Below are 72,089 nucleotides of genomic sequence, written 5' to 3'. Positions count from 1 at the left end.
ATGTGAAGGGATCGTAATATTTTAGTTTGTCTTTCCTGTTCCGTTGTAGAAACTGTAAATTACGACGCAGAAGGATCTGTCGCCACGAGCTGTCGATCCCTTGTATATCCAGACCCCACATCTCACATAACTACTAGACAGGTCGCTGTTTACACAGGATCTGCACACGCCCCTCCTGAAATACTCTGTGCTGCTGCAGCGTTCTGATCAGATTCAGGAAGTTCTATCCCCAAATCTGCGGACCCTAGGGGGCTTACTGACTTAAGTGGAAGACAGAATATATCTGTCTGCACTGCGTGGATATGCCCGTGTGTAATGTTAATCACAATTGGTTAGATGGTGCCCCCAGTGGTAGACTTTGGAATAGCACCTGGGAGACAAGGCGAGATAGACTCATATCTCTATCACATTCGCATATATACAGTATATACTGTATATATATAGATTAAATGTATCTGCACAATTCTACCGGATATAGAGCTCCAAGTCTGCGCTGAGTCGCCCCCCTATGGATGTCAATGGTAAATTCAACACGCAATAACTACTTAAATTGGAAAACAATGTAAAGGGTGTGTATACTTTTGCAAACATGTTTCCCATTGTTCCAATGCATCAAAAATAGAATAAAAAATTAAGCAATATGTATACGGCTCCTATACCGCCATACCATGCGTTGTCTGATGAGGCATTTCTTTCTTGTTCGCCCATCATTTGCTTCGATAAAAATCCTCTACCGTTTTGCGTATGCAGCTCCTATGCAGAGCAATGCGTCTCCATATGCCGGTAATCTAAGTCACGCGTAACGCTCTCCTATCTACCTTCTTATTTACTGTCTGTGGATTGATAAGCAGGAGTGAAGTCATTGGTGACTACGGGATCTGACTACACTGGGTTTGTTCGTAGTCTGGCACCACGAATACATAGCTCTGCAGCATTGCTGTGGACGTGTATTAATAAGCGACTTTGCAAGCAGTCTTTGACCTCCTACCGTTTTGTGTATGCAGCTCCTCTGCAGAGCTCTGGGTCTAGATCCAGGTTGATCCTACAGTCACAGTACTGCACAGGAGCGAGGTAACACTTGACTACAGGATCAGACTACACAGGGTTTGTTTGTAGTCTGATACCACGGAGATTTTTAAACAAAACTATTTACAAAGTTGCTACATTTTTAATCTTAGATACATTGACGTGATACAATGTTGCAAAAGTCTACATACCCTATAAAGCCACCTGACCTGTCTATAGGGGTGTGAGCCTGGACCTTATAATGAATGCTTTATATTAGGAGGATGAAGCTGACACCTTCGAGGGGGGTGGGGGTGAGGTTTTAACTCTGAAAGGGACAATACTTGGGTTGTGTTGATAATCCGGCGTCGGGGGCTGTTATTACGGCGATTCATGTGACACAGACATGAGACTTACATCTTAAGTGCCATAACAAGACCGAAAACCCACAGAGATAGCGTCTCAACCACAGACACACACATCACACATGTGATCTCAGGGTGACCCAGCCCTGGTTACATAACTGCAAAGAGACGTTTAAGAAATGTGTCGGAGAAGAGATCAAGATAAACAGAGCGGCGCCCCGGAGACGTGCAAGCTGATTGGACGAGAACACCCACATACGGCTAGAGCCACGAGGATACTGTATAACGCCAACACCTCGCACAAGTCGTCGAGCAGGATTACCGTGACTGCCTTCTAACCTCAGTATTTCCTTATGGGGACATGGTCAGATTTTTGCAACGGCCATCTAGTGATACATTGAGGTCTCCATGTGGTCGCGTCTCCGTGCGAGACCTCGTGCAAGCTTATGGCCTTATAGTTTCACAAGAACTAGAAGGTCATAGAATTATTTTATGTGCTATCTAAGGTCAAGTTTATGTCAGATGACAAAAATCGACCCAGAAATAGCACCCCTCTTGTACGTGGGCTGTGTTTGGTATTGCAAGCAAAGCCCATTCACCGCAACATTGTCCATTGGAATTCACGTGTCCATAACGGTGTTGTTCCTTAGCGTAGGTATTCCGGATATGACCACAGGGGGCGCAAATGGGGTATAAAAGTTACCAGCAGCAAAGCCAGTGATCATTCATTTAGGTCAAACCGTAAAAAAAAGATGACAATGAGATTCCATACATGAATGACACATATAACTAATAGTCAGAAGACTGTTCACACCTTCTTAGGACTCATCAGCACCGGATCTAGGTTATAAATTGTATCGACTGCCCTGGATATTGATAAAAGCTATTATTTTAGTCACTGACCAAAGGGATGGAGCCTTATCTTACGTGGCAATAATCCTTAATACACAAAGTGATATCGTTCTACCCATTACATTACTGTTTACACCCTGTAAGGGCCGGTCATGGACTCTACAAATATTATAAAAGCCGTCCTTTGACCCAGTGACAAATCGGACGGACCTCTATTCAGAGTGGACAGTGTGTCGCAATACATGACCATTACAATACTGTCCACACCTTCTAAGGAGTCATCAGTGACAGGTATATATTCTGTAGCCTTGGTCTAAAGCAGGTACAAACTGACCGAATGGATAGTCACTTGTCTGGAAGTGACAGGGAGTCTCAGTCCGTGGCTAAAATGTCTCTCTGCACCTTTTCAGGATTCATCAGTGTCAGTCATGGATTATATACAGTTACTTGGCTATAGGCAAAAAGTGCAAAACTGATGATAATCTACCTGGGTGAATACATTATCTACTGTAGGACTCTTTAGACCTTCTTAGGAGTCAGCAGTGCCGGTTATAGACTCAATAGATCCTCTAGGACATGGGTGAAAAGTATTCACAATAGTCATAAATGGAGGTAAAATCACATAGAGGTCAGTGAGATTAAAATCTGAATGAATCCATGGACTCCTTTAGGACTCTTTACACCTTTTTAGGACTCATCAGTCGTGGTTATTGCCACAGGTTTGGCTATATGAGGACTTAATGAAAGTTCACCACAAACTATGGGGAGTAAATTACATTTAGTACATGAGATCCGTATGGATGAATGCATATACTATTATAGTACTCTTTACACCTTCTTAGGACTCATCAGCACAGGTTATGGATTCTCTAGATCTGCTTGGATGTCACTAACTTTTCTTCTAGTTGTATGTGGAGGTAAAACCATATAGCTGACAATGAGATTAAACCCCGGAGAAATCCATGGACTCTCTTAGGACTCTATACACCTTCTTAGGACTCATCAGCACAGGTTATGGATTCGAGAGATCTGCTTGGGCTATTCTTCTAGTCATACGTGGAGGTAAAACACATAGCTGACAGTGAGATTAAACCTTAGAGGATTCCAAGGACTCTCTTAGGACTGTTTGCACCTTCTTAGGACTCATCAGCACAGGCTATGGATTTGATAGATCTGCTTGGACTATTCTCGTAGTCATATGTGGAAGTAAAACACATAGCTGACAGTGAGATGAGCCCCCGGAGGATTCCATGGACTCTCTTAAGACTGTTTACCCCTTCTTAGGACTCATCAGCGCAGGCTATGGATTCGATTGATCTGCTTGGGCTATTCTTCTAGTCATATGTGGAGGTAAAACCATATAGCTGACAATTAGATTAAACCCCAGAGGATTCCATGGACTCTCTTAGGACTCTTTACACCTTCTTAGGACTCATCAGCCCAGGCTATGGATTTGATAGATCTGCTTGGACTATTCTTCTAGTCATACGTGGAGGTAAAACACATAGCTGACAGTGAGATTAAACCTTAGAGGATTCCAAGGACTCTCTTAGGACTGTTTGCACCTTCTTAGGACTCATCAGCACAGGCTATGGATTTGATAGATCTGCTTGGACTATTCTCGTAGTCATACGTGGAAGTAAAACACATAGCTGACAGTGAGATGAGCCCCCGGAGGATTCCATGGACTCTCTTTAAGACTGTTTACCCCTTCTTAGGACTCATCAGCGCAGGCTATGGATTCGATTGATCTGCTTGGGCTATTCTTCTAGTCATATGTGGAGGTAAAACCATATAGCTGACAATTAGATTAAACCCCAGAGGATTCCATGGACTCTCTTAGGACTCTTTACACCTTCTTAGGACTCATCAGCCCAGGCTATGGATTTGATAGATCTGCTTGGACTATTCTTCTAGTCATACGTGGAGGTAAAACACATAACAGTGAGATTAAACCCCGAAGGATTCCATGGACTCTCTTAAGACTCTTTCCACCTTCTTAGACTCATCAGCGCAGGTTATAGGTTGTGGCTACTATGAGAGTTCACTACAGACTATGGGGGGGGGGGGAGCTACGTTCAGTACATGAATTACATATGGCGCATTATTAATAAGTTATACGGTATTATATATTTATAGCGCTATAATATTCACAGCGCACAGATGTTTGGTAGAAATACACTCGCTGGACTGGAACTCCCAGAATATTCTGCCAACAGCTGTCAGGATACGCTGGGACTTGTTGCATGTCACAAGCTTTGGATACTGCGCCTTTAAAAACTTTGCATTAGTCACAGCAGCACAGAGGATGTCCAAATAGGAAAGACTAGGATCTGTAATAATAACCGTGCGAGCTGCATCTTTAAAGAGGTATGCCCACTCTCTACTAGAAGGACTTGCTTGTCTTGGCCCCAGGGGAGCGAGCAGTGTGACTCCTGCGTTTATCCCTCTGTCCAGTAGGTGGCCTCACTGAGTCACTCTTATGACTTTTTGCAGCCATCTTTCCCTCTGCAAAGCAGAACAAGCAGTGCAAGAGAAAGCAGGCGAGAGGGACAGAGCTGCTGCTGCTTCTGCTGACTTGGAACTGTCTAAGTCTGGATGTCCCCCGCTTTAAAGAGAGCCCCGCAAGACTGTAACCCTGCAGATTAGAAGCCCCAGCAGCCACCATGGATGAAGCTATCCACAGTTTGCAGGAGAGACAGTTACTGGAGCACAGAGATTTCCTGGGGTAAGGCTATTTCTTGGACTTGGAGCTCCTGGTGCTGCCTGAGAAGTGAAGTCCACGCCGAGCTCCTACTAACCTGTCACTTCTTTGCAGAATGGACTACCCCTCCTTATACCTGTGCAAGCCCAAGAGGGGCATCAAGAGAGACGACAGCAAGGTAGGAAGTTTTTTATTTCTTATAATGGGGAGGGGGGGGAGGGGGGGCTCCGATCCCAGACAGTAGATCTGACTTGCACGGAATCCTAAGTGTCTGTCTCGATGGATACAATGTAGCACCGGAGACCTTCTTACCGTGTCTTCTCCTCCCGTTAGGAGACCTACAAACTGCCTCACCGACTCATTGAGAAGAAGAGGAGAGACCGGATAAATGAATGTATCGCTCAGCTCAAAGACCTTCTGCCCGAACATCTCAAACTCACGGTAAGATCTCCGCTTGGCGTCTTGTAGTCATCTATAATTGATAGCCATGAATATTTCACCGAGTCCATTGATCTGTTCAGGGGGTCATTTGTGTGTGTGCCACGTTGAGTGGTAGGGATCCTTGCCCCGCACACGTAGCTCGTCTTATCAGTGGTGTGAGTTCCTGGCTCGCCTGGGGAAGAGCTGGCGTTGGTACTGACAATTTTTTTTTTCCCCCTCCGATGTTTTCGGACTGCAGACGTTGGGGCACTTGGAGAAGGCAGTCGTGCTGGAGTTAACTTTGAAACACTTGAAAGGTTTAACGTCCCTGACGGAGCAGCAGCATCAGAAGATCATCTCATTACAGAATGGTGAGTACGGGTTACGCTTGCTCTGGGTCATTGCCAGCTTGATAGTCCTTTTTTTTTGAGGGGGTGGGAGGCATAGGGGTCTGTATTGTGGAGATGTTACACTTGCGTTATTTCTTCAAAAATAAGATGTTGGTCGATGCAGGTGGGAGGTCATAGACATCTGAGCAGTTAGTGCAAATTGTGGAAGGTTGTCTCATTCTACAAGTGGGTGGAATTATCTTATTAAAAATAGTCATCTGTCATTACGAGGGTCATCTCAAGGATTGTGTCGACCTTAAAAGTTCTCAAGAAGTTGTTGGGGGTGCTTTATTCGAGGCGGTGGGTCTTGAAAGGGAGATGTTGGAGAAGTTGTTGATGGTGCTTTATTCGAGGTGGTGGGTCTTGAAAGGGAGATGTTGGAGAAGTTGTTGATGGTGCTTTATTCGAGGTGGTGGGTCTTGAGAGGGAGCTACAGAAGACGTTGTCAATGGTTCTTTGAGGAGGTGGGTCTGGAGAAAGAGATACAGAAGAAGTTGTCGATGGTACTTTATTTGAGATAGTGGGTCTGCACAAGGATATGCAATAGAAGTTGTTGATGGTCCTTTATTCAAGGTGGTGGGTCTTGAGAGGGAGATACAGAAGATGTTGTCCATGGTCGAGGTGGTGGGTCTGGAGAGGGAGATACAGAAGATGTTGTCCATGGTCGAGGTGGTGGGTCTTGAGAGGGAGATGCAGAAGAAGTTGTCGATGGTACTTTATTTGAGATAGTGGGTCTGCACAAGGATATGCAAGAGAAGTTGTTGATGGTCCTTTATTCGAAGTGGTGGGTCTTAAGAGGGAGATACAGAAGAAGTTGTCGATGGTTCTTTGAGGTGGTGGGTCTGGAGAAGGATCTAAAGAGAAGTTGTTGATGGTGCTTCATTTGAGGTCTTGAGAGGGAGATGCCGGGTGATTTCTTTGTCCGGAAGTCTTTTGTCACTACCATACCTGGACTCTGAGTCACTGAATCGAGACGTTTGTACAAGAGGTGGTGTTACTGAGGAAACAGAGAGCGGGGACTTAAGGTGGAAGTTAGGTAAATTGTAGTGTGGAGGATTCATGCGGGAAGTCGATAAGCAGATGTCGCTTGTTGACTTTACTCCTTGTCTGTGTTTGCTATGAACAGGAGAACGTTCCATGAAAACTCCCATCCAGTCAGATCTGGACGCTTTCCATTCCGGCTTTCAGACGTGTGCCAAAGAAGTTCTGCAGTACCTCTCCCGATTTGAGAGCTGGTCGGCCCGGGACCAGAGGTGTACCCAGCTCCTCAACCATCTCCATACGGTGTCCAGCCAGATCCTGCCCAGTTCTCAGCTCCTGTTACAGCAGATCCCTGGTGGCAAAGCACCTTCACCGTCCCCATCTCGAGGGGTTCAAAAAGTAGAGAACCAAACAAACTGCGTGCCGGTCATTCAGAGGACACAAAATCTGGAACTGAGTGAGAATGACACTGATACCGACAGTGGGTACGGGGGTGAGGGGGAGAAGATGGACACAAAAGCTGAGGGACAAAGCGCTGGCAAGGGCCAAGAGGGCAGCAATGTGACCGTCAAACAGGAGCCTCTGGATGAACCATCGCCTAAAAGGTTTAAGGCGGAGTGCTCGGGATTGGGGGGGTCGGGCGCTGGCTCCGATCCTGTCCTCCGACCTGATGCCAATCTTCTCAACACTTTGATGGGATTTGGAAGTGGTCCTTTTGGTCAACAAGCACCTTTTTGTTTACCTTTTTACTTCATCTCGCCTTCGGCGGCAGCTGCAGCGGCGGCATATATGCCTTTTCTAGACAAGGGGGGTTTGGAAAAATACCTGTACCCAGCAACTGTCCCCATCCCCTTCATCTACCCGGGAATCCCAACCCAAACAGGAAGCACGTTCCCATGCCTCTCCTCTGTCTTGTCCCCCGAAAAGTTGCCAGGTTGCTCCTCAACCCTATTGTCAGAGCTCCCGTCATCACCTTTCCAGGCTGGTGGTCCTACCTCACTGGCCGCCGAGGACCTTCGGGAGCCTTTACAAGACCTCTTGCAGCCTCCTAAGGAGAACTGATTTTAAGACACTGGGAGTTCAAGCAAAAAAAATTCTATATACTTATCTAATATCTATGTATAAGGATCCTCTCATTTTTGTAGCAAGTATTGAAGTATCTTACTGGATCAACATTAGGGTTGTCTATTGATGGGACGGACGATGGCGGCTTTAATTTAACTTACAAAGTGCTGGTTTTTAGCCAACTGGGGGGGGGGGGTGGACCTCACTATGGAAGGCATGTAAGTGTGAATATTCTTTTAGCACCTAGTAAAAAAAAATCCAATGTAAATTTTAGACAATTTACAAAAAGTTTCCAAAAATTTGCAGCCGTAGCCTCGAAGCCGGTGACTTTTATCAGTCAAAGTCGAACAGTGGCAGGTCCTAGGGAGGTCCTAGGGAGGACTCTCTTTTGGCCAATCCAAAAAATAGCAGATTCTTAAAAAAAAAATTGAAATTTAATTTGAATTTTTGTTTTTTAGACAAAGATGGTCCTCTACCGTCGAAGGTGGACAAATAGAGAACAAGCAGGCTAATAGTTCAAAAAGATTAGAAAATATTCTTTAAAAAAAAATTAAAAAATTCTGACTTACTTAAAAAAATTCTAAAAAATTGATACAAAGTGAATTATACAAATCTTCATCCCACTCTCTGGTTAATATAATTTGCCGTAATAACGCACTTAACTCATAAAGCTGAGATTGTAATTCAAAAAGAAAAAAAAAAAATCTCAAAAACAGTCCCGGCTAATGGAATTCTACAGTAGACAATGAGAGTAAACGCGGTGGCTGGGACTTTCCTGCACCATGTACAATAGACACCCGCCAAGCAGCGTGCGCATAATGGCTAATTATTCCAGTAGATTTTATGCCGTAACCTGTTATATAAGAGCGGTGTAATTATACCTTGTTTGGCGGAGAGAGAATATTGTGTTCCCAGTTCTCCTCTCTGCGAAACGGGCTCAGCCAATAAATTATGTAACCGACCTCTTACGTCAATTATTTAATTGAGCGAAAACACGCCTCGGCCCACGTGACCTGCGAGTGTGTTTGTAGACTGTAGGCCTGTCGTACTACGCCTCCTTCCCCACCGCCCGTCTCAGTCCAGAGCCATCTCTAGGTAACGTTAATGTTGGTCTTGTATCCGAAGGGTTCGGGGGCAATGAAATGTTTTGCAAATTTTTTGAAAAAAAAAAAAATTATTTGTTTCGCTGTAAAAACGAAGCCTGAATTGTGTTTAAGAAAAAAAAAAAAAAAATCGTCCGAAACTTCAACTTTTTGAAACTTTTTTTTTTTTTTCTTCGCTGGAGTGAGTTAAAGACGTAAAAAAAAAAAAAAAAATTTGCCGTATTTCAGTATTTTTTTTTAAGCGGTTATAACTGTAGACTCTGAACTCTCGTTTCTAGTTGCACTTTAATTTTACCATTTTCTTAAGTTCCACTTGATAAAACTTGCACTCGACGTCTTGATAAGATTCTTCTTCTTCTTTTTTTTTTTTTTCTTCTCGATACTTGAAAGTGGAGTTTTAGTGAAAAAAAGATTTTCGAAAAAAAAAATCCTTGTAAAATTGTCAAAAACAACGGTAGCACTTTATGGGTTGACTGGTCGCGAATGGGTTTGATGTTCGTCTCGAATGGTAGAAGAAGTGCGAGTTCCCCCGGTCCTGATTTTTTGTTAATATATAAATAAAAAATTTAAAAAAATTCAAAAAGTGCACTGAAAAAAAAAATATATTTATTTGTAGCTTACAAAAAGTTCTTACTGAATTGATAAACTGGAAGGTGGACGTGAGAGGGCCACCAGTTGGGGACGACAAGTCCCACCGTACCCTATACGGACCCTGTAATATGGGGATTTTTTTTTTTGTCTGTTAACCTCTTGTGCACTGGAGACAATTGTGTACTCTGTTCTGACAGCTGATGGATAAAAAAAAACCATTCCACCAAGCGGTGTTTTTTTTGTTTTATATATTGCAGGAAAGGGTTAATTTTTGCCCCCCATGATCGCTGAATGTCAATGTGGTGCTGAGCGCCTGTTTACTGGACTCTGTCTCTTTAAATAAAGCTTTTGTTTTTTTGTATTGAATTTATAGACTTTTTTTTTTATTGGTGGTGGCTCCTTGCCTTCGTAATAGTCTTGATGAGGAGTCGAAAACCCATCTGACCCCCCCACCATCCAAATTCTGTGTATGCAGTCAAACCCCTATGTTTGGACTACTGATATAATACTGCAACTCTCATCATGCTATGCCCATCCCCTGGAATCCCAAAGTTTACGCTCAGATCTAGATGTAAGACCGATCCTTGTCAAATCTAAAAATTTTCCTACGTACCAAGTTTCTTGCTTATAGGGACAGTATTATGGTAGCCATCTTTTTGTTCAATATTTTTCTAGTCCTGGAATCAGTATTTTAAATGTTATCATCTTGCCCATAGAGGGCAGACTATTCTTGCAAAAAAAGTGCTATACTCATCAGGGGTGACAAAAAGCACAGTAGAAGGTCCCTTCAGGAGTTAAACATTCAAATCAGTTCTATAAGTTCAATTTGCAACTAAAAGAAGGGTTTAAATCTGTATTATAGGTTCCCTTTATGCTTTCTTGTCCTTAAAGGGAGTCTGTCATCAGACCCAGCATATCAGCCCAGCCCCACAGATTGATAGGTTAGGGTCACCTGAATCAAACAGTGTTTTCCCCTTGTAAATTGGTGCCTCTGATGCTGAGATATTGCTGTTTTTGTCAATATACCAATTACCTCTTCCAAGGAACAAGGGCGCCGCCATTACTCCGAATACTAATTTGCATATGAACAAAAATGGTGATATCTCTGCGACGGAGACTCCGATTCACGAGGGGAAAACATCGTTTGATTCAGGTGACCCTAACCTATCTATCTGCCACCTGGTTGATATGTTGAATTTGGGTGACAGAATCCCTCTAAGACCTTTTTTTTTCTTTTGACCTACCACCCTATCTCTCTGATATGATATCTTTGACTTTATAACTTGTGCCATCTGATTGTCTTTGGTTTTGGAGACTATTTGGAGGTCCTACGGTACTGATCGCCTTAAAATTGGTATCCCTTGACAAACTTCAAGTGATCTTTTTAGGTTTTGACTCAAAATTGTATTATAATTTGGGCTAAAACTTCATCTCCCACCATGATTAGACCTTAACCCCTTCTCCTATGTTCTTAATTTTTTTTTTCTTTTTCAAAAACATTTTTCAAAATTTTTTTTTTTTTTTTTCGAGGAACTCTTTACCGAATCTGCTGTAACTCCGATTTTTACAAGTGTAGCGTAGTGAAATCCTGTCCTGGAGGCCACCAGGCAGAGAAGATAATGACAGAGGAAGCTTCTTCTGTGTTTTTTTTTTTTTTTTTTTTTAATAGGACTTAAAGAAGACCTTGTCTAGATATTTATAGGTTGTTGCCAAGGTAGCACTGTGAGATATCGCACTTCATTGTTATGTAAGAGGTGAGATGCGACAGAGAGTGACTAAGGGTGAATAATCCCATGATTTTTTTTATTTTTTTTGTAATTTTTTTTTTTTCGCTGCTGTTCGCCTCAAACGCTGTGTTTAAACAACGTTCTACAGACTTTACGAGCCGACGCCGTGGCTCTTTTTTGTAAATAGATGTGTAATACATCCGAAACGAATGATAACGTCTGACGATGCTATTTTTGTAAAAGGGGTAAAAAAAAAATATTTTTTTTTTTTTTTTGCAATTTAATATATGTTATTTGGAAGGATTTGCGGTAACAGAAGTTGTACTTTTGTTGCGATGCTTTTTGCTTGGTCTATACTGTGTGCTGCCATAAATTATTGAAATAAAATAATAATAAAAAAAAAGTGAAGGAAAAAAAATGTGTGGTAGTGTTCTTTATTTTTGGGGGATTTTCTGATATTTGGAATGATCGGGGTCTTCTTAAAGGGGTCCGCCGCTTGGAATTGCGATGTCGTCAGTGAGATATTTGGTGGTGTCATGGACAATATCTGCACAGACTAGGTCTGTTTTCCAGGGTTTTGTGCGGGTTTCTTCTGGGACAGACGAGGTGTGTGTGTGTATCTTAGATGCAAAAATGAAATGTCTGTCCTATTTGGGAGGGGGACTGATGTGAGAATGATGTACAACACTGCAGAATATGTTGGTGATATCCATGTCGGGCTATGAGTCTGTGATTGGTTTGAACATTTGAAATCAGGAGATGTTTTGCTGTCTGAACATGTCATTACTTTGTTGGACGAGTTCCCAGCCGCAGTACTATATATAGTATTTATCTATCTATCTATCTATCTATCTATCTATCTATCTATCTATCTATCTATTCCTTATCTATCTATCTATCTATTCCTTATCTATCTATCTATCTCCTATATATCTATCTATTCCCTATCTATCTATCTATCTATCTCCTATCTATCTATCTATCTATCTATCTATCTATCTATCTATCTCCTATCTATCTATCTATCTCCTATCTATCTATCTATCTATCTATCTATCTATCTATCTATCTATCTATCTATTCCTTATCTATCTATCTCCTATATATCTATCTATTTATCTATCGATTCCCTATCTATCTATCTATCTATCTATCTCCTATCTATCTATCTATCTATCTATCTATCTATCTCCTATCTATCTATCTCCTATCTATCTATCTCCTATCTATCTATCTATCTCCTATCTATCTATCTATCTATCTATCTATCTATCTTTCTATCTATCTATCTCCTATCTATCTTTCTATCTATCTCCTATCTATCTATCTCCTATCTATCTATCTATTCCCTATCTATCTATCTATCTATCTATCTATCTATCTATCTATCTATCTATCTATCTATCTGTAGCGCCCCACAGAGTGGGTCACTACAAATGTCATCTTATGTGATCTATACTGTGTACTGTGAAGGTATAGTGAGATTCAGGCAACCTGTTAGCATACACAAAGTTCCACAGCCATTATCTCTTTAAGAAAAGGGGTGGAGCTACAGACTGGAAGAGGGTCTCTCTCTTTTTCAGTTCCAGTTCAGAGGGTGCAGGAGTGTGCAAGAGAGAGGAGCAGGTGTGTTGAGGTGCAGGGTATGCTGCAGCCGCATGGTGTGATAGAACAGCACAGGAGGCCGGAGACCTGCAGAGGTGAGATGAGACCTCACAGGCACGGAGCTGCAGTTATAGGACCATCAATTCCTAACTAGTGTGAGAAACACTAAGAACATTGAGAGACTCACTGGACTGAGGCCTAGTGAATGCAGTATTCCTGGAGGCTCAGTAACATACAGAGTTGGGGTGAGTGTATCCAGCATCCCAAAGAACTCGCGTTACCTGCTGTCCAGAAGGGGGATCTACCCAGTTGTAATTAACCTTTGAGCTCCTGGAACCCAGGACCAGAGGAAATCTATTAAAGAGTTTGAGCAGCAATGGAAGGCTGAATCATACTAGTGGTAAAAGGGAAGACTGGCATCTCACTATACTGGAGCAAGGTGAATCCTCCTGTAACATCTGTTATCTCCTGCTGACTACAGAAGTAAACTGTAAGTGTTTGGTTAACCCCTGTCTGGACTGTGTTCTTTCATCGATCCTCTGTTACTCCTCCTGGAAATCATCCCTTCCTCACCTATATCATCTGGCCCTGGGACCTGCCCTGGTTGGGGAGGGTATAACATCTGGCACTGCATCACCACCTATTCCCAGAGGCCCTATCTACAGTGCCGGGCTTCACCTCAAGCCGAAACCCCAACTGGCGTCACGACAAACTTTTATTTTTCTTTATTTTTCTTTAATCCATTTTTGCTTAAAACTCCCCTTTTTCAAGGCGCTGCCGCCCCTGGTGTCGGGCCTGCTCGCACCGTGAATCTACATAGGCCGAGCCGGGGCGACTCACCTTTTTGGCGTCACGAACAGGATAGCGAAAGTGCGCAAAACTTTTATTTTTGTTCAAAAGACTGTTGCATTTTTCAAAATTTTCCCTGCTTTCCACAATAGCAATGAACAGCAATTGCATGATTCAAGTTACACTGAGCTGCAGGGTTGGTGTCTCTTTCTTGCAAGCCACACTGAGTGCAGAACATGTGACATGCCTGTGCAAGAAGCAGTGAAAGATACAGATTGCATCATCCCCAATTGCAGTCTACCCCTGCCAACTGTAGAAGTCTCTGTAGCAGCCAGACCAGCATCAATCCATCCATCCATCCGGATCAACGCTTCACAGTATCAAGTGCGGTGAGTGTGGCCTTGCTGGGGTTAACAAGGGGGGGGTGATGTATCAAGTAAGTGGATCCTCATCTTCATCCCCAGGCCCCTCTGATTCCCCCATAGACTCTAACCGTGGTCACAACCAAGTAACTATGGCACCTATATTACCCTTAACAATGCCGTACATTCCAGGTGCATCCTGGCTGCCCCAGTATACAGGCGAGTCCCATAGCCTCAGAGACTTTAAAGAAAAGCTGAGTAGCCTGTTTGACCTATACCCTATGACAGAGGAGCAAAAGGTTGGAATATTAATAAGTCAACTTGGTGGTGCAGCACAAAGGGAAGTTAAATCCTGGCCATTGAATGATAAAAGATCTGTAAAGGACATTTTTACCAAACTCAGGATCACCTTTGACACCCGCACCACATCAGAGATAAAGATGCGGTTTTTCAGCTGTAAGCAAAAACCGCAGGACACTGTGAGAGATTTTGCCCTTAATCTACAAGAAGCCTTATGGGCTATTAAACAAGTAGATCCAGATAGTATTCAGGATGAGGACAGGATGCTAAAAGAACAGTTTGTAGAAGGCCTATTGTCAGAATCCGGTAAGGCCCAACTGCGCATGATGGCGCTGCAGAATCCTGATATGAGCTTTATTGAATTCAAGGACAGATCCATCCGTATCCTGAGGGAACCTGTCTATCCATGCGGACAGACGGAGGAGCAACAAGTTGCTCTCCACAGGCAAACACCTGTGAGCCCTGCAAATGCTGCACCTTTTCCATCTACTGTACAGTGTGCACAGATCCAATCTGATGATGCTGCAGAGCTGCGGTTACAAATGACTGAGCTAACTAAACATGTAGCTGCATTAACCAAAACTGTTCAAGATCTCCAAGTTTCTTCTCCAGCAAAGATCCAGCTTGCTTCCAGCCCAGAGGATCTACCTTGGAGACGTTCAAGAAGAACATTGTTTCCTCAACAGCGACTGACGCGCAACGGCAGGAGGACCACTGACAAGTTTGACCCCTCTGGCCGACCCATCTGCAGACGGTGTGATAAGGTTGGTCATGTTGAGAGAGAGTGTCCTTTAAATGGGCAACTCCTGGAGTAGAGGACCAACCTTCAGGAGTAAGACGATTTGGTCCAACTAGCTGGAAAAGCAGGTATGTAGGTGGACGTCCTATAATTCCAGTTACAATTGATGGTATCCCTTTCACAGCGCTACTGGACACTGGTTCACAGGTAACCACTATTCCTCAGACTTTGTTTCGCAGGTACTGGACTGATGCTGATATTACCCAACATCCAAATGGGGACTTAGTACTAATTGCTAGTAATGGTCAGCCCCTGGCCCAGGTGGGATATAAAGAGGTCACCATGAGAGTGGGTGGCACGGATCTTAAATCCCAAGGTCTAATAATTGTTGATGTGGATGAAGGGGAATTTGCTAATATGTTAACATTGGGGACTAATGTGTTGGAGAATTGTCTAGATGAGGTAATTGCCATCTTACAGGACGCATTGAGATCTACCCCCTACCAAGAAAGATATGCTCTGAATAAGGAGATTAAAGCCCTTGTCCAGCGTCAACAAGTGGAGTTAGCAGGTGGAGAGATTGGCAGTGTGAGGGTAAGCGACCCCAACTCCATCATGCTTCCCCCCAGGAGTGAAATCATTGTCTGGTGCAGAGCAGCAATAGGCATCAAAGGGAAAGACTACCAGGCCCTGCTGGAACCTGTCTATTCTGACTGTAGACCCACTGTTATGATAGCTAGAGGGATAGTTAATGTGAAGAAGGGCAGAGTACCAGTGCGCATATTGAACTGTGGGGAGGAGGAGGCTTGCTTACCCAGGTATGCCACAGTAGCTAAACTGTTCACTGTCAGTAACAATGACATCCAGCCAACAGAGCCCTTGACTTCCTCTGATCAGACAGATGTTAATGATTCCCCAAAACAGTTAGAGGACTGGTGTCAAGCAATACACATTGGCACTGACAGCACTCCTCAATACCAAAGGAATGGGGTTGTGCGGTTAGCACAAGAGTATGCAAGGGTATTCAGTAAGACTCCCTTGGACTTTGGGCAGGTGAAGGTAATACAACATACCATCCCCACAGGAGACCATCCACCAATTAAAGAAAGGTATAGGCCCATTCCACCCGCACATTATCAGTGTACTAAGGACATGATTAAGGACATGAAGAGTGCTGGGGTAATCAGGGAAAGCCATAGCCCCTGGGCAGCACCCTTAGTGTTAGTTCGCAAGAAAGATGGGACAATGCGCATGTGTGTGGATTATAGAAAAATTAATAATATCACGCACAAGGATGCTTACCCTTTGCCGCGCATAGAGGAGTCACTAGCAGCGCTCAGGACGGCTAAGTACTTTTCTACCCTGGACCTAACCAGCGGGTATTGGCAGGTTCCTGTAGCAGAGGCTGATAAGGAGAAGACTGCCTTTACGACTCCCATGGGTCTTTACGAATTTAATGTCATGCCCTTCGGCCTATGCAATGCGCCAGGAACCTTTCAAAGGCTGATGGAGTGCTGCCTAGGACACAAGAATTTTGAGACAGTCTTATTGTACCTAGACGATGTGATTGTTTATTCCAGAACATATGAGGATCACTTGCAACACCTGGCTGAAGTCTTTGAGGCCTTGTCCAACTTTGGCCTGAAGGTCAAGCCTTCCAAATGCCACCTCCTGAAACCAAAGGTACAGTACCTAGGCCATGTGGTCAGTGCAGAAGGAGTTGCCCCAGACCCAGACAAGGTGACTGTGATCAAGGACTGGAAAGCCCCAACTACCATCAGAGAGATCCGCCAATTTCTAGGGTTAGTTGGCTACTACAGACGATTTATCAAGGACTTCACTACCCTAGCAGCCCCCTTGCAGGATCTCCTTGTCGGCCAATCCAACAAGTCTAAAGGCAAGAGCCCCCTAGTGGAGTGGAACCCCCAATTGGAAGACTCTTTCCAGAAGCTAAAGCAAGCCCTCACTGGAGAAGAGATCCTAGCCTATCCTGACTACAGTCAGCCCTTCATACTGTACACAGATGCAAGCAACAATGGACTTGGAGCTGTCCTCTCTCAAGAACAGCAAGGCAAAGAGAAAGTCATTGCTTATGCAAGTAGGAAGCTTCGTCCTTCTGAGAGGAATCCAGTCAACTATAGCTCCTTCAAGTTGGAACTTCTAGCAATAGTATGGGCAGTGACAGAGAGGTTCAAGCATTACCTGGCTTCTTCAAGATTCACAATCTACACCGATAACAATCCCTTGACACACCTGGACACTGCTAAGCTTGGAGCTCTGGAGCAGAGATGGCTTGCCCGCCTATCCAATTTTGAATTTGTCATCAAGTACCGAGCTGGCAAGAAGAACCTGAATGCAGATGCCTTGTCCCGCATGCCCAACCCTCCTGATCCAGAGGAATCTGATGACTTAGAGGAGGTAGAAATGCCAGCCTTCTACAACAATCGAATGGTCCATAACTCTGGCTGTATGACTGGAAGAAGTCTAGCAACTCAAGAGATCTCCCTGAATCCATTACCTCATCATGGCTGGGCCGAAACACAAGAGAGTGATCCAGCTGTGCACCTTGTCAAAGAACTTCTTGGAGTAGAAAACACCTCTTTACCTGTGGATGCACCACCAGAAGCTCAACAGCTCTGGAAAGAGAGGAAGAAGCTCTTTGTTTTTGAAGGGAAGTTGGTTCGAAGAGCTATCAACCCAAGGACCCATGAACTACTCTGGCAGATTGTAGTGCCCCAAAAGGACATACCTATGGTGCTAGGAGCTTATCACAACCAAGCAGGACACTTTGGGTGGAAAAAACTAGAAGTGGTGATCCGAGACCGTTTCTTCTGGACGGGTATGAGAAAATCCATTGAGCAGTGGTGCAGAGAATGTGGTACGTGCAATCTCAGGAGAAAAGACACTACTACTCAAAAGGCCCCCCTGCAACCTATCCAGACAAAGCAACCCTTGGAGATAGTGGCCTTAGACCACGTGCAGCTGACTCCCAGTAGATCGGGATACACCTATGCCCTTACCATTGTGGATCATTACTCCCTCTTCCTGGTCGTTGTTCCAGTTAAAGACCAGACTGCAAAAACAGCTGCAAAAGCATTCCAAGAGCATTTCTGTCGGCCCCATGGTTATCCTGACCAAGTCTTGACTGACAGAGGTCCAGCATTTGAAGCGGAGGTATTCAAAGAGTTCTGCTTCCTCTATGGATGTAAGAAGATCAGAACAACCCCATACCACCCTCAAGGGAACGGACTTTGTGAGAAAATGAATCACCTGGTCATCAGTTTGTTGCAGACCTTGCCTTTGGAAGAGAGAAACCAATGGCCTGAAAAATTGCCTGACTTAATTGAAATGTACAACCATGTCCCGACTAGCTCCACAGGGTATTCTCCAGCATACCTAATGCGTGCCAGACCAGGTAAACTTCCTATTGACTTGGAGATAGGAGTCCTAAATCCTGAGGAAGTGCCCAACTCACCTCATCTTGATTGGATTGCTGAAAGACAGTTGCAGTATACAAAGGTTCAGCAGTGTGTAGAGCAAAGCCTTGACCAAGCTAGGCAAAGACAAGAGAAAAGCTACAACCAACATGCCCCAGCTTCCCCTTTACCAGTTGGTGAGCAAGTATTGAAAAGAAAGAGAAGGCACCACAAACTAGATGATCAATGGGAATCTGAACCCTATACTGTCCAACCATCTAATAGCGATAACAGCAAAGTATGTAAGATTTCCAAAGATGGCGGAAAGACTTGTATAACTGTATCCAGAGACAATCTGAAACTATGTCCGTCTCAATTACGTGAGGAAGCAGGAAGCAAAGTGGAAGAAAATCCTCAACAATCAGGAAAATCTGAGACAGAAGTTCAGACCATACTTGGGCCGTTTCCTAGTTCTTGGCCGCAAATTGAAGGTGCTTTAGTAGTACCAGTAATGCTGTTCCCACAAACATCCTCTCAGGAGATAACGGATTCTCAAGAACAGCCAATCCCAGTTCCTGATGATGTACCAGCGCAAATTCCAGTAAGCCCGATTCCTAGTGAAAGTATGTCTACCGTTTCCCTGGTGACTCCAGTAAGTAGGAGAAGACTGCCAGGAATCCCATTTTTGCGTAGATCTCAGCGCAATACACAGGGACAACTCCCCATACGTTACAGGGACAATAAGTAGAGGCATACTAACCCAATATGTTTACAGATAGTTGTGTTGTATTTGTATATGTTCAATTCAGTTTATGCAACGTTAAAGGTTTAATTTAAGTGCTGGCTCCCTAACGGATTGCACTAATAGGTGAGTCAGAAATATGAACTGTGCATTAATACTTACTCTCCTGAGCATGGCATTACCAAGAGAGAATGGACTAAAGGAACTGTGCCAGTGTTTAACATGTTTAGTTTTTCAGGGTTCCTGCCACAATAACTTTCTTGTGGTACTGAAACTTTTAAAACTTCCATTTGCCTACCAACCTCTTCAAGTGCATGGAATGCAATTTATGCAGGTGCACCAACGCTCCCGGGGGTTGGGGGATGTTTCAAATATGGCGGCCTGTCGGATAGGAGCCATCAAAACAGCCTGTGCAGTGAAGAATTTTGAATGTTCCAAAATACTCCGCAGCTGCACTCGGAGTTAAGGAGGTGGACTAAGCGGTTTGGGGCTGTAATCCGCAAGGAAAGCAACCGTGAATGTTGCTGGGTTGTAAGGAATACACAACCAGAGACTGTTACAGAAATTGTGTTTCCTTGAACATTTTTGTGACAGTTTAAAATGGTCTTAAATAAGTTGCACTTTTCTCCTTAGGGAATTTACTTACATATGAAGTTTACACTTGTATGTAATGTTCTTCAAACACTATGGTGTTCATGTTACCGTCTACCAACCCTCTTCTTAGTTCATCGGAAGGGTAGCCCGAGACGTGCTACTTTTAACAAGGGGGGAATGTAGCGCCCCACAGAGTGGGTCACTACAAATGTCATCTTATGTGATCTATACTGTGTACTGTGAAGGTATAGTGAGATCCAGTCAACCTGTTAGCATACACAAAGTTCCACAGCCATTATCTCTTTAAGAAAAGGGGTGGAGCTACAGACTGGAAGAGGGTCTCTCTCTTTTTCAGTTCCAGTTCAGAGGGTGCAGGAGTGTGCAAGAGAGAGGAGAGGTGTGTTGAGGTGCAGGGTATGCTGCAGCCTCATGGTATGATAGCACAGGAGGCCGGAGACCTGCAGAGGTGAGATGAGACCTCACAGGCACGGAGCTGCAGTTATAGGACCATCAATTCCTAACTAGTGTGAGAAACACTAAGAACATTGAGAGACTCACTGGACTGAGGCCTAGTGAATGCAGTATTCCTGGAGGCTCAGTAACATACAGAGTTGGGGTGAGTGTATCCAGCATCCCAAAGAACTCGCGTTACCTGCTGTCCAGAAGGGGGATCTACCCAGTTGTAATTAACCTTTGAGCTCCTGGAACCCAGGACCAGAGGAAATCTATTAGAGAGTTTGAGCAGCAATGGAAGGCTGAATCATACTGGTGGTAAAAGGGAAGACTGGCATCTCACTATACTGGAGCAAGGTGAATCCTCCTGTAACATCTGTTATCTCCTGCTGACTACAGAAGTAAACTGTAAGTGTTTGGTTAACCCCTGTCTGGACTGTGTTCTTTCATCGATCCTCTGTTACTCCTCCTGGAAATCATCCCTTCCTCACCTATATCATCTGGCCCTGGGACCTGCCCTGGTTGGGGAGGGTATAACATCTGGCACTGCATCACCACCTATTCCCAGAGGCCCTATCTACAGTGCCGGGCTTCACCTCAAGCCGAAACCCCAACTGGCGTCACGACAAACTTTTATTTTTCTTTATTTTTCTTTAATCCATTTTTGCTTAAAACTCCCCTTTTTCAAGGCGCTGCCGCCCCTGGTGTCGGGCCTGCTCGCACCGTGAATCTACATAGGCCGAGCCGGGGCGACTCATATCTATCTATCTATCATCTATCTATCTATCTATCTATCTATCTATCTATCTATCTATCTCCTATCTATCTATCTATCTATCATCTATCTATCTATCTATCTATCTATCTATCTATCATCTATCTCTCCTTTTTCTTTGCTCGCTTTTCACCTCTCCTTCCCTTTTAACTTTTCTCCTCTCTTCTTTCTTCTCCTCTTCTCTCTCCTGACCTTCTGTTCTCTACTAACTTCTCTCACTCTCCTCTCTTAACTTTTATCATCTACTCTCTACTCTTCTCTCTCTTCCACTGTCTCGTCACTTTTCTTCTCTTCTACCTTTTTACGTTGTCTTCTCCTCTCCCCCGTTACAGAACTGCTACACATCTTCTATAAACCCAATGAGATGACACCACATAGTGAAAACGTCTCCCTGAATCCTGAGATGACCTCGTACTCGGGATTGGTGGGGCGCCCCGATGACCCCCATCCTTATAGGGAAACTTTTTGAAAGTCACCAATGAGTTAATATAAAAGTCATTTTTATTTTAGATCCACAATTTAACCATTTCCTGCACAGACACGGTGCCAGCACCGGTGCCAGGACAATACAGACATGGCGCCTGTAGAGTTAACTCAATATCCGTATTTCTGTTTTCTATCTTGTAAAATTACTAGTTTCGGTCGCTGGATTATCAGTGATGTGGTTGGATTAACGCGGCCGCCGCAGAGACGAGAGACTCTCCTTTTATTTATAATGATATAAAACCTTGTATAATGCCGTAATAACCTTGAGTAGAGGAAAAGACGGCAAAACATTCTCAGACACCAAGAACATTCAAAAAGTTGAGTCCAAAAACTTTTTGACTGGGCTCTACGGGTAAGGGTATGTAAAATGAATCTACTGAGCTTGGGTCACTGATACTGTCTAAGGGACTATCTAAGGGACATACAATCCACTTGATTGGATACAACTCGTCAGAAGCAGCAACATCCAAAACTTATACCGAAATAGTGGGCAAAGACGCATCCGAAAAATGCTCCCTTCCCCACAAATACAGATCACATGGGTCCTGGACATCATGGACACTTCCTTGCGGCCTTGACTACTCAGCCATAAAAATTTCTCTTTATAGTTCGTTGTGTGGGTTACATGTTTTATGTTGAAAAAAATCTTAAAGTATTTGCCCCCCCAAAAAAAAGTTTAAAAAAGTCTGTGACCTGTGACGGAGAGGAAAACTCCTGCAGCCGGTAACAAACTGATTCTGGACTAGAAACACTTTTATTGTTGCACGGAAATCCTCAATCACGTCCTCGGCTCCAAGATAAAAATGACTGCAGCACCTTAAAGGGATTCTACCATTAAAACATGTTTTTTTTCTAATGACCACGTCGGAATAGCCTTAGGAAAGGCTATTCGTCTCCTACCGTTTGATGTGGTCTTCGCCGCGCCGGTCATCCAAAATACCGTTTTTTCCTGGTATGCTAATGAGTGTCCGGCAGCAATGAGGGCGGGCCTCAGAGTTCAAACGCCGATGGAGGCGTCCCTACTTTGACCGAAACTGGACAATCCAGCGACGCCTTCTTCCTGATCTGCCTCCTCCCCTTCTGTGTCCTCTTCTTTCATCGTCATGGGTGACGCATGCGCAGTCGGCTCTGGCAGCGAGACCCTGTAAGAGCCGACTGCGTATGCCGGCCGGCGGCCATATTTGCGAGGCCGCAATTGCGCGTATGCGCAGTACGTTCCGTGAAGTATTTGCCAAACAGAATGTATTGCACATGCTCAGTAAGGTCCGTACAGCCCTCCGACGCGCGAGTGATCTCATCCAGGCGTCAGAGGGTTGTACGGACATAGGAGCAGTATTATAGTAGTTATATTCTTGTACATAGGAAGTAGTATTATAGTAGTTATATTCTTGTACATAGGAGTAGTATTATAGTAGTTATATTCTTGTACATAGGAGTAATATTATAGTAGTTATATTCTTGTACATAGGAGCAGTATTATAGTAGTTATATTCTTGTACATAGGGGCAGTATTATAGTAGTTATATTCTTGTACATAGGAGTAGTATAATAGTAGTTATATTCTTGTACATAGGAGTAGTATTACAGTAGTTATATTCTTGTACATAGGAGGTAGTATTATAGTAGTTATATTCTTGTACATAGGAGCAGTATTATAGTAGTTATATTCTTGTACATAGGAGTAGTATTATAGTAGTTATATTCTTGTACATAGGAGTAGTATTATAGTAGTTATATTCTTGTACATAGGAGTAGTATTATAGTAGTTATATTCTTGTACATAGGAGGTAGTATTATAGTAGTTATATTCTTGTACATAGGAGCAGTATTATAGTAGTTATATTCTTGTACATAGGAGTAGTATTACAGTAGTTATATTCTTGTACATAGGAGCAGTATTATAGTAGTTATATTCTTGTACATAGGAGCAGTATTATAGTAGTTATATTCTTGTACATAGGAGGTAGTATTATAGTAGTTATATTCTTGTACATAGGAGCAGTATTATAGTAGTTATATTCTTGTACATAGGAGTAGTATTATAGTAGTTATATTCTTGTATATAGGAGGTAGTATTATAGTAGTTATATTCTTGTACATAGGAGCAGTATTATAGTAGTTATATTCTTGTACATAGGAGTAGTATTATAGTAGTTATATTCTTGTACATAGGAGGTAGTATTATAGTAGTTATATTCTTGTACATAGGAGCAGTATTATAGTAGTTATATTCTTGTACATAGGAGGTAGTATTATAGTAGTTATATTCTTGTACATAGAAGGTAGTATTATAGTAGTTATATTCTTGTACATAGGAGTAGTATTATAGTAGTTATATTCTTGTACATAGAAGGTAGTATTATAGTAGTTATATTCTTGTACATAGGAGCAGTATTATAGTAGTTATATTCTTGTACATAGAAGGTAGTATTATAGTAGTTATATTCTTGTATATAGGAGGTAGTATTATAGTAGTTATATTCTTGTACATAGGAGCAGTATTATAGTAGTTATATTCTTGTACATAGGAGCAGTATTATAGTAGTTATATTCTTGTACATAGGAGTAGTATTATAGTAGTTATATTCTTGTACATAGGCGTAGTATTATAGTAGTTATATTCTTGTACATAGGGGTAGTATTATAGTAGTTATATTCTTGTACATAGGAGCAGTATTATAGTAGTTATATTCTTGTACATAGGGGTAGTATTATAGTAGTTATATTCTTGTACATAGGAGCAGTATTATAGTAGTTACATTCTTGTACATAGGAGTAGTATTACAGTAGTTATATTCTTGTACATAGGAGTAGTATTATAGTAGTTATATTCTTGTACATAGGAGCAGTATTATAGTAGTTATATTCTTGTACATAGGAGCAGTATTATAGTAGTTATATTCCTGTACATAGGGGGCTGTATTATAGTAGTTATATTCTTGTACATAGGAGCAGTATTATAGTAGTTGTATTCTTGTACATAGGAGCAGTATTATAGTAGTTATATTCTTGTACATAGGAAGTAGTATTATAGTAGTTATATTCTTGTACATAGGGGCAGTATTATAGTAGTTATATTCTTGTACATAGGAGCAGTATTATAGTAGTTATATTCTTGTACATAGGAGCAGTATTATAGTAGTTATATTCTTGTACATAGGAGCAGTATTATAGTAGTTATATTCTTGTACATAGGAGCAGTATTATAGTAGTTATATTCTTGTACATAGGGGCAGTATTATAGTAGTTATATTCTTGTACATAGGAGCAGTATTATAGTAGTTATATTCTTGTACATAGGAGCAGTATTATAGTAGTTATATTCTTGTACATAGGAGCAGTATTTTAGCAGTTATTTTCATGTACATAGGAGCAGTATTATAGTAGTTATTTTCTTGTACAGATGGGCAGTATTATTAGATTTATTCATTTCGAGTTGGACAAGTGTGACAAAATACCTTGAAAGACGATGATGAACTGATCATTATAGGGTGTCAGACAGCAGGTCACACATTAATCCAGTGTGGGAGGTCAGCTATGTTCCATGGAGTGACTGCCCACGTGAGTATTTATCACGAGATGCTGGAATATACCCCTATCCAAAAATAATCAAATATTTCATGCTGTGGCTCTCGACACCCGGAGTGAAGCAATTAACATGGGATTTCACACAGATATCCTGCAGATTATACACACTTTGATCTGCCACTTTGCTGTACAAGAATCACGTGCACATGTCCAGAGTCATGATGGCTCTGCAAATTATGGGGTCACACCAGGAATGAGCAAAGAAGGGGGACAGTGGGAGGGGGGCTGCAGGACATCGAGCGAATCTAATATATAGGACATAGCTAAAATGTAGACAGCCTGGAACTGCGACATGATGGACATGTCGACAGATAGCAGGACAATTGACAGGTGAGTTCACCTCTCAGGACAGATAGATGTGACACATTTCAGGATCAGATTGTCTCACCAAATGTACAGGTAGTCACAACCATGATGTGAAACACAGCAGGATGTGCCAGAGATGGATTATATAAAATACAAGAATTGCTGAGATTAATCAGAGGTCCTGGAGCTGCAGGCAAGTCATTATAATACGTTATATATATATATCCTATCAGGACAATACCGCCATGGAGAAATGTCCTGAGTCATATGGTCAGTGAAAGGTGCCTGAGACCAGGGCATTAACTACACCTGGTGCAGGCTTTTATGTAGAAGAATATACCGTAATACTGCCTAGTAGGTACATGAATATAACCACAATAATACTGCTCATATGTACACCAATATAACTACTATAATACTGCCCCTATGTACAAGAATATAACTACTATAATACTGCTCCTATGTACAAGAATATAACTACTATAATACTACTCCTATGTACAAGAATATAACTACTATAATACTGCCCCCTATATACAAGAATATAACTACTATAATACTGCCCCTATGTACAAGAATATAACTACTATAATACTGCTCCTATGTACAAGAATATAACTACTATAATACTGCTCCTATGTACAAGAATATAACTACTATAATACTGCCCCCTATATACAAGAATATAACTACTATAATACTACTCCTATGTACAAGAATATAACTACTATAATACTGCTCCTATGTACAAGAATATAACTACTATAATACTGCCCCTATGTACAAGAATATAACTACTATAATACTGCTCCTATGTACAAGAATATAACTACTATAATACTGCTCCTATGTACAAGAATATAACTACTATAATACTACTCCTATATACAAGAATATAACTACTATAATACTGCCCCCTATATACAAGAATATAACTACTATAATACTACTCCTATGTACAAGAATATAACTACTATAATACTGCTCCTATGTACAAGAATATAACTACTATAATACTGCCCCTATGTACAAGAATATAACTACTATAATACTGCTCCTATGTACAAGAATATAACTACTATAATACTACTCCTATATACAAGAATATAACTACTATAATACTACCTCCTATGTACAAGAATATAACTACTATAATACTTCCCCTATGTACAAGAATATAACTACTATAATACTGCCCCCTATATACAAGAATATAACTACTATAATACTACTCCTATGTACAAGAATATAACTACTATAATACTGCCCCTATGTACAAGAATATAACTACTATAATACTACCTCCTATGTACAAGAATATAACTACTATAATACTGCTCCTATGTACAAGAATATAACTACTATAATACTGCTCCTATGTACAAGAATATAACTACTATAATACTGCTCCTATGTACAAGAATATAACTACTATAATACTGCTCCTATGTACAAGAATATAACTACTATAATACTACTCCTATGTACAAGAATATAACTACTATAATACTGCTCCTATGTACAAGAATATAACTACTATAATACTGCCTCCTGTGTACAAGACTATAACTAGTATAATACTGCTGTTCTGTACAGGTATATGGATATTTATGTAGATATCACATGATTATATTACTTTCCCTATATAACCAGTACAGACCAGACATTGCTCAGGTTTCCTCTGACATCTGTAATGGACATTAAAGGGTTAAAATAAAATCCTTGGGGCTGATGTAGATACTTGCACCGATCTGGCTATTTTTGGGAGAGGGTGAAATCAGGTTGCACACTCCATAGCTGTGACCTAGTCTGATTTTTCACGTCTCCTAAATGTCACCTCACGCGGTGGAAAGGCTACGCGGACATCAATCAGACATACCTTTCATTGCACCTAAACATAGCGCATCCCGGCCCCACATATGGGGGGGGGGGGAGAAATTTATATTAGGATGTTTTCCTGTGTTTGAGGCCTACACTATACAATAAGGGCACCTGTCAATGTAAATTGTATCCAGAGAGTAAACTTTGCAGGGCCCGGAGTGCCCCCATATTGCTCCTGACGTGTTTAATATTTCCCGGTGTACAATTTTTAAACTTTTTAGGGTTGATGACATCACTACAATTTGTACCCCCATGATCTGTTATGAGAGCTACACAGTGGGTAGAGATGGGCGAACCTCCGGAGATTGATTTCACTTCAGGTGTGGCCCAAAGTTTTATTTCAGGCCAAACTTGTTTGGATAGAGCCTAAAGTAAAATTATAACCCTCCTTAGACCCCCGGGGTATAATCGGACCCCTGAATATAATTGGTGGAGGCCCGGGGTAGGTGTAAAAAAAGAACAGACATACTCACCCTCCCTCACCTCTTTTGGGCCTTCTCGCCACCTTTGGCGCTCCTTTAGAGTTCTCCACTGGCCTCTTCTGTCCTCCAGGGTGATGTCATGATGCTTGTCATTCCCCATGTGACCGCCGAGGCCCAATCACAGGCCAGAGTCGTGATACCAGACACATGATGTCACACAGGAGGCTGGAAGAGGAGCGAGTGGGAGTGCCAGAAGCCGCGGGGAGGGAAGGTGAGTAGAAGTGCTTGTTATATTCGGGGTTCTACGAAGACCCCAGAGTATAATAATTTCATTTCTGCCGCACAAGTATTGAACCCCCAAAGTTTCTGGTCTGGGTTGAACCCGAAACTTTTGGAAAGTTGGAGTTCAGATTTGATCCAAACAAGATGACTTTCTCTAATAGTGGGTGCTACTAAATTAACCCTTTATGGGTATGTCATATTATCATATTACTTCTTTGCCCCTGATCGGCAATTGCCCCAAGGCCCCATTTCATAGGACACCTGCAACAAGAACCTCAAATTTCAGTTTACCCCTCCACCACCCTAGGCCACTGGAGGAATACAAGGAATGGAAAACTAACCCCTTCACTGCCACAGACCACCCGGGATTTTATAACTTACTCCTTCACTACCCTAGGCCAACAGGGAATGTAAAATTAACCCCTTCACTATCAAGGACCACCCAGGATTTTAATATTAAACCCTTCAGTATAACAGACTACCGGGGAATTTATAACTTGTTGCCCTATACCACCAGGGAGTATAAAATTAACCCCTTCACTATCACAGACCACGAGGGAGTATACAGTTAACCCCTTCACTAACCTAGCCCACCATGGATTATATAATTAACCCCTTCACTGTCACAGACCACCAAGGTATACATTTCTATTTCGTTACCTCCAGGCCACCAGGGAGTGTAAAATTAACCCTTTCAGTACCAAAGACCACCCGAGAACTTACGGCTCCCTATTTCTCTATCCTAGACTATTGAATGCAAAAGTAACCCCTTCGCTACCGAAGACCACCAAATTAACCCCTTCACTACCCTTCATCTTTAGGGATATCGAAATAACATGATCAGATATTACTAATGGCGCCCGTTCACATTCAAGTACAACTGCCCAAGTTATGTGGATTTCAATGAGGCTCAGTGGGGGGATGGTGGTGGTGGGGGGTGTCAATATATCCAGTGATTATAGCTAAAATCCATCACGTTTTTCCTAAACATATCCTCACCCTCCAGACACATCCACAGTCTACACCGTAAAATCTACCACCAGACTCCCGCCAGTCCTGGGACACCCTCAGGATAATACAATCTGTGGGGTTCTTGTGCCCCCTGCTGTTCTACAGGTGATATAACGCTACAAAACAGCTTACATGCGCCACCTTCTGGCAGAATAACAAACTGCAGGGCCCTGAACTATAATCACTTATTTCTTTTATAGTATTTTTATGTTTTTTTATGACATTTTATTACTATAATTACAGTATTACGTTACAGTCCGGCGTCGGTCACATGCGGCATTGTGTCCGTCTGAAATTGGAAGAAGGACAAGTCAGTGGGGTCTGTATTATAGTCAGTGGGGTCTGTTGGGCCTCACGTGTCCTACATTTTAGTGGTCCTTCTGTTCGTTGTCCTGGCCCTCCGATGGACTAGTATGAACCTAACGGAAGTCAGTAAGTCGCCCTCGTCGTTTGTAGGAAATCTAGATCAGAATCAATATGGCCGCCACTACAGATAACACATGGGTTGTAACCCAGCTTTCCCAGGCTCTTACACCATGATGAACTCCTCACTACACGACTATTGCAGGCATAGATTTACCTTACTGATTGTGAACACAATTAAGAACCACGAATGTCGGCCATGTTGGTCGTCACCCAGCTTTCCCAAGCAATTATAGCTGCATGCTTAAAGAGGTGGCTCTCAAAGAGAAACTGGATTGGTTCTCTATGTGGTCCATCTTTAATTATGTAGGAGAATGGTGGGGACCTAGTTGAGGATAACCCCTTTAAGGAGCGTCCCTTTAAATGGCCATGTCAGGTTAAAACGTGAATAGCCTGCAAACTCTGTGGCCGTCTACAACTGTTATGATCTCTACTGGTCATGCAACGGTTAATGATTGTGTAATCCGCTAATGGGCTCATGAATCGGCTCCATCTCCGAAGAGGCGGTACCATGTGGAATACCCAAACCCCCATTATTTTCTCTCAGGGTTCAGCCTGCAGTGTAAAGCATGGAGGTTAAAAAATTCTGACTGCCTTGGCTACCTTCACATCACCTATAGATCTTGTGTAATTTTGTTTGCTGCTGGATTATCAAATATTCCAGATTACAGTATTTTTTTTCTTCCGACCATTGGGCTCCTATATACTTGTCACATGACAGCCGGATATCATGGCCATAACCAAGATAGGATGTTTGGGCCGGTGACGTCACTTAGAGATCGGCCATCAAAACTGGATCTTTAATTTTATTTATATTTTAAAGGGGAGGGGTTGTGACAAAAGGGGAGGGGCTGTGACAAAAGGGGAGGGGCTGTGACACCAATTGCTGCCATTGGTTTGTGCTCATGATTATTATCCTTCCATAAATTCCCTTCAATATCATCGTTGACTATATATATCTAGATCCCAAATCACAGGGTGCAGCCCCGAAACACCACAGTAACGCCCCTTTTACCGCACATTTGCATAACCACGCCCATTTCACAGTCCGGTTGACTTCTATTGTAGCTGTACACGGATTAGTTAGAACATTGAAACCAAATAACCGGTGACAATGACGCCTCTCTGAGGTGAGATATATAAGGCATCAAGTGATCAGTTACTGAAGTTGTATTGGAAGCGGGAAGAATGAGCAAGCGTAAGGACTCAAGCGCTATGACAAGGGCCATATTGTAATGGCAACAACTGGGTCCTTGCATGTCCGCAGTGGCCGGTCTTGTGGGGTGCTCCTGGTAAGTAGTTGTTAGTACCTGCCAAAAATGGTCAAAGGAAGGAAATCGGGAGAACCAGTGAGAGGCTCATGGACGTCTAAGACCAGTCAGTCTAGTCTGATACCACAAAATAAGAAAATTGCTGAAAAAGTTCCTGCCTGCTATGAAAGAGAGGTGTATGGGGCAACGTTGCCGTAGACTGGTCAGGGCTCCCTGATACCTCTTTCCGAGGATCTATAGAGTCCAGGCCTTCAGGGTCAGAGCCATTTTGGTAGCTTGATGGACCTCCACAATACTGGTCTTTAGGTTTTAATGTTACGGCTGGTTGGTGCAGACATCATAGGATACAGAGCAGACATAGGTAGAGAGCTCCTCCTAGTGGTAACAACACAACTATAGAATTTAAAGGGGTTATACTACAAGACTTATTTATTCCCTATCCCTTAGGTGCTGTTCGGGGATAGGGACGCCCATCAATACCAAGAACGGGGAAGTGGGTTACCCATGTGGTGAATACAGCGCCCCCCCACTCCAGAAGCAAGTACTGCAGGGACTACATTCACAACGGGGGTAAGACTCCCCCCATCCTCGGGATTCTTCTCTTGACTCTTGTAAAGAGTTGCTATAAAGAGTGTCTCTAACCTTGGAGGACCTGCCCTTTATACACACATAGACTGTCAGGAACTGAGCTCACTGGGTCTTGAACCCTTGACATCTTGGCTATGTTCTGCAGCCTTGACCATAATGCCATTCTGGTCTGTTCCATTGGCGTGATTGGCTTCTCATCTGCTATGTGGCCAATCACAGGTAAGCCAGTCCTGCTTAGTATTGTTACATAGACAATCCTTTGATTTGAATGGACATTGTGCAATACTTAATTTGTCCTGCGGGGTTGCTGTAGGGAAACTCATCACTTACTGCCAGGTTGTCCCACAGATTACACGTTATCACAGCGGCTAATTAGAACTTGCCACATTCCAATGAGTCAATAAAGACAGGAGACGGACTTTCCCAAAGTGTGCGGGAATATATTGTATGCAACAAATCCATGTTTTTTTTTTTTTGTTTTTTTTTTGTTTTTTTTTTCCATTTCATAGCAATAATTAACAATGTGTGGATAAAATCAGAAAATAGATAATATCGTTAACAGAAAATAGATAATTACATATAATACAAGGTTTGCATCGAAGCAAAAAGCAGAGCTTAAAGTTCATTCACAGTTTCTGAGCGTGTCCAAAAAGTCGCAGTCACCTAAATATATATATACTGAAAACAGCGTCGTCCAATCAGAACGCACAAAAAGTCCATTCACAAGTCATATTACAAGTAGATTTCCTTCCATTAGTGTGCGGCCACCAGCGGCGGCGGCCATTTTGTTGTTTGGCAAGGAGATCCGCCAAAGCCATGGCGCTAGTAAGAACAGAGCCTTAGGTAGAAAGAATATACATTGGTCAACCTATGGCTTTAATGTCTGTGTATACAGATGTATACAGACGTGACATAGGCCTTATACGCAGAGGTGTAACTTAGATAAAGGGGGCCCCTAACTACCTTGTGCCATTCAGAATAGTGGTATATTTTATGGACCTTTGGGTCCCCCACAGGGTCCAGGGCAACCACTGCACCCCCCATAGCAACACCCCTGCTTATACACAGGCCTAAGCGTTATATAAAGATCATAGTCACCATAATTATACGAATCTCAAAATGGCTGCCACCAATTTGTGTGTGTATATATATATATATATATATATATATATATATATATATACACACACACACACATGCTGTATTTTACCAGATTTATGGGGAAAAAAAAATTGCTCGCATGTGAATGCGGCCTGACATCGCTAAATATTATTGCCGTGATCTGCGCGGTTATTCTCACACATCCGTTTACACTCGATACGTCACATGCGTCATTCGCTTCTCCTCAGGCTCTCTAATACTGTATTAGGGCGAGGCCCCAACGCTGGAATTCTTATAAATTGCCACAAAATCGTACGTTTCCGTAAAACGCAACTTGCGGCCTCGTTTTTTTTTATTCCACTTTGCGCTTTACAAATGGTGGATGACGTCGTCTCGTCACAAATGCTGGTTTTTAAGGCAGCGATAAGCAATGGATGCCAGGAGGAAAAGATACTAAAAAAATAAAGGTCCTGACCGGGGAACTACAAGTCTCAGCTGTCCCGGTTTGCATGCTCCTATAGTAGGCCTCGGGTAGACAGTTGCCACGTTGCCGCATGAAACGAGGCCTAGTCTACAAATGGCTCTTTTTGTCGTCACTGAAGTAAAATTAAAGGGGTATTCCAGCCATTATGACGGCCGACGCTAGAGAGGGGGACCCCAATCCGCGGCCACACAACTAGAGCATGGCGGAGTGTGAACAGAGCGGCGACCAGTTGTGCGTGAACTTGAATTAAGTCCTATGGAAGTGACCCCATTCTAGAGATTGGTGGGGTCCCCCCCCCAGCCATCAATTTAAAGGGGTTCACAGAAATATCCTTAACATAGGCCATGAATGTGTCACATCCTCAGGCCCGCCATGTAGAATATGGTTGCCAACTGGCAAAATGGGTGCCCATTTGACGCAGGTTTCCATACACCCTTTGTTTATGTGACCGCACTATCAGGCAAAGTGAGGTACCCCAAAAATGGCATCAATATAAATTTCTGGAAAATCCCTTTAATTTTTTAATTTGAACCGAGTGGTGTCTGAGGGAAAATAATTAGGAATAAAAAAACATGTCTGACCGTACATACATGTAACCAGCAGCTCACATATAGTTGTCATGCATTGTAACATACTATCCCCGTAAAGGCAGCCATTTTGAATTTCTCATCGCCCCAAAATGGCTGCCAAATGAATGTATTGACAAAACCGAAGTGGTAGCCCGTAGCTATAGGAATGTAAGATACAAACATCCTCCATTTTTGTTATAAATGTGAAAAACGTGGTAAAAATACGTATAGAAAACGGGTCCGCGTTCTGACCTCTGACCTCATAAAGCTAATACGCCTTTCTAGTGCATCACGTGGTGCGTGAATCTATCTTACATGCAATCACACAGATTCCTCTCGGCATACGATCACCCGGTTGTCATGAGCCGTCACCGTACGCTTCAAACCCTTGGTGAGCGTCTCCGGTGGAAATGTACGCCGATTGTCCGCTATTTGGCAAAAATACGTGTGAATGTATAGAACTACATTCTATAGTTAATGATAGGAATAAATAGAGGAATAAAGAGCTGGAGTGTCGCTTCTGTGTACAAGTTTACACTAGAAATCCTGTAATCCGGTAATTGATTGTCCGGAAATTCTGATTACGAGACTCTGCGGTCATATTCTAACATACAAGTTACTCCTATTTTGGGCTGTTTATAGGATTTTTTTTTTTTTTTATGGCCATGGGTTAATCCAGAATATTTTATGATCAAACTGATCCATCTAAGTGCCAGATTAAAGGAATTTTACTGTAATTTTTTTCTGTTTATATATTACAAAAAATGCCCTCAAAATTTGCTAGAATTTATTTTTTATTTTTTTTTTATTTGGGGGGGTGGGGTGTAAGATTCACACAGACCTACTTGATTCATATCCTTAATACCAAAATAGCTGGGTTCTACTTTGATAGTCCCAAAAACCATGATGAGATGTCTCCAGCTGTGGCCTGGTTTTGAAAAGCCACTCCTCTTTTTATAACTAGTCCCACCCCCGAGGATCCAAGAATTTAACCCAGGCCTAGCCACTCCTTTTTATAACTAGTCCCACCCCCAAGGAACCAAGAATTTAAGCCAGGCCTAGCCACTCCTCTTGTTATAACTAGTCCCACCCCCCGAGGATCCAAGAATTTAATCCAGGCCTAGCCACTCCTCTTTTTATAACCAGTCCCACCCCTGATGATCCAAAAATTTAATTCAGGCCTAGCCACTCCTCTTTTTATAACCAGTCCCACCCCCGAGGATCCAAGAATTTAATCCCGGCCTAGCCACGCCTCTTTTTATAACTAGTCCTACCCCCGAGGATCCAAAAATTTAATTAAGGCCTAGCCACTCCTATTTTTTTTTTTTTTAATAACTAGTCCCACCCCCGAGGATCCAAGAATTTAATCCAGGCCTAGCCACTCCTTTTTATAACTAGCCCCACCCCCGAGGATCCAAGAATTTAATCCAGGCCTCACTATATGGACCTAAGAAGTGTCAGCCCATGATTCTAAATTAAAATCCCATATACAGTAAAAATCCAATAATCTGGCCCTCAATAGATCAGCAAATCTGATAGGCTGGCGAGTTGTATAGATACTACAATGAATATTGATATCTTTTCTATAAATATCATTGTGCCCTTCAGGATTTAATACTGTGGTCGTACGTCATAGTAACACTGTTATGGTTGATGTTTGAGCAGATAAAAAAAATAAAAAAATGAAATACTGGACATAAAATATATAGCAAAAACATCAAGGTCTTATCATTGGTATGAGATACAAAAGCTGATGGAAAAATATATATATTTCTATCACTTTCAACCCTTCTGTAGACGTCCGGACCGTCTATCATGCCGTATGAAATAATACCCCAAAAATAGTATTAAAAAAAAAAAATAATCGGATAAAAGTGTCGACCTCAGGTCAACACGTCAGCAATGTCCTATTGCTTGATACTTGTTGATGGTTTCCATCGGTGGTTTCCTTACAAAGAGTCGCAAAAATGATGGCTCCTTTAGCTGGGGGTGGATATGTTTCAAGGCCTCCGACGAAGAGGGAGACCTCATTTGTGGAAATGTCAGAAGTGTCCACAGTCGTAGAGTTCATCCCTGTGGTTATACGTAGATGCCTTCTGGGTTGAAGCCTGAAGAGAGGGCGTTCTGGAGGATCCGCAGGTTACTTGGAAGTTGTCTCGAAGTTACAGGCCGTTTTAGAGACCCCGACTGGAATGCTGGCTCTGAGTAAGGTAAAAAACAAACAAAAAAAAATTGTATAACAAAATTCAAAAACTTTTTTGTTTTTGATGAAATAGCGACACCTACTGTCCACTAGAGGTACTGCAATTATTTTGTCAATCTATTGGACTATCCGTTACCTATAATTTGGGATTACTAGTAAATTCAGTAAAACTGTGGAGGGTCCGAGTTTGATGCCCGAAACAAGCTTCTGCCAAGAAACTGTACCCTCCACAAGGATCAATATGGCTGCAACGCAAACAGTTGAGAATAATTATGGCGGCTCGAGGCAAGTGTGGGCAGCATGGTGGCTCAGTGGTTAGCAATGGAGTCCTAGGTTCAAATCCTGCCAAGGACAACATCTGCAAGGAGTTTGTATGTTCTCCCCGTGTTTGCGTGGGTTTCCTCCCACACACCAAAGACATACTGATAGGGACTTTAGATTGTGATCCCTATACGGGACAGTGACTGTCAATATCTGTAAAGCGCTGCGGAATATGATGGCGCTATATAAGTAAGCACAATAAATAAGTGTACCTTTTTCTGGCTGTGGGAATTCAGTTTCGCTGGGCTCCGCGGGCAGCACCGTAACCTTAGTGCCCGTCTGCTGGATAAACTGCTGAAGATTCACTTGTCGGAGTTCTTTGGTCAACTGTTCGAGTTCCTGCTCTCGCTCCTGCGGTGAGGGGGAAAAAAATTATCATCTTGAAGGTTGACAAAAAATCCACGTCATAATCCGCCCCCTCACAATGGTGGTCTATGTAGACCGCCAGGCTACTTTTTTCCGACTCCGGGGGGAGACGCGACCGTGACCGTCCTGGCAGGCGGGTTTTGACCCGAGAGTGGCTCCCCGCGTCACTCTCGGTGCCAAATTCCACCATACCGCCCCCCCCCCCCCGTGTGAACTTAGCCTTTGGGGCCACTCATGCCAAATGCGTTACACAGCTGGGGGTATGAAATTTGAGTTCCATTTTTTTTTCCTGGCGAATCCATGGATACAGACTACAAACAAACCCGATGTAGTCTGATCATGTGTTACTCCGCTCCCTCTACTTCTCCAGTAGGTTAACACACAGCAGGAGATGGACGGGTGTTTGGGAGTATGACAGCTGGATCTGACTACATAGAGGCGATATGTAGTCTGTAATCATAGAGACAATTTGCTCTGCATAGGAGCTGTATACACAACTCCTTGTCTGTTATATAGTGTTCCATTCTCTCTGTATTCCTTCTCCCTCATCCTACCGAACATGGAATAGGGGACACATGAGAGAAGGTAACAATGCTGCAGGACTAGACTACACATGGAGACACATTGCTCTGCATAGGAGCTGAGTACACAAAATCCTGTCAGTAGTCTGATGCTGCAGTATTACTCCATTCAGACAGTAGAGGGGGAGGATAACCACATGGCTGGAGAACCAGACGTCACACAGACACATTGCTGTGCATAGGAGCTGTAAACCTAAAACGGTAATTTTTTTTTTTTTTTTTTTTATATCAAGATTATTTGAAACATTACCTTTAAGAAAGTGAATATAAATAAATAAAAAATACTGAAAGTGAGGAATATTTCTCCGGCATCTGTCACTCAGCTGGAGGACAACCCCAGTAGGAGGTGTAATGGCCCCATACTGGTTTCCCCTCAGCTCCCACAATTCTACAGCAGCCATAACTTACCAACAACCTCTTTGCAGCTTGTCCCAGAGACCGCTCTACAGCCTTGCCGCCATTATCCAGCCGTATACTTTCTTGCCCCTGGATGTCCAGCTCCCCTTTGATCTTTTCGATCTTCCCCCTGATGATTTCCTCATTAACTTGCGACTCTTGTACCACCATCTGTAACCTCTCCGCCTCAATCCCGCTTTCGATTTTCAGCATCTGGCTCTGGCAGTCCTTCAGCTGGTTCTCGCACTGGAGCATGCGTTGGGTCATCTCCTCCAGTTGTTCCTTGAGCTGTTTTTCGTTTTCCACCTCGATCTGGAACTCGTTCTCCCAGAATTCCTCTTCCCCGATCTCTACGTCGTTCCGTTTGATCTTCTGCTCCCACTTCTCGATTTCGTCCTCCAAGCCGGACTTGTATTTCTGCTCCCAATATCGCACCTCGGCGTCGCTGGAGTCCAGCTGCTTCTCGAGGGTCAAGAGCTTCTCGGACTGTAAGTGTATGAGCTTCTTTAAGTCCTCGCCCGTCGTCCTATAGTTATTAAGCAGTTTTTGCTTAAATTCGGACTCTTTGCCTTTACCGAAAATGTCCATAAGTCCTTTGGCTCCGCCGGTAAAAGTCAATGATTTCCTCTTTGGTTCGCGCCTCTTGATGGACCGGTCGTTCTGTGGCCTCAGTTTGGCCAGAGGGGGCAGGCTTTGCCTGTACAAGTTCCTCTCAGGCACGTGGGCAATGCTGTCCGATGTAGGACGCTCGCTGAGAGAAGGCCCGGTGCGCCTCAAAATAAGCTGCACGTCGCTTGCGTATTGTCCCCACTTGTTCAGGGAGATCACCGGGTTTTCGTGAGGAGCCAAGTGCCTCTCCGAGTCTCTCCATTTTTCTATTAAAGTGTATCTTCCTGTGCGACCTGCAGAATAAGAGATAAAAAGGGTTAAATTATGACCATAATGGGCCACATTTACTAAAACCTGGGCCTTGTCCATTGCAACCAATCACGGCGTAGCTTTCATTTTGTTAAGTGCTCTGGAGAAGTGTAAGCTGTGCCGTGATTGGTTGCCATGTGCACATAGACAGTTTTGATCATTATATGGACTCATAAGCTACCAAGGGCCCCACAGGAAGCGCAAGAATGGGCCCCTGATGACCGCAACCACTGTCCTCTTTAATCGTCCACAATCTTTGGATAAGGGTCCCACCTGACTACTAGGCCCGATAGAACGTCTTTGCCTTTACCCTCATAGTTAAAACCAAGACCTCTTAAAATTTTGCTGGTTGCCCTTGTAAACAGACAACAGTGTAGCTTCACTCTGTAGTCAGACATGTGACCAAACAGCTGATTGTTCAGAAATTTTGAGTAGGATTCACATCCCAAACAGCAAAAAAATTGGGTTCGTCCTTGACATCTCTACAACCCAATGCAAGTTGCCTACAGACCTGGCCTGGTTTGTGAAGAAACACGCCCCTTTTTAATTAGCCCCACCCCTGAGGATCCAAGAATCGAATTTGACCCTCATAATATGAACTTTAGAAGTGTCAGCGCAGGAGTCTAACTACAAATCCTATATCAGGCAATCTGGCCCTCACTCCCGAATTGGTTCTGCATGGGAGGATCAGTCCAAGTTATAAAAGGACTCCATGATAGAACCTGACAGATTTTTCAGTGTCCAGTGCCGCTGGGGTTTGTCATGTGACTCATCATGCATTTTTGGTCCTATGGTGGAACAGAAAACTGTAATGACAACGCAAATGTGAACACGACCTTAGGGTATGATGATCTCATCTCAAAACTACATAAAACTTGACAGAGCCTATTAAAAATTACATCCGCCTATAAATCTGGCACACTATCATGGCTTCCATATTATAGGTGTGAACAGAGTCTAACTGTGCACTGTTAGTGAAGTGAATTTGACAAAAATTCTGAAATTCGCTTTGAAAAAACATCATATAATATAAAATCAATACAAGAGATGTCAAGTGGAATCACTGAATAATTTAGAACGTGTAGAGCGGTAACACAAGCACTACCAGTAGATGGCGCTATTGGATTACTGGTACATACTGTGCGTCTTAAGACTCTTGTTAGTTGGGGGTCATCTATCAAAAATTTCATTTGTATAACTCCATGTTCGTGTTGTGATGTTGTCATAAGAGGACCCAAATCATGTCACATTTTTTAAATTAAATTTAAAAAAAAAAATTAAAAAAAAAAATGTCAGCAAATTTTAGCCCATATGGTTTATTCCACACAGAATATTTGGTGAAATATCTGGCACCATGAGATGGTATAAAGGTTCAATATCTTAATAATGTAGAGCACCCCGACAAAGTAAATAAATACGGTAAGTAAAAAAATCCTGGAAAATGTAATCTTTAAAAAAAATAAAATTTGGAAATTTGAAAGAAATTTTACAAAAAAATTTAAAAGACAACAGATTTTTGCTTGGCAAAATAGCGGCGCGGCTCCAGAAACTGCCGCATGTTAGACACAAATAGTCTTCGCAGCCAAGTCAGAAGATGTTTGAACACACGGCGGGCGGATGTCAGAGCTCGCAGACGGAGCAGATTGCGTGTGGGAAATTTTGGCATCTTCTATAGTAGTGGAGAGAATGAATGTCAGGACCGGCCTATTAAAGGGGAAGTTTACCTCAGCTTGGATGTAAAAATTCTCTGGAGATAAGCGGCATCAGATGTTTGAGGCAGCCACTTATCTCTGTCGCCATATTGAAAAATCATGACAGAAACCAACCTCAGACCTTCGGATTGTGATACGAAGTTGAAGGGAGGGGTAAGGTAGCACATCTGTCAGGAGGATAACCCACATCATTACATCGTAAAAACATCCTTCTAAAGTGGCTTCTTCTTTTGTGAGGTTCCCCTTAAGACGTTGCATGGGATTCAAAAACATGCCTAGTTATTTCCAAAAACAGAGTTGTCCCCCCCCCCCCCCAGAGTAGGGACTTTCTCTATGACAGCCATAAGCGCCCCGACAGGGAAGCTGGATAAGAATGATCACTATGTGACATCCCCTTTAAGTAAGGTCACATGATTCCTTCAGTTCTAAGAAGTCGGAAGCAACTTAATTTAAAGGAAAGGGGCGGAGAGTTTATACTTCGGGCCCCTTCTTGGCACTTTAAGGGGCCATTTATGGGGTATAACTAAAATTTCTAGATCAGTTTTGATAGGAATTTCAAAATTTAAAGGAATCTTTCTTAGGCGTACATTCCCTTTAAGACCACCCACAGTCTTCCATCACCACAAAACATAAAATCTTCATCTTATCAGTATGACTTTTTGTTTCTGAGAATTACAGGGCAATTCTGGGAAACGCCTCAAGAGATTGTGAAATTTCTGATTCCTCTTCACCTTCCCTGCTGGAGGACTACAGAATCCGACTGACTGAATCCTGGGCCTGACTTGGGGCAGTCAAGAGATCCCCTTTAAGACCCCTGACCCTTATTTCTCAGGTGTCACCTTGCTCAAGCCTCAAGCCAAGTAACCAGAAGGTCGCAGGTAACGTCTCAAACTTCAGTGGGCGCCCCTCCTCCCCCCCCCCTCCCCCCGTCCCTGACTACGTAATAATGTTTACAAGATCAAACTTCAGCGCCCCCCTCCCCACCCGGCCCCCTGAGTCGCCCATAATCCTCTGAAGCCAGAACCGTTAAATTAAGGAAAACAGCCATCTCAGGGAGGGAGGGCAAAGGTCGCCCTGCCCTGATTATAGCGAAAATGTCAAGCCCACTCCCGAAATATCTGTATTGTTTGTGAGGGAATGTTACTGAAAGGAAAGCAAAACTGAGGCCGGAGTAAGTTGTCATACAGATCAGTCAATCATTCTGAAGCCCCGCCCCCACCTGGCTGCTCAGCATGGTAAACTTTTTAGGTACAACGACCGGATTAGACTATTTTTGCTTCACTTGATGGTTAGTTTTCTGGAGTAGCGGCTTGTATCGGGAAAGTGGTGATTCATCGGCCCTTTCACTGACACCAGTGTTAGTCAGACTACTCCAGTGAGGGCCCTGATCCTGAATGGAGGCCGCTGTGTGACGGGGGATGAGCTAAGACGCGGCTATTTAAAGGACGGACTCGCAGCTTTTTTTTTTTTTTTTCTTTTTAATGATTAGACACAGGAAATTGTGGTGAGGCCGCCCGGGATAATGAGGCCTTCAGAATACAGGCCCCAAGCTGAAAAAAAGTAGTCACTTCCTGCATTTAAAGGGGTATACACAAAATATAAGGAGGGAACAAGGGAGTAATAACAGTTTAGTAGGAACAGTATCCCTTTATGTACTAAAGGCCGAATTCATATCACCTAGCAACCACTAATCTGCCTTTGTGGGTGACTACCATGGCCCTACATAAGGTGCGTCCGATAGCCTTATCTGTTGTCTAGAGCAACCAGTTAGTAGTCCAGGCAGACTGCCTCTAATCCTTCCCAATAGTCATAGCAAGTTGCCTCTAATCTCTCCAGTAGTCCCAGCAGGTTGCCTCTAATCCTCCCCAGTAGTCCCAATGGGCAGCCTCTAATCCTCCCCAGTAGTCCCAGCAGGTTGCCTCTAATCCTCCCCAGTAGTCCCAATGGGCAGCCTCTAATCCTCCCCAGTAGTCCCAGCAGGTTGCCTCTAATCCTCCCCAGTAGTCCCAATGGGCAGCCTCTAATCCTCCCCAGTAGTCACAGCAGGTTGCCTCTAATTCTCCCCAGTAGTGTCAATGGGCAGCCTCTAATCCTCCCCAGTAGTTCCAATGGGCAGCCTCTAATCCTTCTCAGTAGTCCCAATGGGCAGCCTCTAATTCTCCCCAGTAGTCCCAATGGGCAGCCTCTAATCCTCCCCAGTAGTCCCAAAGGGCAACCTTTAATCCTCCCCAGTAGTCATAGCAGGCCACACCACCTTCCCATATCTCCCACCCACACAAGCAGGCCTTAACACCAAGCCTTCACCCTGCCCTCTTCCAGTCCACTGTGCACTGACCCACACTCCACCCCAGTAGTCCCAATGGGCAGCCTCTAATCCTCCCCAGTAGTCACAGCAGGTTGCCTCTAATCCTCCCCAGTAGTCTCAATGGGCAGCCTCTAATCCTCCCCAGTAGTCACAGCAGATTGCCTCTAATCCTCCCCAGTAGTCCCAAAGGGCAGCCTTTAATCCTCCCCAGTAGTCATAGCAGGTCACACCCCCTTCCCATATCTCCCACCCACACAAACAGGCCTTAACACCAAGCCGTCATCCTGCTCTCTTCCAGTCCTCTGTGCACTGACCCACACTCCACCCCAGTAGTCACAGCAATAGTTCCCCAAGTCTATGTCCCCCTACAAATACCTCCACAGGGGACACTGTTTTGTCACCCATGGGGCACAACGGGGTACATGCAAGCTTTCCTAGTGCATACACCAACCAGACCTTCCAAATGCAGTGTGAATACAACTGTCCCCGCTCTCCTGAAGTTAATATGACTAGTGACTGGACTGCCCCTTTAAATCCGCCTGGACTGAGAGAAGTTCCTAATACTAGAGATCCGCGGCCTTGCTCATCACTTCTAGAGATGTTACCCCTGGGAGGAAACTCCTCATCGTCCCGGTATTCTCCTGCCCCAACCAATCACAGCGCAGGAGGATCAGTGGATTTTTTTTGGACTGCGGTTGTGAAGCTGATGCTGAAAAAACCATCTGTGAACAATTTAGCAGTTTGGAGCGTAATAAGAGACGTGACATTTATAAGATGAGGCAATCCCATCCCCCGCACCCTCCAAGGGGCGAGCAGCTACACCATCCGGGTATGAGGTGCAATAACTGCAACCAAAAATCGGACGCCATGTTACACCCCCGACTTAAAGGAACACTCCAGGCAAGAGGTATATAATGGGTTATATACACAGGACCGCTTGGGCTGGGGCATTACACTCTTTAGTTCGTTTTAGTTCTTGGTTAGGCCCCGCCCCCACAGAGCTTGCATTCGCTATAACACGGAGGGGGCGGAGTCTGAAATTCAGAAAATCCCTGTTGTGCTCCGCCCCCTTTATGCAAGCTCTGTGGGGGCAGGGCCTAATCGCGAAATGTAAAGAACCCCCAAAGAGAATCTTGGTGTCATGCTCTGCCCTCTCTGTGTTATGTCTACAACCGCACCTGAAGGGCGGAGCATGACACCGGGATTCTCATTGGTGCTCTTTACATTTCCCGGTTAGACTCCGCCCCTGCATTAAGCATAACAGAGGGCGGAGCATGAGACAGTGATTCTATTTAGTCCTGATTTTCTTAGTTATGCTCCGCCCCCTATGAATTTTTCCTGGACTGTTCCTTTAACTGTAAAATGTAGTTCATCCTTTGGGAAAGCTGGGTGCCGCTGCCTTTACAAGGCACAGTAGATGGTCTTATGGTCATCACTCAACTTTCTCTGAAACAGAACAGCCTTATTGATCAAAGCTAACGGTCTGTCATTGCTGCTCATAACAACCAATCACAGCGCGGCTTTCATTCCACCAGAGCAGTTTATGAAATGAAAGCTGATCTCTGATTGGTTGCTAAGAGCAACATGGACAGCCATTAGTCAGTATGGAGAAATGTGGGGCCTAGGTAGATTTGGGTAGAAATCTTACGTTACTGCTGTAGATTTGGGCTTTGAGTCCCCGCGGTTTTCGCGAAAACAAAAACAAAGCCCCAGAGATCATGTGACTTTAAAAACAAACATGGCCGACACTTTGACATCCTCGGATATGTTTATTTAGATGGGTTTATGCGGCTCTTTGAAGAATAAATGCTGAGATAGGAAAGAGACAGATGTGGTTTATGACGACACGGGGTCACCGGGGGCCATGACCCGAAAAAAGTGCCCGAAAAAACAAACAATGCACCGTTTTCAGTTTTCTTAAGGAAGGCGGAGCATAGGCGAAGAACTACAAAAGGGGGAGGTGCATTACATGTTTTTAGAAAGCTCCTCCCCTCGATTTAGGTCATTTTGCAGCACAGCCAAAAAGAGAGGAAACTACTTTTTACAATACTATTGGCTATGGCTATGTGCAGACATGGCGGAAAAGCGCCTTTATAGATGTGGCCAGGGTTTTGTGGCAGATTTTACCTCAGCGAAATCTGCAACGTCCTTTCGCAGCAAAGCCAAAAAGAGAGGAAATTGCTTTACAATGGAGAACATGGCCCTTTACGGATTTTGCCATGTTAATGTTCTGTACAGGGAAAAAAACTGCATATGTTTTTGGACAGATCCAAAATCTGCGACGGCGACTGGCGCACGCGGCCTGGGAGCAGGTGTCACGCACTAAACGCTCCGCCGACTGGACCTTGACAAAATTAGAAATAACACAAGGGAACGAGTTCACATCTGGTGCTCCAGAGCAGCGCTCTGCATAAAAAAAAAAAAAAAAAAAAAATAGTGGACGCCATCTGGTTTTCCTGCCATTGGGCACATTCCACCAAAAAAACGTTTTACCAGACGGAATTGCAGCGAGGCGCTGGGTCGGCCCGTGGTTAACCCCTATAAGTCCAAAATTAGGAATCTACCACGTCACCCAGCTTTCCCAGAGATATAGGACTGAGCAGATTTCGCACTCTGTGGAAGAAGCACTGGCGGCCATTTTGGTTTTCAACATTGAAAACAGGCCTTGTTGCCCATAGCATCCCAGCAGAACAAAAACTTTAGTCGCGGCCCTTTAAAACAGCACCTATCCCCCCCCCCCTTCCTTATCACTTACCTATGGCCTGCGCCAGGGCGATGACGACTTCTTGGCAGGTGGTGGCCTCCGTCACCCCGCAGACGATCCTCTGCACCCCGTCCACCCATACTTTCAGCTCCATGATGAGGGTCAGGGATGGCGGCAGAGTCTTGCGCTCCTTCAGACGTCACGTCATGTTCAGTGGGGAGACAGTGTCACGGCAAATCTGCGAAAGCAAATACAAGCGAATCAAATCCTCTGACAAGCGCCGACGGTTTTAGATTTTTTTTTTTTTCTTAAGAAAATGTTTTCGAGAAGATCTGAGTCACTGAAAGTAAAGCGAGGAGCGGATCCCCCCCCTCCCCCCACCAATGGCAGCCGTGCGAGCGGAAGATGTGTCACTGCATAACAAGGCTAGAGATGAAGGACGTGGTATTGGCGGCCGTATGGGGGGTGGTCACCCAGCTTATCCAGAGTCCTGAAAGGCAGGAATAAGTACATGGGTGATATATTATATATAGGGGAAACATCACTGACTGGCTTATTGCAGTTGTAACGAGGCTATACGGGTGGTATACAGCTTTCCCAAAGTCCTGAATGGCAAATGGGCCTAGTTAGGTGACAATATTCAAGTGTTTGATGTATTAAGGCATAACAGGGCTCTGATAACCCTGACTGACACTATAACGTTGACTTTAGGGATGGTGATCCATCTTTCCCACGGTCCTGAATGGCCAAGCTGGCTATATGAGCAGCAGTATAAAAGACATGGGGTGTATCACCGCATCACAGGACTACAGACACCTCACTGATTTGCATGTGGACGTTGTAATGTGATTGTATGGGCAGTCACCCAGCTTTCCCAAAGTCCTGAATGACAGCAATATGTAAGGGGGGTGATATATTCGGGGTAGTACATTACAGGGAACTTGTATGAATGGTCACCCAACTTTCCCAGAGCCCTAAATGACAGCAATAAGTACGTGGCAATGTATTATGGTATAACAAGGATGTGCGGGTGATCACCCAACTTTCCCAGGAACCCCAGCAGGATCTACAGCATTGTTCATCCTGATTCAATATGGTCAGTACACTAGAATACCCTAAGGAAGGAAGAGGGGGAGGTAGGGGGTAGAGAGTCATCCTCACATAACCGGCGCCCCCTGCCCTGTCCCCCTAAATCCAGTCTGCCCCACCCCGACACACTGTAACGCAGGCCTGCTGCTGAACAGCGCACATTTTCTGTCTGTGTAAATTTAACAAGTCCAGCGCCAATTGGAACCATCTGTAGGAAATGAGAGAGTCCTGGACCTGCCAAGAGCCGGGGCGAGGTTCGCCCCATGTGCAGGCGCCCCGCATACACCCCCCCAGCCCCAACTTCACTTTGCTGACATCTTGCAATTCAATCCAGTGCTCCAGGATCCTAAGCAAACAGCCCTGGAGGAAACCATTCCAGGGAAGAGGGGGGGATATCACACGTGAGGGGGGGAGGATCAAACGTGAGGGGAGGGGGTCACACATGTGTACAGTCCGTCGGACTACCCATGTTATATAAAGTGCACTCATGTAATATTCATCCTGTGCCTGCAACCGTCACCACAACCTGTCACATTACATTAGCCATGACAGCAGCACAGAGGATTTCAGGAAAGGACTGTGTTGCTCTTGTGTGTGTGTGTGTGTGTGTGGGGGGGGGGGGGGGGAGTGACCCGGGGCTACACGTGATGGCGCAATGTCATGACATGAAGAGGGAAAGCGGGACGTCAAATGTAGTCTTACTATGGGTGCACAGCAGCACAGAGGAATTCAGGAGCAGGGTGGTGACCTGTCCACTCATGTGATGATGATAGCAAGGATGTGACAGGATGTAAGGAGGAGGAATGGGACGCCACAGCAGCACAGAGGATTTCAGAAAAGCAGTATGTTAATGCTATAAGCATGACCTGTACACATGTTATACTGTTAGTGAAGACAAGGGGGCAGTGCCATGATGTGAGGGTGTGCGTCAGATCACATGCTGACAAGCCCCCAGCAGCACAGAGGATTTCAGCATATCTGTAATTTGTACGATATCGCCTCCTGACACCCCTCGCTCCGACATGTTTATTCCTAAAGTGATGACATCGACCACCAGGGCAGGAATGAAGGAGTTGTCAGACACGGCGCCGCATTCCTCCAGGCGGGGGCGCCCCACAAAAGTATGTTGCTGTACACACGGTTATGTTTATCTTCACAGCGCACGTTGTGAGGGGGAGACCAAGATGGAGTCTGGCTCATAAATCCCACGTAGCCAGGTGTGTGGTCGGACCCGTCACAGCGCCACACCTGTCCATAGGTTGTGTCTGGTACTGCAGAAGTGAACGGGACTGAGCTGTAATACCACACACAAGCTACGGACAGGTGTGGCGCTGTTTCGCTGACCGGTCTCCTGTCGCTCAGTCAGTCGGGGTCACCCCACGCTCTCCATGGACAATCTCATCCTCTCGTCTTTCGATGACAGCTCGCTCCGTTTTCAGCGGTTGCCATGGAGACCAGCGTCCGCTCTCTTCTCCTTTCTTTAGATTGCGGGGTAATTGCCGAATCTTCTCCATTCACTATCGTGGAGGTCGTGACCAAGCTGTGCTTTCCTGAAACGCTCTGTGCTGCTGTGACGCCTGCAGGTTTCATGGTATAACCCACACAAAAGGAGCATATTACTGGCCAAAAATACTCTGTGCTGCTGTGTAACTAGATGTGACCTGCCCCATTACTCGGTCCTCACTAGCATCGTCACATAAGTGCCCATAAACGTCTCTCCTTAAATCCTCTGTGCTGCTGGGGCCTCCTGTTCCTTCCCTCCATTAGTCTCCATGCCTCAGCCCTATCCGAATAGTCATACATATGAACAGGCGAGTGCCTATTCCCACCCACCCCATCATCCCAGCCCTGCTGCTGAAATACTCTGCACTGCTGTGATACTGATACATTCAGATTGTGCAGCAGCGAGTCCCCGGGGCGGCGGACCTGGCAGCCTCACGTACTCTCATCAGTGAATTATAGATATGTCTGCCAGATCTTTGGGTGGAAGCGGGCAGGGGGCCCGGTGCTGTGCCCACGAGGGCCCTCAGATGTCTGATGAAAGCGCCGAACAGCGGGAATAGAATTCCAGAGAAATCTTCTTGTTGGGCGTGTCAGGGATCGGCGCCCACTTGTGCCCGGTGTATCCATTACAGACTATGGGAGGCTCAGAAATCAGAGGCGCGCCCAATGCGGGCTCCGACCAAAAAACACGGGCGATCAATACCACCAATCTGTACCCCAGCGCACAAAGACCCAATCCACTGCTGGCAGATCTATGGATAGACTGTGCTTCATACTCCATTCACAGCCAAAGCTGCAACCACAATGGTACCGACTGCCCTAAGAAGCAGTCAGCAGTTTAGCTCCACCCTGTTGTCAGACGTGATCTAGCCTACTGCTCTCTGGTAGCACAATTTTCAATACAGATCTAGATGTGGCTAGAGTAAAGGTCATCATGTGACGCAAAATCTGGACCAACTAGAATACTCCTCTGCTTTTCGGATCTATTGTACTCCATTCACACCCAGAGCTGCATTCACAATTATACTGGTCACCCCAGGACACGGTAGTTTAGCTCCGCCCTGTTGTATGTGTCCTTACTGTCCTTTGAGCTTTCTGGTAGCATGAAACGGGCAGAATTATGAATGCAGCTCTGGATGTGACTACAGTAGAAGACTGGATAAGTGATATATAAGTACAAGTCAGTGACAACAGCTTTGTAGGAGCTTCGCCCTTCCGTTTCATGGTGCTTTATACTCCATTCACACCCAGAGCTGCACTCACAATTATACTGATCGGCCTAGGATACAGCCAGCAGTTTAGGCCCGCCCTATTGTCAGACTTGTGAGCTACTGGATGAGATCTAAGCTCCTGTAGTGTAACTCCTCCTCTCGTGTCGGAGGAATTTCGAATGCAGCTTTGGAGGTAACTAAAGTAGAAGACAAAACGTAACACAAAATCTGGACGGGATAAATGACATCTGGAATCCGCCCCTATTAGTGTGACTCCGAATAACTAGGTGAGCTTGCCTATCAGGAGCTTGGGAAAGCTGGGTGACAACTCAAGTGGGGACAGTAACAGAAGAAATAGCGATACCAGCCCAATGATCTTGAAGAAATGGACAGAAGATGAGGGGGTGCGGGGTCTTACGTTCCTTGCACCCCCCACCCAAATCCGGGCAGACGTGTTAGGACTTGTGAGCCCCCCCCCCCCCCCCCCCTATTCAGGACTTGTCCGTAATTCAATCATGGGCGTAGGCCTGGCGAGAAATCAAGGTCAACGCCGGCCATATTGGTGGTCACCCAGCTTTCCCAGTATCAGATAAACAGGCTTTGTATCATTTTACAAATGAGGATTGTGCCAAAATAATGACTATGTGCGCCCAGGCGGGCGAGAGGCGCAACCTCAGCACTGCTAGACGGACCCCATGTATGGGGAGAGGGGAGGGGGATTCCAATTATATAAGGGGCCGCAGGATAGGGGGGTATTCACACAGCGCAGGCAAATCAGATGTAAAAATCACGTCAAGAAGAACTGCGAGATGACCGCTGTGTGTGAACACTCCCTTAGGCCTTGTTCACACAGGACATTCTTCTGTTTCACCTTTGTGGCCACCTGACAGTCCTCACTACTAGGCAGCACTGCCGTTCAGTGTTCTGGGAAAGCTGGATGAAAACAAGTCCAGCCGTAATTTTAACTTCCACTGTTAAAGGGGTTATCACCCAGCTTTCCCAGATTTCTGAAGAGCAATTCTTACCTAGTTATATAGAAGTATCGCTACGTAGACACAATGCAGAAGCCTGGAAACGCTGAGTGACAACCAATATGGCTATTACAACACGCAGTGTAACAGGGGTCGTCACCCAGCTTTCCTAGATTCCAGAAAGGCATTTCTTGCCTAGTTCTATAGCAGTATCACTAGGTAGATACTATTCAGAAGAATGTAAAAGCTGAGTGACAGCCAATATGGCTATAAAGGTGTCATCACCCAGCTTTCCTAGATTCCTGAATGGCATTTCTTGATTAGTTCTATAGCAGTATCACTAGGTAGATACTATTCAGAAGCCTGGAAAAGCTGAGTGACAACCAATGTGGCCGCCTTTACAGCACACACTATAACATGGTTATCACACAGCTTTCCTAGAGTCCTGAAAGGCATTACGGTACTTACCTAGTTATGTAGCAGTAAGCAATTCAGAAACCCGGAAAAGATGAGTGGCAACCAACCTAGCCACCGTGGCAAAAACATTACCACCCAGCTTTCTAAAGATCCTGAATCTGCCTAGTTAAAGGGGTTTTTCACTCTACAGGTTGGGGGATAAGTATAAGGTTGTCGGGCGTCGGGGTGCCCCCTGTGGGCCTGTTCCATTCACTTCTAGGGGACTGACGGAGCGAGCCATAGAAGTCAATGGAGCATGACCACCACTTCTACTGTCAAAATCTGTGTAATTAAGCCCCACCCCCAAACGGAAAAGAAGCCAAAGCCCTGCCCCTTTTTGGGTGGGGTTTATACGAGAACAGTTGACTTCGCTGGCCATGTGAATAGATCACATGGCCAGCAGAGGTCAGTCAGCTGATAACCCCTGTGGACATTTCCTTTAAATCACCTTGAACAGTCACGTGACCTCATCACAATTTAAAGGGACGGTACTCAGCGGCTTAGAATAGGTAGTCACACCTATGTTAGTAGTCATAGAAAGTAGGGATTTTCCTACACCTATCCATACTGCCCCTGGCTGATAACAGCGAGCAATAGCTTACATTCACTAGTAATGGGGACTAATAACTCACTTTTACTGCATGCGTACTGTCCCTTTAAGAAGGCAAAGTTGAACTCCATTGATCTTAAAGGGCAAGTGCTCCCTACGTGAGGTGAGACGACTCTCTGGCGCCCCTCCCTGTATAACTAGTGTAGTCAGATCTATTTTAAGTCATAATTTTATAATAGGATTTTAATGAGCCGTCGCTGGCGGTGAAGAGCGAACCCGCTGGTTGTCAGGACAGGTGATTCGTCATAGCGGTGAGCGCTGGATAATTACCCCGGACCCTCCCTGCGCGGGGTGGAACATATGTTTTGGGTCTTTCTGGTAAAACCTCATTCAGAGGCTTTAAATCCTAAAAATAGAGAGGACTGCGGCGGGCGGGAAGTGGAAATGTCGAACAGATGTGCCTGGTGCTGCCGAGGACGTGGTAAACACAAAGCGACGGAAAAAAAAAAACGCCCCGTGCAGCGGGGAACTGAGGAGAACAACAGGGATTAGTGATGGGGGCGGGGCCACGGGAGCCCTCTGGGCGCAACCAAAAAAATAGCATCAAAATTTTACTTTCTAAGGATGACAACCTATACAGATGTAGTACGCCTCACAGTTGAGGGTTTGTTACAATCGTATCCAGTCTAGACAAGGCATCAACATGTTATTGGTAGGGTCCACCACTAGGGACCCCCATAATTAGCAATTTCCCTATACCGATGACATCACAATCTTGGGATGTGCCCCTGTATGTGGCGCTCCTGTTCCGAGGATCAGTAGCGATCACTTCTATGGCCTAGACATCACATGACCAATGGTGTGCGCCTACATTTTGAGGATCGGTAGCGATCACAAGCAGTCGATCCTAGTGATCACTACTATGGCCTAGAAGTCACATGACTAATGGCGAGTTCCTACAGTCCAAGGATTAGTGGTGATCACTTTCATGGCCTACAGGTCACATGACCAATGGTGAGTTCCTACAGTCAGAAGATCAGTGTCGATCGCTAGCAGTCGATCCTAGTGATCACTTCTACGACCTAGCAATCACGTGATCAATAGTGAGTTCTTACATTCCAAGGATCGGTAGCGATCACCTGCAGTTGATCCTAGTGATCACTACTATGGCCTAGAAGTCACATGACCAATTGCGAGTTCCTACATTCTGAGGATCGGTAGCAATCACAAGCCATTACTTCCACGGCCTAGATGTCACATGACCAATGGCGAGTCCCTACAGTCAGGAGGTCGGTGGCGATCACCAGCAGTCGATCCTAGTGATCACTTCTACAGCCTAGAAGTCACATGACCAATGGTGAGTTCCTACAGTCCAAGGATTAGTGGTGATCACTTTCATGGCCTACAGGTCACACGACCAATGGTGAGTTCCTACAGTCAGAAGATCAGTGTCGATCGCTAGCAGTCGATCCTAGTGATCACTTCCACCACCTAGCAATCACGTGATCAATGGTGAGTTCTTACATTCCAAGGATCGGTAGCGATCACCAGCAGTCGATCCTTCTACAGCCTTGAAGTCACATGACCAATAGGCAACTACAGTTACAACCCATTTAGGCACCATTGCAGGTACACGTCCGCCATGTTCCACTTTATGGACATCTTGTAAATGGCGACTGACACACAATCCTTATCTGTACACTGCTACATCCCTTTAAGGGGGTCTTCCGCCTTCAATATTGGGAAATAAAAGGTGGTTTCTGCTAGGACCAGCCCCCTTGCATAGTCACCTGCTGGGGGGGGGGGGGGGGGGTGTGTTTCAAGGCAACCACATCAAGGTCTTCCCCTTTAAGTCCTGCTGAGCTGTCCCCCCCCCCCCCCCTCACATGACATGTGGCTCCATGTTGTCACTGCGGATATCTATGTGAATGGGTTTCCTGATCTCTGCGCTCCAGATTTCCTCCTCTAGATCCCAGCCGCTGTGTGGAGCAGACATGGCGCTGACTCAGTCTTTCCTTCCCTGTGTTATCTGCAGTGCTCTGTATGCGGCTCGTATCGTACACTGCAGATGTCGGAGCTGCCAGTGACAGTCCCCCCCCCCCCCCCCCCCCCCCCCGTTATACTGGGAACACTGGTGGCATCTACTCCAACCAACAGCATCCTATAAAGAGTCTGCCACAAGTATAGTGGGAATATGCCATTAAGTCATTTCCAAAAAAAACAACCGTCACCCAGCTTTCCCAGAATCCTGAATGGCGAATCTGTCCAGTAAGCGGGAGAGAAGACCAAAATCCTTAATAGGAAGGGATCTAGTCAGGATATAACCCAGAGAGTCACCGCTGACACCACTCTATAAACTGGAAGATGAGACATAAGCAAAGAACGCACCGAGAGAAAACACAAGTCATTCCTGAGGCGTGAGGTCACACATTGTAGGATCTGATCCCGAGTCTCAGCTCAGGGTGACTGAGGCTCCAAAATAATCACAAATCTGATGGTCAGCCATAAAAAATGAAAATTTGCATTGTACACTCATTAAATTACTTACCCTGTACTGATCCTGAGTTACATCCAGTATTATACTCCAGAGCTGCGCTCACTATTCTGCTGGTACAGTCACTGTGTACATACATTCCATTACTTATCCTGTATTATACTCCAGAGCTGCGCTCACTATTCTGCTGGTACAGTCACTGTGTACATACATTACATTACTTATCCTGTATTATACTCCAGAGCTGCGCTCACTATTCTGCTGGTACAGTCACTGTGTACATACATTCCATTACTTATCCTGTATTATACTCCAGAGCTGCGCTCACTATTCTGCTGGTACAGTCACTGTGTACATACATTACATTACTTATCCTGTATTATACTCCAGAGCTGCGCTCACTATTCTGCTGGTACAGTCACTGTGTACATACATTACATTACTTATCCTGTATTATACTCCAGAGCTGCGCTCACTATTCTGCTGGTGCAGTCACTGTGTACATACATTACATTACTTATCCTGTATTATACTCCAGAGCTGCGCTCACTATTCTGCTGGTACAGTCACTGTGTACATACATTCCATTACTTATCCTGTATTATACTCCAGAGCTGCGCTCACTATTCTGCTGGTACAGTCACTGTGTACATACATTCCATTACTTATCCTGTATTATACTCCAGAGCTGCGCTCACTATTCTGCTGGTACAGTCACTGTGTGCATACATTACATTACTTATCCTGTATTATACTCCAGAGCTGTGCTCACTATTCTGCTGGTGCAGTCACGGTGTACATACATTACATTACTTATCCTGTATTATACTCCAGAGCTGCGCTCACTATTCTGCTGGTACAGTCACTGTGTACATACATTACATTACTTATCCTGTATTATACTCCAGAGCTGCGCTCACTATTCTGCTGGTGCAGTCACTGTGTACATACATTACATTACTTATCCTGTATTATACTCCAGAGCTGCGCTCACTATTCTGCTGGTGCAGTCACTGTGTACATACATTACATTACTTATCCTGTATTATACTCCAGAGCTGCGCTCACTATTCTGCTGGTACAGTCACTGTGTACATACATTACATTACTTATCCTGTATTATACTCCAGAGCTGCGCTCACTATTCTGCTGGTACAGTCACTGTGTACATACATTACATTACTTATCCTGTATTATACTCCAGAGCTGCGCTCACTATTCTGCTGGTGCAGTCACTGTGTACATACATTACATTACTTATCCTGTATTATGTTATTGATCTGATCCATTTTTTACTTTCCGCTATATAATCTAATAACACAGCAGAGCATCTGTCGGACAGATGAGTGCAGCACTTGCCGGCGGTAGGCTCACGGTGTTGCGGCTATGGAGAACATTGTGTACTATCAGCCGTTTCATCCATATTTAAAGACCCGACTATGAGAAGCCTCCGAGCGTCTCCAGCGAGTCTCCCTGACACTGGCGCACGGCTAATGAACGCTACAGGACGTGACGGGAATGTATGACGCTGGTGATATCAGTCAGTTATGTAATACGGAGCTTAAAGTGGAACTACAGGAACAAGCAGGGAGCCGCGCTGCTTACAATGTGATTCCCTAATACAAGATTTAAAGGGGCAGGCGGATCGCAGTAACAACCAATCTACAGAATGAGCGGTGGGATCAGATCGCTGGGATCACAAGAACGGATCCCCCCGAGGTCCCTAATGGAGCAGTGGTCACACAGGATAGTTGCCGTTCCATATATGTGGCCACCGCTCCATCACACAGGGGACGCGAGCCCATCCTTGTGATCATTGGGGGTCCCAGTGCTCAGACCCTCACCCAAGAGACATTTAGGATGGCCCAACCTTATAAAGGGCTTCCCAGTCATCCTGTCAGGGGCATAGCAAAGAGTTGTTGGCAAACTACTACAAGTCCCAGCAAGCCCAGCCAGCCACAAACACAAATTTATTGATCAGGACGGACATAAACACTGCAGGCCTCGCTGCCAAAGCAACACTGTTTAGAAAATGAAAGGAAGAATCTGACTGGCTGCAGCAGACGCACGGCAACCAATCAGATTCCAAGACTCATTTCTCTACTGCAGTTTAGGAAATGAAAGCCGATTTCTCATTGGTTACTACAGTCAACAGATTTCACTAGCTTTTTCCAAGGCCAACGGTATTCTGGGTAGTTACTGCCCCTGCTATGTTCAATAAACTTTATTAAACCGTAAACAACCATGTCAAAAAAAACATATGGCTGTGAGGCTGCCACCCAGCTTTCCCAGACTCCTGAATGGAAACCCTGCCTGGATATGTAATGACATAGGAGAGTGGGAACGATACATGACCCATTTTGGCACCATAATGTCCGTCGTATTGGTCCCAGGTAACAAATAAGGCCATGAATTTGTTACCCAGCTTTCCTAGACTCCTGAAAGGAAAACCTACCTGAGTATGTAATAATAAGTGAGAATGGGATCTATCATGGAGCGGCTCTTGGCCCTAGAGGATCGCTTTTGGCGCCATAAAGTCAGCCATACTGGTCCCAAAAACATACATACGGCTGAGGAGTTGTCACCCAGCTTCCCCAGACTCCTGAAAGGAAAACCTAACAAGGAATGTTATGACAGCTGTTCACGGCCCAGAAATGTTCCATGACTTGCTGTAGACGCCATATTGGTCCCAAGTAACACATTTGGTTAGAGGCTGTCACCCAGCTTTCCCAATCTCCTGAGGACAAGGATTGTAGGGTGAGATGTTCTTTTATTAATCACCCCGCTGGTCTCGGAGGACATGAAGTGCTAGGCCGTGTACAGGGCGAATTCCTCAGAGCCGACTTTGAGGTGTGTCGGAATATTTTACCATACATAATTCCACCATATTTGCACAAGTAATGCGGCGCGGCTTTCCACCGCCTCGTAGTTTGACAGCTGGAGGATGGCAGACAAGTGACAGCTCTGCGGAAGGTCCCTGACCATGGAGGACGGACAAGCGCAGGGGTCGCCTTCACAAGAGGGCTGCCTAATTTTATGGGTACAGTCTCTGGTATTCCCTGGTAATGCTGGGAGTTGTAGTTGTACTCAGGATTGTTTTTAGCTTCATACAGCTATTCCTTCTGCCTTCCCATACACATGCATGCCATGCCATGCCCAGCCGAGTGTGCGTGTTCTCTCTATGGCGAGAGTCGCAGCTAGACACCCCATCATCCTTCAGAAGGGTCAGGCATGTTGAAAAACAGCCCAAATCTGACCTACCCCACTGTAAGGGGTGTAGTCATGAGGTTGCCAGGTACGACCAAAATCTAATAGAAGTTGCAGCACCTTTCAGGTGACTCTTGTACGTGTATAGGGGCCTCCCGATTCTCCCTCTGATTTGGGGGGTGGGAAAGATCAAGGATGACGAATCTTCTGTCCGATCTCTTGTTTCCCGTGAGATCAGTGGCTGCCGGAGATGTCTGTCAGCAATGCAGAATATCATGCCAAATTAACAGTGAAGACTGACACTTTACTAATGGAAGACAGGAGGGGACTGTATATCTCCATATAGGAAGACTTACATGCCATTCAGGATGTACAGACAGTTGGGTGATCACGGGCAGATCAAGTCTGATGGCCGACACCATTTCCATCAACATGTCCAACCCCTCCCGACAGGCTATTCAGCCAAAATGGACGACTTAAGGGCCGACTGGTATATAGTCAGCTTAAAGGAATTTACTGTACTTTTACTATGTCTTATACTCCAGTCACATCCAGATCTGCATTCAGAGATTGACCAGTTGCCCTTAAAACTGAAGTTGTCAGACGTGTGACCTAGCAGCTACAATGGCGTATACCTGACCTCCCACAATGCACTGCTCTCTACATGTGAACGGAGAAGAATAATCGAGAATCTAAACGGAAAAGTAACAAAAGTGGAGTTGTCCTTTAAATGTGACAATGGGGGGGGGGGGGGTTGCGGTTTGCTGTGACAACACTACAGGGGAGAGAATTTGGGTTTTTCTGGCCAATACAGGCTGAGTCTCACGGGGTCGGACATTGTCTGCTCAGGAAAACAAACTGGAATAAACTGCAGATTGTCTGCTGGACATTGCCGAGTGGTCACCGGGCGACTGCACAAACAATGGGCGACAGTGGAAGGAGCAAGACTCGCCCTAATCGCCCGACAACTCAGCGGCCTGTCAGAGGAGAGAAGAAGCAGCAGCAGCAAACACTTAAGGCTCATTCAGGAGATTAACCCGGTACTAGACCTCTGGGTATTTACTCTATGGTGGTCGCATAAAACTGTCCAAGACTACATCTGTGGCTATTACATCTGCACTACTGCTGAATCTGTCACTATTGTGTCTGCACTACTGCTGAATCTGTCACTATTATGTCTGCACTACTGCTGAATCCATCACTATTTACATCTGCACTACTGCTGAATCTGTCACTATTGTGTCTGCACTACTGCTGAATCCGGAGCTATTGCATATGCACTACTGCTGAATCCGTCACTATTATGTCTGCACTACTGCTGAATCCGTCACTATTATGTCTGCACTACTGCTGAATCCATCACTATTTACATCTGCACTACTGCTGAATCTGTCACTATTACATCTGCACTACTGCTGAATCTGTCACTATTGTGTCTGCACTACTGCTGAATCTGTCACTATTATGTCTGCACTACTGCTGAATCCATCACTATTTACATCTGCACTACTGCTGAATCTGTCACTATTGCATCTGCACTACTGCTGAATCCGGAGCTATTGCATCTGCACTACTGCTGAATCCGGAGCTATTGCATATGCACTACTGCTGAATCCGTCACTATTATGTCTGCACTACTGCTGAATCTGTCACTATTACATCTGCACTACTGCTTAGTCCGTCACTATTACGTCTGCACTACTGCTGAATCTGTCACTATTACATCTGCACTACTGCTTAGTCCGTCACTATTACGTCTGCACTACTGCTGAATCCGTCACTATTAGATCTGCACTACTGCTGAATCCGTCACTATTAGATCTGCACTACTGCTGAATCCGTCACTATTAGATCTGCACTACTGCTGAGTCCACAGCTATTACATCTGCACTACTGCTGAATCCGTCACTATTAGATATGCACTACTGCTGAATCCGTCACTATTACATCTGCACTACTGCTGAATCCGGGGCTATTACATCTGCACTACTGCTGAATCTGTCACTATTAGATCTGCACTACTGCTGAATCTGTCACTATTAGATCTGCACTACTGCTGAATCCGTCACTATTACGTCTGCACTACTGCTGAACCTGTCACTATTACGTCTGCACTACTGCTGAATCTGTCACTATTACATCTGCACTACTGCTGAATCCGTCACTATTACGTCTGCACTACTGCTGAATCTGTCACTATTATGTCTGCACTACTGCTGAATCCATCACTATTACATCTGCACTACTGCTGAATCTGTCACTATTACATCTGCACTACTGCTGAATCCGTCACTATTACATCTGCACTACTGCTGAATCCGTCACTATTACGTCTGCACTACTGCTGAATCCGTCACTATTACGTCTGCACTACTGCTGAATCCGTCACTATTATGTCTGCACTACTGCTGAGTCTGTCACTATTACATCTGCACTACTGCTGAATCTGTCACTATTACATCTGCACTACTGCTGAATTTGTCTCTATTACGTCTGCACTACTGCTGAATCCGTCACTATTACATCTGCACTACTGCTGAGTCTGTCACTATTACATCTGCACTACTGCTGAATCTGTCACTATTACATCTGCACTACTGCTGAATCCGTCACTATTACATCTGCACTACTGCTGAACCTGTCACTATTACGTCTGCACTACTGCTGAACTTAGCGCCATTACATCTGCACTACCATGGACTTGCAGCAATTTCAGAAAAATGCTGAAATTATTGCAACATGTGAATACACCCCTTAAGCTGACCGGCCTGCTTTGGCGGACACTCGGCAGATCCTGGCAGCCATCTTTCCTTAATTCCTTCCAGGTGCTGTAAGTTATTCTAATGTCGGCCTTCAGCCGCCGCTCCCCCTCTTCTCCGTGGTGATTACACGGGAGGGTGGGAGAGGCCGCATATGGAATTTACAGCAACGCAGACACTTGCAGCCAAGTGGAAACTATTCACTTCAGACACACAAGGAGAGGACTGGCACCGACGTGGGTGCTTCGGATTATACAACCTCTCGTAATAAAAACATCTCCGGAGGCATCGCCTTGTACGTTCCGAAGCCACAGGAGAGACTGACAGGACTTCCTATCCCATCAGATATACAAGTCGTAAAAGCCCCTTCCATCTACATTCAGAAAGTGAAATCCGTTTTCTAATATCCAATGTCTAGGCTGAGATACGATTGTTTGAAGTTACAGGCCCAAAGCCTGAGGCTGCACTACTGAGAGAGTATAATAACAGGTGCAGTGTCGTCACAGAGACCTTGTAAGGATTGAAATGACTACCCACATCGACGTCCACTCATAAAAGCGAGGTAGGGTGCAGATATTTTTGGATTTGGCCTCTCCTCACACAATTCCCATCATCCTCCTCTCCCTCCCTGCCTCACTTTTAGTCGCTGAGGCGTTAAATCGGAGTTTCGTGTTGAACTTTAATACAGGCCAGAAAAGAGACGAGAATTATAATGTATACAGCAGGAGCCGAACAAAGAGCGGAGACAGGAAGATCTGGTCCGACCTGATCCTGAGGAAGAACATCTGCACATGGGGTGTAGTTCTCAGGTCACCCACTCTTAAAGGGGTGGTACAGGTTACAAAAGAAACAAAACACAAACGTATTTCTGAAAGAGCGCCACTCCTGTCCATGGGTGGGCTCTGGTATTGCAGCTCAGTTCCCCTGATGTGATTGGGCCAAGCCGCAATACCAGGGACTATCTGTGGATAGGTGTGGCACTGTTTTTGAAAAAAGCAGCCATGTTTTTCTCACAATCTACAACTAGGGTTGAACCGATCTTGAGATTTCAAAATCCGATTTCCGATCATTTTCCAGTCGATCCCGATCGTGAAATTTGCTCGATCTCCGATCTTTTCCGATCCCGATCGCTCAACCCCATCTACAACCCCTTTAACTAAAACATTGATGTGATAACAGCGGAGGACTTCTAGTGTCGCCCCTCTCTCCTGTACACATAGGGGGCGGTATTTGGAGGCTGGCATTGTTCACATTCTAAACGCTGCCCGTGAAAAAAGCCATGATGGTAGCAGAAGAGTAATCCGGCATTGTCCTGAACCAAGCGCGATTCTGCCGGCGTCAGCAGTGGACGAGGTAAACAATTGTGGAACCCAGCTCTGCCGGGAACTGGCACTTACTGACGCAGCACTACTACTCCCAGCATGCTCTGGATATACAAGAATGGACGCATGATACAGAATGTGAGGCTAGGGGTGGACTACTACTCCAACCAAGCAACTCTGACTGGAAAGGACTTGGAGGAGGAGCTACATGAGTAGAAATCTATGAAACTTCCACCAATCAACATCAGTGGGAGGGCTTATATCTGCATCCAATGGGAAAGGACTTGGAGGAGGAGCTACATGAGTAGAAATCTATGAAACTTCCACCAATCAGCATCAGTGGGAGGGCTTATATCTGCATCCAACTGGAAAGGACAAGTAGGAGGAGCTTCAGAAGGAGAAACCAGTCATTTATCAGCCAATCAGTATCACTGGGAGAATTTGTAGACCACTCCCCAGTGATGCTGATTGGCTGTGAGAGGAGGAGTGACAGGACTCTCTTCAAGATGCTCCTCCCTCAAGTCCTTTTCCGTTGGATGCAAACACAGTATACCATTTCTCTATACGGCGGCAAACTATGGTCAGCGACTAATTCCCCTCTCCCCATTAAAAACACATGCACCCTCAGCAGAAAGTGGGAGGACTGGAATAACTGTGCTAGGCGAATATTTGCCCGGCAGTTATCTAAGGTGTATGGGTAACTTTGGGCTAAAAACAACATGGTCATACAGGGCACCCATCCTTAAAGGGGCTGTTTATCATTCTAAAAACATGGCTGACATCTTCCAAAAAAGCAACACACCAGGCCACAGGTGATTTATACTACCTAAACTACAATACCGGACAAAACCTTTCAAGTTTGAAACTTTTCAGGACAACCCCTTTAAATAAATACATACCCATGAGTCAACGGCATGTAAGAGAGTTGTTGGTCGCCATTACATTGCCAAAAGACTTATCACCTAGCATCCTGAGTGGCATATAAATCTACTAGCCCTTTGAATGATTTTCCTGTGAAAGTGTCAGTCTTCACTGCAATTCTAGCATTAGATTCATGATCCAAAAAGACCGGCTAAGGCCATAGGATGTAGAAAGAAGTTTAAAAAATGGGAAAATTATTGGTAAGCATCGCTGTAACAGGGTCACAATCTACAGGGCTTCCTGGAAGAGTTCATTTTTTTTAGTAGGGGCTTTGTATGACTCTTGACCACATGGTGTTAGCCGTGCTGCTCTTTTGTGCCCATGATGTATTTGTTGTAGTTTTGTGCCCGGTGTTTGCCATCATCTCCACGGTGCGGCTCGTCCAGGATGAAATTATAAAGTAATCTCAGGCTCTGGAGGAGACGTCTAGACAATATGTGCAGCTGCCATGTCAGCAGGACGCACAGCTCTGCTACTCTGGCCTGGCCGAGAAGACAACACAACATCACTTTCCCAGACGGCTCCTCTCGAGGGGCGACATGTGGGTTTATCAACCCGAAATATGACCCATTACAGTTCTGACTGTGTACGTAATAACAATCTATTGCTCTCTGGTTTCAGCCATTTCAAGCCGACTATTGTCAATAGCAATAGTGATACAGTGCAGACTGATATCAGCCCCTCTTATAACACCCCTGCACCATTATAACCTGACCACATTAGGGGTACCGGCCCTTTAAAATCAGAGAGTGTCTGAAAAGCAGTAGATAATGTCCAGCTCATGTACTACCGCCATCTAGACCGCATGTCAGAGGACCTTGTGATACTCCCGAGAGAAAACAACTGGGAAGTGTAAGTGAAATTCATTTCCGCACAGAGGACAGGACACAGAATAATACACATGGCAAAATACTACACAACAAGGTCACATGAGCTGTACAGTACTTATAATGTAGTACATAGGAGTAGTATTATAGTAGTTATATTCTTATACATAGGGGCAGTATTATAGTAGTTATATTCTTGTACATAGGGGGCAGTATTATAGTAGTTATATTCTTGTACATAGGAGTAGTATTATAGTAGTTATATTCTTGTACATAGGAGTAGTATTATAGTAGTTATATTCTTGTACATAGGAGTAGTATTATAGTAGTTATATTCTTGTACATAGGAGTAGTATTATAGTAGTTATATTCTTGTACATAGGAGTAGTATTATAGTAGTTATATTCTTGTACATAGGAGTAGTATTATAGTAGTTATATTCTTGTACATAGGAGTAGTATTATAGTAGTTATATTCTTGTACATAGGAGTAGTATTATAGTAGTTATATTCTTGTACATAGGAGTAGTATTATAGTAGTTATAGTCTTGTACATAGGAGGTAGTATTATAGTAGTTATATTCTTTTTTTTTTTTTTTTGTAGATTGTGAGCCCCACATAGAGCTCACAATGTACATTTTTCCCTATCAATATGTCTTTGGAATATGGGATGGAAATCCATGCAAACACGGGGAGAACATACAAACTCCTTGTAGATGTTTTTTTTGCCCTTGGTGGGATTTGAACACCAGGACCCAGTGCTGCAAGGCTGCAGTGCTAACCACTGAGCCACCGTGTGGCCCCTTGTATAGTAGTTATATTCTTGTACATAGGGGCAGTATTATAGTAGTGATATTCTTGTACATAGGAGGTAGTATTATAGTAGTTATATTCTTGTACATAGGAGCAGTATTATAGTAGTTATGTTCTTGTACATAGGAGGTAGTATTATAGTAGTTATATTCTTGTACATAGGAGTAGTATTATAGTAGTTATATTCTTGTACATAGGGGCAGTATTATAGTAGTTATGTTCTTGTACATAGGAGGTAGTATTATAGTAGTTATATTCTTGTACATAGGAGTAGTATTATAGTAGTTATATTCTTGTACATAGGAGCAGTATTATAGTAGTTATATTCTTGTACATAGGAGCAGTATTATAGTAGATATATTCTTGTACATAGGAGCAGTATTATAGTAGTTATATTCTTGTACATAGGAGTAGTATTATAGTAGTTATATTCTTGTACATAGGAGTTAGTATTATAGTAGTTATATTCTTGTACATAGGAGTAGTATTATAGTAGTTATATTCTTATACATAGGAGCAGTATTATAGTAGTTATATTCTTGTACATAGGAGCAGTATTATAGTAGTTATATTCTTGTACATAGGGGCAGTATTATAGTAGTTATATTCTTGTACATAGGAGCAGTATTATAGTAGTTATATTCTTGTACATAGGGGCAGTATTATAGTAGTTATATTCTTGTACATAGGAGCAGTATTATAGTAGTTATATTCTTGTACATAGGAGTAGTATTATAGTAGTTATATTCTTGTACATAGGAGGTAGTATTATAGTAGTTATATTCTTGTACATAGGAGTTAGTATTATAGTAGTTATATTCTTGTACATAGGAGCAGTATTATAGTAGTTATATTCTTGTACATAGGAGGTAGTATTATAGTAGTTATATTCTTGTACATAGGAGTTAGTATTATAGTAGTTATATTCTTGTACATAGGAGTAGTATTATGCTAGTTACTGTAAATTCCTGTACATAGTGGGCGGTATTATATTATCATCAATGTTCTTTAGGGCACCTCCACATATATAAACAACCTCCACCTGTCCTAAACCTCTAGTAAGACAATGGCCGGAGACTGTATAGTATAACCCCTGTGGTCTTTCGCCTCCGGCTGTTCACGCCGCACTTTGACGTTTGACTAATAGTAATCTCAGAATTCCTTCTCCGGCCAAGAACAATGAGATGTAGAATTAGCGCGGAGTTGGCAACAAGACTCCAATCACCTTGTGAAACAGATTAGACTGTACCAAGTACACAGGACGCCGTGTTGCCATGGCAACACAAAGTACGAAAACAAAGTAGAAACTCGGATTATTTAAGTTTCACTCGAATATAAACCCAAATCTGAGAACTGGAACTATCAGGGTAAAGAGGAAGAACGCCATGGAGCCGGGGACATTGCTGGTACAAATAATGGTGGAAATTCAAAGATTTACGAAATTGCTTACAAAATTTTATCGGCTACAATTATATGAGGCCTATGGAGGGTCCGGTGACTACTCCTCGATGCCTTGTCATGATGGTCCATGTAAGTGGTCACCCAGCATAGAAAAGGTATCTGGTCAGGTCTGGATCTGTCCTCGTATATGGTCAAACAGGTAGACCCCCTGGACGATTGTTGACGGTCATCTGGTCGGACTCGTAGCCGCCGACAAACACGTCTGACATCACTCGGGTTCAGGCCAGATAACTCCGGTGACAGCTGCCATTGTACATGTGACCCTTTATCTGGACAGAAAGCCAGGGATCAATTTCAATACAGTCCTATCTGTTCATAGGAAAGCTGGGTGACAAGCAACATGGCCGCCATTACTGATACTGCAGGAGTAAAAGGTTACGTGGCGGTAGAGCACTGCATAACCAGGCCGGTGTGCCATGCAAGAACTAGCTGGGTCAGTGCCAGTCACATGCTTTGCCATCCAGCTTTCCCGAGACCAGACAGTACTAAGAAATGGTTTGACCATCTTCCTAATATTACCGCTCAACCAGGCGGCCATATTGTCGAGGAATCTGGGAAAGCTGGGTGAGAGCGGTAATAGCATCCATTTTTCTAGATTGAAATACGTTGCGCTGCGCGTCCTGATCCTAGTTGTCGTTCAGGATTCCAGAAAATCTGGTTAAAAGCGGGAAAATCTCAGCGTTATATTGAAGTTTTCACTGAAGAAAATCCGTGATCTTGACCGATCTCGGGCCGTCGTTCATCTTCAATTAGGAGACTCAGTCCCATCCGAATTATTGAGGTCACTGACTTGTATGTCACATGTAGGGTTATAGATTATATTATATGTATATATCAATGTGTGTTGCTCCAGCAACACTACATCCCTTTAAGGAGCGCGGCAGGGGTGCGTAAGCAAGAACAACGTTGCGATTCTTTGCGTAAGAGTCGTGCGTGCTTTTTCGCCCTTATACTGTACCCTAGACGCAGGCCTTATATACAAAACCTAGAGCCATGTAACAGGGTAGGGGTAGAGCTAGGGGGCAGGTGGCGGGGCAAGTACCCCAGAGGGGGTATCGCCATATCACTTTGCCTTGATCAGGATAATTAGTTCCAGGGTTAGAGCACTAATTTAAGTCTTTGTCCCAGATGTAGGAAGGCCGTTACTAGCAACCAATCAGATTCCAGCTTTCACGTGTCCAGTGTCAGTTAGAAAATGAAAGCTGTGATCTGATTGGTTTATGTGGGTAATGACTTTTTCTTTAGATCTGCCTCAAGAGTGCTAGAGGCCTTGTTGCCAACCAATCACAGCTCATGTTCCACATTTCCAGAGCAGGTTTCAGAATGAAAGCTGAGCTCTGATTGGTTATAATCTAGGATATATATCTAGGTATTATAGCGCTCTATAGACACCAGATAGTATTATACTACGTCAGAAACATGGCGCAGGGTCAAATGAATAAGGTGGTGTAATGACTTGGCGACTTTTACGCAATTATCAGCCATGGCTTCTGGGCAGGAATTGTTCTCGGAAACATCTTAGAGTTGTTTCCGTGAAAAACCGCACAACACCACGACAATAGCAAAACTAGCGCCAACAATAATAGGGACGGTATAACCCGTACCTAACTGGCGTGGATTCTCAATGCACAGAGAGGGAATAAAATCTCATGCGGATTAGCAGAGCTGAATATGTCACATGTGGGATGTAGCAGAGGGTTTGTTACACTTGTATGGCGTCGAGGCCGTGAAGCAGAGCCGTGTGACGAGATTGTCCTGCCTGACAGTGATGGCCGCAGTCTCCGGCGGGCAGAGTGGTGACCACCAGGCGTGGGAATGTCTGTCATGTTGTTCTGTAGATTACAAGCTTGGCTTCTCGCAGGCAGTAGCATCGTCCGCCCCTGCCATTACAGGGTGGCCTGGCACACACCGCAGTGCCCTCTACCAGGCAGCAGGACGGGAGCGCGTACACTGTCACCGCCGAATCACTGACCCTGACACACAGAGGACGGGGCACACGGCAGGGGAGACAATAATACACATAGGGGTGCCTGGTAAAAGTGCAAGTACAGGTATACACACACAGGCGACACTACAGAGTATATACACACACAGGCGACACTACAGAGTATATACACACACAGGCGACACTACAGAGTATATACACACACAGGCGACACTACAGAGTATATACACAGGCGACACTACAGAGTATATACACAGGAGACACTACATAGTATATACACAGGAGACACTACAGAATATATACACAGGAGAAACTACAGAGTATATACACAGGCGACACTACAGAGTATATACACAGGCGACACTACAGAGTATATACACAGGCGACACTACAGAGTATATACACAGGCGACACTACAGAGTATATACACAGGAGACACTACATAGTATATACACAGGCGACACTACAGAGTATATACACAGGCGACACTACAGAGTATATACACTGGCGACACTACAGAATATATACACAGGAGAAACTACAGAGTATATACACTGGCGACACTACAGAATATATACACAGGAGAAACTACAGAGTATATACACTGGCGACACTACGGAGTATACACAGGCGACACTACAGAGTATATACAGACACACAGGTGACACTACAGAGTATATACACATACAGGAGACACTACAGAGTATATACACAGGCAACACTACAGAGTATATACACAGGAGACACTACAGAGTATATACACACACACAGGCAACACTACAGAGTATATACACACACACAGGCAACACTACAGAGTATATACACACAAACAGGCGACACTACAGAGTATATACACATACACGGACAACACTACAGAGTATACACACACACAGGCAACACTACACAGTGTATACACATAAACAGGCGAGACTACAGAGTATATACACAGGCGACACTACAGAGTATATACACAGACAGGTGACACTACAGTGCATATACACAAGCGAAACTACAGAGTATATACACATACTACAAAGTACAGACACATACATAGGCGACACTATAGAGTATATACACAGACACAGGCAACACTATAAGAATACAAGTACAAAGACGCACACAACAGAGTATACAGACTAGCACACACTAAAAAGAACATGCACTACGGAGAATACAGTATGGAAATACACAACACAGGAGATAACTACAGGCATACACCATGGGGAACACACACAGATGTACACTACAAGGATGCATCATGGGGATAACACACACAGGTGCATGGTTTGTGAACAGTTATGGGCCACATTTTAGGGCAGTACAGCAAGGTGAATACACATACAGGGGGCATACTATAGCAGTAACATACATGGGGGCACACCATGGGAGACACACACGTGTACACTCTGAAAACAGCGTACACTGAGAGAACACATACATGAGGAAACATACAGGCGCACACTACTGGGAACACACACATCGGCGCACTATTTGTAAATACTTATGGGACACACTAAGGGAACACACATACATGGGGCCGCGCTATGGGGAATACACACGCAGGCTTTGTAAACACTTATGGGGTACACTAAGGGCAGTGCAGTACGATGAACGCACACACATAGGGACACAGTACAGGGCACATACACAAGGGGGCACACTATAGGGATAACACACATACACAGAAGCGCACGTACACATAGGGGCACATTCAGGGGAACACATATATAGGGGCGCAGTAAGGACACAGGTCGCTGCAGCCTCTCACACAGCTCTGGCAGTGAAGGGGTGTCTCCGCAGTTGATCCCTCATCCAGGATTATGCGCCCGTCTGGCCTCCAGATTACAGACTGCAGGATGTTCTCGAGTCCTCCTGCCCTCCACACAACACACAACAATTGTTTTCTGACTGTTGTATAACAAAGTTGCAATGCGAGGCCGAGCGGGATCACCAGGGGGCCGGAGAACAATCGGCGCTTCCTGTAATCGGGGGGTTGGGGACACATCACCTCTGACCCCCAATGTACAGAACCCCCCCCTTACCTGAACCATGTAAGGAGATTACCTGACAAGTGATTCTCTATCAGACCCGCGTTATAAACCCTCACTGTATGAAGGGATCCCTCACCTAGGGGGCGACGTGACCCACACAGAGGATGGGGTCAGAACAGGAACCCAAATATCAGACTGACCCGCACCTCAGCAGGTGTGAAGGTCAGGGGCCGCTCAGGTCCGAAACATGGCATCACTCTGGGGCGAGTGGTGGATACAAGTTCAGGTGGGATACAACAGAAATGGGGTACACATATATAATGGGGGGCAACAAATCCTGTTCTGTGACTAAGGTGTATTACTGAGGTGCACAGGTACAGGCGAAGTATGGACAAGCACATATCGGGGTGCTCATAGAGCACTGGTCAGACTGGTACACAACGGTGACCACACTGATATGGGGGTACAGATAAGTGGGGTACGCACACGGTGACTGACAGAATGAAAATACAGGGGTATACTCTATAGAAATATAGGGGGAACGGTATAGGGTACAGTCAGGTCAGGAAAGTACAGGGGTACAGTGCCAAGAGAGCACAGTACGGGGGTACAGTATAGAGGTACAATGGGGGGTACAGTATAGAGGGTACAGTATAGAAGTACAGTCCAGCGGTATAGTCAGCATGGCAGAGGTCCCAGGGTTCAGATATATAAGGTAGCACAGCTTATATACAGGTCACTACAGTTTATACCGAGCTCCTCTCCCATACACCGGGCTCCTCTCCCATACACCGGGCTCCTCTCCCACACACCGGGCTCCTCTCCCACACACCGGGCTCCTCTCCCACACACCGGGCTCCTCTCCCATACACCGGGCTCCTCACCTCTTACTCCCGGCTCCGCAGTCCCGGGCCCCCGGGGGCCACAGCTCCACATAAAGTTAGTTGCGGCGCAGTAAAGTTGTTCCCAGCAGCAGCAGCAGTCTCCGCGGTGCCGGGCGGGGGGGCCGGAGCTGTGTGCGCTGTGCCCGGGCTGTGTGAGTGTCAGTGCGGTGCAGAGGCAGTGCTGCTCCTCCTCCCCCTCCTCCTGTCAGTGCCCGGAGCCGCCGCCTCCTCCTCCTCCTCCTCCATCATCCTCCCCCATCCCTGCTGCTGGATACCATGTAACGGAGCTGCATTGTGGGAAGTGTCCCTGGCACCGGAGCTTCCCCCCAGCCTGGCACTATACTGGGTATGACTGTGCCCCCAGCCTGGCACTATACTGGGTATGACTGTGCCCCCAGCCTGGCACTATACTGGGTATGACTGTGCCCCCAGCCTGGCACTATACTGGGTATGACTGCGCCCCCAGCCTGGCACTATACTGGGTATGACTGTGCCCCCAGCCTGGCACTATACTGGGTATGACTGTGCCCCCAGCCTGGCACTATACTGGGTATGACTGTGCCCCCAGCCTGGCACTATACTGGGTATGACTGTCCCCCCCAGCCTGGCACTATACTGGGTATGACTGTGCCCCCAGCCTGGCACTATACTGGGTATTACTGTCCCCCAGCCTGGCACTATACTGGGTATGACTGTCCCCAGCCTGGCACTATACTGGGTATGACTCCCCCCAGCCTGGCACTATACTGGGTATGACTCCCCCCAGCCTGGCACTATACTGGGTATGACTGCCCCCAGCCTGGCACTATACTGGGTATGACTGCCCCCAGCCTGGCACTATACTGGGTATGACTGTCCCCCCAGCCTGGCACTATACTGGGTATGACTCCCCCCAGCCTGGCACTATACTGGGTATGACTGCCCCCAGCCTGGTACTATACTGGGTATGACTCCCCCCAGCCTGGCACTATACTGGGTATGACTGCCCCCAGCCTGGCACTATACTGGGTATGACTGTCCCCCCAGCCTGGCACTATACTGGGTATGACTCCCCCCAGCCTGGCACTATACTGGGTATGACTGCCCCCAGCCTGGCACTATACTGGGTATGACTCCCCCCAGCCTGGCACTATACTGGGTATGACTGCCCCCAGCCTGGCACTATACTGGGTATGACTGTCCCCCCAGCCTGGCACTATACTGGGTATGACTCCCCCCAGCCTGGCACTATACTGGGTATGACTGCCCCCAGCCTGGCACTATACTGGGTATGACTGCCCCCAGCCTGGCACTATACTGGGTATGACTGTCCCCCCAGCCTGGCACTATACTGGGTATGACTGCCCCCCCAGCCTGGCACTATACTGGGTATGACTGCCCCCCCAGCCTGGCACTATACTGGGTATGACTGCGCCCCCAGCCTGGCACTATACTGGGTTTGACTGCGCCCCCAGCCTGGCACTATACTGGGTATGACTGCGCCCCCAGCCTGGCACTATACTGGGTATGACTGCGCCCCCAGCCTGGCACTATACTGGGTATGACTGTCCCCCCCAGCCTGGCACTATACTGGGTATGACTGTGCCCCCAGCCTGGCACTATACTGGGTATGACTGTCCCCCCAGCCTGGCACTATACTGGGTATGACTGTCCCCCCCAGCCTGGCACTATACTGGGTATGACTGTGCCCCCAGCCTGGCACTATACTGGGTATGACTGTGCCCCCAGCCTGGCACTATACTGGGTATGACTGTGCCCCCAGCCTGGCACTATACTGGGTATGACTGCGCCCCCAGCCTGGCACTATACTGGGTATGACTGCGCCCCCAGCCTGGCACTATACTGGGTATGACTCCCCCCAGCCTGGCACTATACTGGGTATGACTGTCCCCCAGCCTGGCACTATACTGGGTATGACTGCCCCCAGCCTGGCACTATACTGGGTATGACTGCCCCCAGCCTGGCACTATACTGGGTATGACTGTCCCCCCCAGCCTGGCACTATACTGGGTATGACTGTCCCCCCCAGCCTGGCACTATACTGGGTATGACTGTCCCCCCCAGCCTGGCACTATACTGGGTATGACTGTGCCCCCAGCCTGGCACTATACTGGGTATGACTGTCCCCCCAGCCTGGCACTATACTGGGTATGACTGTGCCCCCAGCCTGGCACTATACTGGGTATGACTGTGCCCCCAGCCTGGCACTATACTGGGTATGACTGTGCCCCCAGCCTGGCACTATACTGGGTATGACTGTGCCCCCAGCCTGGCACTATACTGGGTATGACTGCGCCCCCAGCCTGGCACTATACTGGGTATGACTGTCCCCCCCAGCCTGGCACTATACTGGGTATGACTGTGCCCCCAGCCTGGCACTATACTGGGTATGACTGTGCCCCCAGCCTGGCACTATACTGGGTATGACTGTCCCCCCAGCCTGGCACTATACTGGGTATGACTGTGCCCCCAGCCTGGCACTATACTGGGTATGACTGTGCCCCCAGCCTGGCACTATACTGGGTATGACTGCCCCCCCAGCCTGGCACTATACTGGGTATGACTGCGCCCCCAGCCTGGCACTATACTGGGTATGACTGCGCCCCCAGCCTGGCACTATACTGGGTATGACTGCGCCCCCAGCCTGGCACTATACTGGGTATGACTCCCCCCAGCCTGACACTATACTGGGTATGACTGTCCCCCAGCCTGGCACTATACTGGGTATGACTGCCCCCAGCCTGGCACTATACTGGGTATGACTGCCCCCAGCCTGGCACTATACTGGGTA

At 45.0% G+C, this 72,089-nt stretch overlaps 2 protein-coding genes across 2 annotated transcripts; one reads left to right on the top strand and one right to left on the bottom strand.

Annotated features, from left to right (window-relative positions):
* The first annotated feature begins 4,726 nt into the window (after window positions 1–4,726).
* On the top strand, window positions 4,727–9,841 carry BHLHE41 (basic helix-loop-helix family member e41). The gene is made up of 5 exons (XM_075275263.1): window positions 4,727–4,950; window positions 5,041–5,104; window positions 5,260–5,367; window positions 5,606–5,717; window positions 6,862–9,841. The coding sequence occupies exons 1-5, from the start codon at window positions 4,889–4,891 to the stop codon at window positions 7,776–7,778; spliced, it is 1,263 nt and encodes a 420-aa protein (XP_075131364.1). The 5' UTR covers window positions 4,727–4,888; the 3' UTR covers window positions 7,779–9,841.
* A 21,831-nt stretch (window positions 9,842–31,672) lies between these two features.
* On the bottom strand, window positions 31,673–69,451 carry RASSF8 (Ras association domain family member 8). Its single transcript, XM_075275373.1, has 5 exons — window positions 69,299–69,451; window positions 44,947–45,133; window positions 37,269–38,158; window positions 36,126–36,264; window positions 31,673–35,590 (listed from the first exon to the last, which is right to left on the bottom strand). The coding sequence occupies exons 2-5, from the start codon at window positions 45,047–45,049 to the stop codon at window positions 35,469–35,471; spliced, it is 1,254 nt and encodes a 417-aa protein (XP_075131474.1). The 5' UTR covers window positions 45,050–45,133; window positions 69,299–69,451; the 3' UTR covers window positions 31,673–35,468.
* Between the last annotated feature and the right edge of the window lie 2,638 nt (window positions 69,452–72,089).

Source organism: Leptodactylus fuscus, chromosome 5 (genome assembly GCF_031893055.1).
Source record: "Leptodactylus fuscus isolate aLepFus1 chromosome 5, aLepFus1.hap2, whole genome shotgun sequence".
Taxonomy (NCBI): domain Eukaryota; kingdom Metazoa; phylum Chordata; class Amphibia; order Anura; family Leptodactylidae; genus Leptodactylus; species Leptodactylus fuscus.
Note: the sequence above shows the minus strand (reverse complement) of the source record. Positions and strands in the feature narration are given on the sequence as shown.

What these genes read in the sequence shown, in the direction of transcription:
- BHLHE41 (XM_075275263.1), top strand. Translation starts at nt 4,889, where the DNA reads ATGGATGAAGCTATCCACAGTTTGCAGGAGAGACAGTTACTGGAGCAC. An exon ending in GAGCACAGAGATTTCCTGGG is followed by an intron (nt 4,951 to 5,040) that starts GTAAGGCTATTT and finishes ACTTCTTTGCAG; the next exon opens with AATGGACTACCCCTCCTTAT. An exon ending in CCGAACATCTCAAACTCACG is followed by an intron (nt 5,368 to 5,605) that starts GTAAGATCTCCG and finishes TTCGGACTGCAG; the next exon opens with ACGTTGGGGCACTTGGAGAA.
- RASSF8 (XM_075275373.1), bottom strand. Translation starts at nt 45,049, where the DNA reads ATGGAGCTGAAAGTATGGGTGGACGGGGTGCAGAGGATCGTCTGCGGG. An exon ending in AAGCTGCAAAGAGGTTGTTG is followed by an intron (nt 36,265 to 37,268) that starts GTAAGTTATGGC and finishes CCCTCACCGCAG; the next exon opens with GAGCGAGAGCAGGAACTCGA. An exon ending in ATTCCCACAGCCAGAAAAAG is followed by an intron (nt 35,591 to 36,125) that starts GTACACTTATTT and finishes TACCTTACTCAG; the next exon opens with AGCCAGCATTCCAGTCGGGG.